Genomic DNA, 72,089 nt, shown 5'->3' on the forward strand with positions numbered 1-72,089 from the left:
CAAATTCTTGCGATCTATCGGCCTATATATAAGCTCAACGCATCCGATGCAGACTCATCAGTCTTATACGATACGTGCAAGTCAAAGTTATACAAAGTTCTGCTTATATCAACGTTGAAGTCATAACCACTGAAACATACTCAGATCTCGTCAAAACGATAGAGAACGCACACGATTTGTTGGGCGAGCTGCATCCCGAGCAGTAGAATGACAACATCTTCAAGCACCGGATTGGCTTTGGAATGGAAAATCTTCAATTGCTGCGTGATGTTTCCAAGCTTCCGAGAACAAGCATAGGGGCGAAACTGCAAATCCAGCATACAATCACGCTCGTACAATCCTGAATAGCAAAGATTCAGCAACAACTGCGGCAGCCACAGCAGCAGCGGCAGCAGCAGCGCACAGTGGTGATGGGTGCTAATATCGGCAGTCCTGCAGGCGTACAGTGGGACGACGTGGACAGTGCTTTTGCCAACCGGATCCAAACGGGAGTTGTCACAAATCTCGGGCATAAGAATTTGAAATCCTTTTTGGACGACGCACAGCTGATCATCGTTGAGCGATTGAGGCTGGTACTGCGCGAGGAGGGAAATGTGAAGGTTAACCTCACATTATCGTGCAAATTCGAAAACATAAAGCACGAGGGGATTGCGGAAGAAGTTAAAAGCTTCAACACCTTCAACACCGCGATCCTGCCCTCGAGCGATATAGACGGTTGGCTTACACACGCAAGGAACGATCTACTTGTAAAGGTTGAAGATTTCGAACAACGCGATTCTGGGTGGAGCATGATCGAGATCCTCAATACTGCCGTAAACATCAACCGGTACCAGCCTCTTGCCGCGGGGCTTTCGACATTCGTTGAGCTGCCCAAGAATATTCAGCAGAAGAGAGCAGTGGTAAACGTGAAAAACGATGACAAAAGATGTCTTCTCTGGTCCGTCACAGCAGCCCTCCACCCGGTCAACACCCACACCGATAGGACTCACCACTATCGCCGCTATATTTCAGAATTGTACTGCACAGGTATCAAATTCCCTGCTACTCTACATGATGTGAAAAAGCTTGAGAGATTGAATAATTTGCGAATCAACGTATATGGGATAGAATCTGAAACTTTTTCGCATCATGCAAAATCGAATAAAAGCGTCATCGTGCCAATTTATTTGAGGGATCATTTGAGTACCGCGAACATTGACACGATTCATCTTCTGATGGTTGAGAGTAATCCAGAAAATGATATGGCTCGCGAGTTAACATAAAGATTCCACTTTGCTTGAATTGAAGATCTTTCACGATTGCAAACAATTGTCTAATCATGAACACAAAACGTTTTTATTTGACAATTGTTTGTCTCACTTTACCGTGAAACATGCCTACGACAATCATCGACAAGATTGTACTGTGCTAAATAAAGTACGCATGGAATTTCCCGAGTGTGAAGATTTAGCATTTTCCAATTTTCAAAACAAAGGTACCGTCCCGTTTGTCGTATACGCTGATCTCGGAAGTATATTAATCCCTGAACCTGTGGATGAATTTGAAACTCGTAAGACGTGTGAAATTCGAACGCATGTCCCGCACAGTGTAGCGCACTACGTACATTGCGCGTACCATGAGACTTTATCGGAGTTCCACAGTAAACGCGGTGTCGATCACATAGATTCGTTTATGCAACAGCTTAAAGATTTATCAATTCAAGTAGAGTCATGCGTCAAGAACATAATTCCGATGAAATCTCTCACCCAAGTGCAACGCGACAGTCATATGCATTCTAAGACTTGTTATATTTGTAAAAAAGCGTTTACCCCTAAGGAGAAAAAGTGTCACGATCATTGTCACTTCACGGGTAAATATCGTGGTCCTGCTAATAATCGATGTGATTTGAATTTCATAGAGTCGCACACAATTCCAATAGTTTTCCACAATTTTTCCGATTACGATTCTCTCTTTTTAATAAAATACAACTAGGACTAATGAAGGATGAAAATAATGGTGAAATTATGACAGAGCTTGTGGGACTGCGAGCAAAGCTGTACACATTTACTACTATGGGTGAGGATGGGGAAAAATATGACAGTGGCGTAAAAGTGAGTAAGCGTGCCAAGGGTGTGAACAATTCATCGATAAATAGCATCACGTTTGATGACTCTAAGCGCTGTCTGATGGCTGACCAAGAGTTGACTCTTCCACAGTGTTTAATATGCAGTGAAAAACACGAAGTCAGCACAATCGTACAAAGAAATTGGCTCTGAGTTGGCAGGATGACAAGCGGCAATTGATACCTGGGCAGACCGACACCGTACCTTGTGGGTTTGTCGCAGCCCCCCAATAGCTATAGTATAGAACTGTAGACGTGAAATTGATGTCAATATTTGATGTTTGACATCTCGGATGATCCGCCATCAGGCGGAAACGTTTCACCATCAATACGATATTTAATGAATTTGAAAATGTGAATTCATATACTTAGCAATTGTTTATTTATTTATTTATTATTGTTAATATATCGAGAAATTATTCATATATATTTGTTCACCTCGAGAAAAGTTTTCAGAAAATGAAAAAAAGTTTACGGAAAACTTTTTTCCCATTTGATTAACACGTAAAAAAGTTTTCCAAAAAATAAAATGTGTAATAATCGTATGGAAAAATGCAGATTATCATTATTATTATTATTGTTATCATTATTATTATTATTATTACTATTATTTTCATAGTACAGAGTATGGCACATATGCGTACAGAGGAGATAAAATGTGGAAATATTTGTATATTAAAAATCTTTTATTGTAATTTTGCAAATACATACAAATTATACTGTATGTCTGTTTTATTTATCCGAATATTGTGCAAACTATGAAAACCCAACCACTTCACATAGAACAGATTCCCACGTTTGCGTAATACTTTCTCCACTAGGTAGCCGTCAGGGTATTTTACTGTGCTCAGCTCTTCCTCGTAGAAGCCTCCTTCGATGGGATGATCTTGATAATCGGTAAGTTTGTAGGTGAGTGGATTGGTATTTTTCGCCTCAATCAGGGTGAATATTTTAGTTGTCCAATTGGGTGTATGGCCTTTTTCGAATACATTCTTGTACTTGCTGATTCGAACTCGATCACCTACACTGGATGATCCGCGCCCGATCAATTTATTTGATTTGCCGAGGCCTGTACACGCTACGATACAGCTGTTTTTCATTCTCCGTGCTAACATCCACCAGTTTCATCCGAATCGTACGATGTTTGGTGTTGTTGTAGCACTTCATTGAATCATCCAAAATATGAATCCACTCGTACGATCCTTGGAGAGTAAACTGCCCCCACATTTTATTTTTCAATGTTCGATTAGAACGTTCGCATATCAACGCCTTCAAGTTGCTAAATGTCGAATACGTGTTGATATTGTGATGCTTTACGGGGGCTTCGAATTCGCTGTTGTAAAATTCTTTGCCTTGATCAACGTGTAGATGTGCAGGTATACGGCTCTGGATCAGTACAGATTTCATGGCAGCAGTAACATCTTTCACACTCTTGGACCTTATCGGCACCGCCCACGCGTACTTGGAAAATATGTCGATGATTGTTAGTAGGTATTTGTATCCCTTGTTGCACGAGCTGTATGCGGTCATATCGACGAGATCAGCTTGCCAGGTCTCATCCAGTCCGCGTACTTCTACGAATCGGCGCGGATAGTTGCGTCGAGCCTGTCTAAGAAGTTCGGCAGCTATTACAGTCTTCATTGTTCCCAACTCTCCAATTTTTCGAATTGTCGTCCAACCACTCTGGTTCCTCAATCAATACTAATTCCCTGCTGGTCTGTCCCAGCGTCGGTGTTGCTTGCTCCACAATATGTTTGATGCGACTTATAGCGTTTCCTGCGATTTTGTTATTTATGCGTACCTGTTTCAACTCCTCGTTGTGATTATGCGCAAAACTCTCAAAATTTGAGTAAAAAGTATTCACAATATCCACAGCTATAGATCGTCAAGCGGTATTGACAACTTTTAGGGAAACGGCATCGTTTTCCATCTGCGAATCAGCGATATTACACAATCGTTTGCTGTCTATATCGTACTGATTTTCGTTGGTGGTTTTTGAATGCAACACCCGGACGCCCTCGAATGAATTTTTCACCACCACCACCACGCTCAGAGTGTCGTCCTAATATGTCTATGCTAATCACTGGACGGTCACTGAACAAATGATGATTTCATGTTTACACGCCGCTAACAAACGATTCCGGTCTCGCGCAACTCTATAATAATGGAGACTATTTCGTTGGAATGGTTGGTATTGCCTGCAGCCTGTAACGCAATAAGCAGTCGGAGGCGATCTACAATTTCATTCTGATCATCCCAGTAGACGTAGTCAACATCTTGCCCCTCCTTTCGCGCAATCTTATAGTCAGATAAGCCGTTACCTGATTTTTCGGTGAGCCGACGTGTTGTGCGATGAAATTTCTATACTTTGCGCTTTTGAAATCATTTCGAAGGCTTCCATCGGCTTGGTAACGTTTTCGATGCGCATTTGTCGTCGTTACAATTTTTATGTTATTATCCTTGTCTGCGTCATTTACAATCGATGCATCGGGTAATTTTTCGAACTATCAATCAAGTAAGCCAGGTGTTCTCTCATAACTTTTATCTCCCGCATTGAACAGATTATCAATGAAATAGATCGGTGTATCGCCAATCATTATACCGTTTGTCAACTTTCGAACACCGTATGTGGTATCCAAATCCCTCTTTTTGCTTGTGCTGAACATTTTCAAATATTGCGCCGTGGAATCCGTTGTTTTCTTCAACGGCGTACTTGTAGTAGAAATTTCAATAAACTTCAGTGTTTCGTCATTCGCATCCATGAAATTCCCCTCATCCATATCCTTATCCTCCTCATCATCATCATCAGCCCCGGTACTCACGTCATCTTTTTCTTCCTCTTTTTTCATTGTCACATCCGGTAGTTCCGTTTCAATTTCATGTTTAATATGATACTGCTGCTGTCTTGAGATATCAACCTGTCCTTGCAACGGTGTTACTAAAGGCTTGAATACCTCTCCCATAACCTGTTCGGTCGCGTCCTTGTCCAACTTAAGCATCTTATGCTTCCGCCGTATGACATCGGATGCTTTCGATATTTCACTCAATGTATCGCTATGTTTACGAATCTTGGCACTCTCCATGTTGCCGACCCGATTGATGCGATGAAACTGTGCAAGTTTATGTAAGTTTATGCTTATAAAGCAGTCAAACCCCTTCCTATATCGCCCCCCATTGATTTCGCTATCCTTGTCAATTACGGTAAAATTGTAATTGTCATCATTCCACCATGCCGAGCACAAGTCTTTAAATTGCTGATACGTCATGTTTGTGTTCACATGATCGTTGTGGATATGTTTCAGATTCATATCATCCTGCCGAAATAGCACCAATAAGTTTGCATTGTCACGCACTAGGTGTTTTGGAATGCGCGCATACGTTTGACTTAGATAAAAGCTATCGATATCGCGATGCCCGCCCATGCTGAAGTATGCTCTGATATTATCTTGTTTTTCACAGGCCAAATCGTCGAAAATCATAACAGAGTTAGGGCGAGCATCTTCCGGTTTCACAACCTCATCGTTCTCGCGAAACGGGAAATAACCCACTCCCTGCACGGGTTCTAGTAACTTTTGCAAAAATTGATACTTCGGCTGGATGAGAGATTTCGAATGAACGTAGAAATTTTCGAATCGCAATCCATTACCGTGGGTGATGAGTTGGAGAAGAGCGTTAGTTTTAACACAATAGGATGGCCAGCAAAAAATTGATCTCACAGTATTTGGTAGTAATTTTCCATGTCGTTTTTCTATCTTCTTCTTACCACGTCGAACCATTTTATCAAAGTTGGCGATAGGTAGCTTATCGGGTTGATCTTGAACTCTCATGAAGCTTCGTTAGCGTGACAACGAGAACTAAGATGACGGTATATAAATTCTTCCTTCTATAGAAGTCACGTTAGTTGTTGCTCGACTATTAGGACGTGCACACGGAAGAAACGCGGTGGTGGTTTGTTAAATAAAATCATCAATCATCTCCCAGTTGAATTGCATGTGCCAGGGTATCAGTACTGCGGACCTGGAACGAAATTGGCCAAGAGGTTGGCTCGTGGAGATTTGGGGATCAATCCTTTGGATGCTGCATGTGAAGACCACGACATTGCATATGCAAAGAATCGCGATATCACAGCGAGAAATCTTGCTGACAAAGCTCTCGCTGAGAAGGCGTGGAATCGCGTCTTGACCAAGGACGGTAGTGTGGGTAAGAAGGCTGTAGCCTGGGGAGTCACCAACACCATGAAAGCTAAATCTAAACTCGGAATTGGCTTAGCTGCGAAGCGGTCGAAACTTGGAGCGGCTGCGAAGAAGAAATCTAGAACTGGCGGGAAGAGTAAACAGCGGAAGAGAACAGTGAATCTCAAATCCATCATCACAGCAGCAAAGGTCGCCATGCGACTGGGTTATAAAGCCGTCGAGTCGGCGTTGGCAGGTGCTCGTGCGGCTGCGCGTGGGACTGGAAAGAATGTTCGTATGCCTCGCGTTATACCTGTGCCTGATAAAATTGGCGGCATCCTGCCGTTTCTCATTCCAATTCTGGCCGGTCTCAGCGCTACTGGGGCTTTTTCGGGTGGTGCTGCGGGTCGAGCTAAAGCTGTCAACGAAGCTAGTGTCAACAAACATCGGTTAAACGAGACCAAATGGCACAATACAACAATGGTGGCGATTGATTTGGGCAAGGGATTATACCTGCGACCCTATTACAACGGAATGGGTCTGTACTTACGTCCGGAAAAAAAATAATCAAGCTACCACATCGAGCTCTCACCAACATTGATTTACGCAACTATGCTGAGAGTATAAAAATTTCACATTTTCGTGGAGTTTTCATGCGGAATGATCTGCTGGAATCAGGACCGAAGATGCGAGAATCCGCAATTAATAATCTTGACGATAAAAACGGTCCAGGGATGCATTGGGTTGCATACAAGAAAAATAGTGACCATATCGTGTATTTCGATGGTTCCAGTGGTTTGAAACCGCCTAAAGACTTGATGAGGTATCTCGGTGTTGGTAGCATTGAATACAATCATAAGAGAAATCAGGAATATGATACTGTGATTTGCGGCCACTTGTGTCTCAAATTTCTCAGCGAACAACTAGAAAAGACAAGTGTTACATGAGCAAGCATTAGTCATGTAGGAATCGTTGACGTTAACACGTTGGCGCATCTTCCGTGCTGGTGGCTCAATATTTCTCCCCAATCGAGTTATCACCAGAGAAGAACTATGTTCTCGGACTCGTCGATTTTCTGACATTCAACTCAATACCCAATATTCATGAGACGTCTAATAAATTTCCCCTGAAACGAGCGGACAACAGCAGAGAGAGCATCACGATACCCACGGAAAGCTATGAAATTGAGGATATTGAAAATTTTCTGCCTAAGGAGCTACCCACCGACATCACCCTTAGTCTGAAAGCTAACGACAACGAGCTGAACAGTGAAGTCACGTGCAATCATGTGGTGGACTTTAAGCCCAAGGATTCCATCGGCCAATTATTGGGATTTAAGGCGGTTGAGCTAGCACGAAATGTTACTCATAAATCTGAATTACCCGTAGCCATACTGAAGATTAATACTTCACGCGTTCAGTGTAGCATAACCACAGGGGCGTACATAAGCGAGCGTCGAGCTCATACGATTCACGAATTTTTCCCAACTGTTCCATCGGGATATAAGATTGTCGAAGTGCCTGCCAGCGTCATTTACCTGCCAATCGCCATACAGTCGATACATCATTCACAGCTGAGAATAGTCGATCAAGACGACGAGCTGATTAATTTTCGCGGCGAAACGGGAAAACACTCAAATAATGGCAATCGTGTTTAAGACCAGAAAGTTGGGCAAAAGTTATAAAAGTCATACGTCATAGTCAAAAATCATCAATCGCCCGACACGTCTGACAACGTTTACACCGCCTACGAGACTGACACCTCTGCATGTTCGGTTTCTCCGGAGCTTGGGTTTTCGATGACGTGGAAATTCCGGAAAATGAGAATTCGTGTTCGCTGCATCCTGTGTGTGTTACCATAAAAGAAATAATAAGAATACAGAAACCCGTGGTATTCGATGAATCGATTGCGCACACTGAGATTTATGCTAGCCGTTTGCATCATCCACCTTCCAGAACAACGATGAAATCCATATTGTTGTTCAACATCAAGACTCGTGTCTACTGCCCAGGAAAAGCTCTCTACACATCCATGGAAAAATCACAAAGGATAATGGTGTGGCTGCAGTGACGGTTACGAAATTGATCAATATGGTCGTTTGTCATTTGTTTGAGGAAGTTCGCTATGAGTTGAACGGTGTAGAGATTGACCGGAATAAAAATTTTGGCATCACCAGCACTATGAAGGGTTACGTATCCTTGAGTCCAGGCCAGCAATATAGTCTATAGAATACCGGGTGGTTGAGTGGGGATAACGAACTAACCGATGCCACTGGAAATTTCGATGTTGTTTTACCGGTAAATTATGTGCTAGGCTTCGCCGAGGATTATTGTCGAGTTGTTGTTAATGCTGAACATGAGTTAATCCTCACACGTTCCAACACTGATTTCAATGCCGTGATTCAGGCCTCGAACAAGGAAAACTTCAAAATCACCCTAAATAGAATCGAGTGGTTGTTGCCCTACATCAAACTGGCAGATAAACCGAAAATCCAGCTACTCAACTACATCGCCAAGGATCCGGCCATATCCATGAGTTTTCGTTCTTGGGAAACGTACGTGTATCCGATGCTCCCATCAATAACGCGGCATACATGGTCAGTCAAGACATCGACGCAGCTTGAGAAGCCGAGATATGTCGTTCTAGGATTTCAAACTGCAAGGAGAAACGAGCCGCTGAAAAATGCTGGCGTATTTGATCATTGTCGGATCAGAGATGTAAAACTCTTCCTCAACTCACAGTGCTATCCCTACGGAAATATGAATATTGATATATACAATAATCAATACGCCATTCTCTATGATATGTATGTTCGGTTTCAAATGAGCTACTATAACAAAGAAGCTGAGCCTTTGCTATCGAGGCGTGAATTTATAAACCAAGCTCCCCTTATCGTCATCGATTGCTCCTAGCAGAACGAAACATTGAAAACTGGACCTGTGGACATTCGATTGGAATTTGAATTTATCATTGCGTTCTCACCACACACTTCTGCCTACTGTACGATCCTGCAAGACCACATTGTTGAGTTTAATCCGATCAGTAATACTGTCAAAAAATTGGTATAAGTCAATTTTGAGATGGGATGTTTAATTATTATTATTATTATTGTGCGAATAATGGAAATATGTGGAAGGTCATTTGCTCAGATTGAAATATGATGATCTCTTTCCATCATTATTTATAAGCTGAAAACAGAATGTAATTGTTAATAAATAAAATAAACAAATATTCAAAGCATCCGACTGTTATTTTTTGAAACGTTCACCCCCAACCATACGATAACTGAATAAAAAAGTTGCCATCTTGCGGCGAGCATTGAAAACATCACGCAGAGTCGATCGATGGAATATCGATTGATCAATGATGTGATGGAGGGGGCGCCACATACGACAACCTGCGGTAACACCCGGTAACACCAACTGTCGGTAAGATTGGGGATAACAATTCTGTCGGTGAATGTTTACCATCTAACAGTCGAAAAAAATGAAAAATTTGAAATGTTTGCTTATCCGACGATGAAAAATTAAAATGGGAGCTCATCCGGCTAAGCAAAAAATCCCATTATCAAACTGTCTGACGACAAACAAATCAAATCGGCTACTCATCCGACTGAGCAAATAATCAGAATAGCTGCTCATCTGACTAAGCAGAAATCAAAATGGCTACTCATCTGACCAAGCAAATATTCATTGTCAAACTGTCTGTCGGTTAAATCGGGCAAAAATAGTAGTAACGCCATCTATGTTAACGCTTCAGCCGGTGACAATATCGTGGGTAAGGCTTAACATCGTGGTGGTAACATACCGACTGCCGGTAAGGTAGGACTCGGGATAAGCTGCCGGTACGCCTCCATCTTTGTGGTTAGAACCGGCTCATATACACTACTTTTTAGGTTGTCAGTGTAGCGAGGTTATGCCGTCTTGAGACCTGCAAGTAATTATTCGTATCATTCCTTTTTTCATTTTTATGGAATGAACAAGAGCAACGCAAGGCAAATGACTTCTTTTTATATCAATTACGATTCTCGTTTAGTTCGGGTCTTCACCAAGTTTTAAAAAACGGCAGACTATCGGTATGAGCTACAGAACGTGACACAGCAAAAATCATCGCTCGAAAATTTTTAGTCGCTGGTGTAGTTCACAGAGTTGCGACGTGATTTGTTTGTGGTAGCACGAGCAATACCCGCCAATAGCGAAAGATATCACCAGCGCCGCCACTCTGTATCTGCGCTGGAGGATGTAAAAGCATGATTCCGGCGTGTAAGGTTGGTAAAAATGTCGCTCAAATGAGATGTCAGTGTTTTTCATAATTGCAAATCAGATCAGCTGCCATTTTGTCATTTCACCATCAAATCCTACGGGTCTGGGTTCAAAATATGTGTTACGTCAGCGCCGAGTGACATCATACCGGATAGTTTGATCCATACAGTGCAACTGTGAAAATTTTCTGAATTTGTGTGAGTGGTAGCCGATCTGTAATTTTTTTTTCAAAATTTCGAAAAAACAGTAAATCTCTCTTCTTTCTGCCAGAACAAGCTATCAGTTTCCCAAGTTTCGTTGCGATCGCTTCAGCGGTGTAGGAGTTGTGGTTCTCCGCGTTTTCGAGGTGTACACCGGTGCTTTAATAGCCCCTCAAAGAGAGACAGGAACGGCTGTCTAATCTTTCTCTCATCTCTATTCAGCGGACGTTTCCACCTACAGGAGGGCCGACCTATGTGTCGCCGCCAACATCATTGTAATGTTATGATTCTTACATCTCTACGGAGGCACTACTCACGGCACTCTATCTGGTCCTGATTATTTGGATAAATTTTTTGCCAATTTAAACACCATCGGGATTTTATTTCATCTGTATTTGCCGCCACGGAAATTGCTATTTTGTTCGTCCGGATGAATTTTTATTATTCGTTTACGAATTAAATATCGGCACCTCCCTTCTCTCCCTGTTGTACCCCTTCTCGGGCGCTGACCTCGGTATTGTTGCCGCAGCACACGCTGCCGGCCGCACATCCACGGACGCACACTCGTGTGTGTAAACATAAGCGAATCCCCAGCTACGCAATACTACGAAAGACACATCTACGAGTAAAAATAGAAATAAATCTCCTAATAAATCAGCGGATGTAAGATTTAATGTCATAAAACAGTTCCAATTACCAATGTATGCATAAAATTAGAGACTTTAGATGATTAATATGCCGTTAGGGTTCGTAATTACTCATTCAATCAATCTGGCTTGAGATCCTCAGAATTATACTTTTCGAACATTTTTTGTGTCTTTGCAACATAATTTTTCCACTAGTTTTAAATTCATCATTGACAACCGATTTTTCAATAATGCGAGGGAAAAATAACGCGCTGAATTGACGTGTCAACAGGTTTGTAAATCAATTTCGATTCACCTGATTTAATACAAAAAAACTGAATAAATGAGAATTCACTGAATCACTAAAAATGGTAACTGAAATCATGAGAATTATTTGAGATATAACTGAATTAGAAAAAGTTGTAATGAGTCAAGTTACTTTGAATTACTTTAGATTCGTGCCAAAATTTTATGTTTAAAGAGAAAAATAATTGAATTCAAATAAAAAAGTAATTCTAAATTAAGAAGAAGAAAATTCCCAAATACCTGAATTTAAATGAAGCAATTTGAATTTAATAAATCTATCTGAATTTGAGATAAAAAAAATTATTATTATTTGGAATAGGAAAATGAAGTCGAATTACATGAATAAATTCAATCAATTCAACAAAAAAATATGGTGTCATTCAAATTCCTAGTTATTTCCTCGTCGATTCAATGCGGGTCTGGAGTGGCAAGTAACGTTGAAATTGTTGAGATCAATGCTAGCGATGGCCAGTTATCTGAGAATAATCGATGTATCGATTAATCGATTTCAACAAAATAATCGAACACGGCTCGATTGAATTGGTAAAAATCAATCGATTTAGTAAATTTCTGCGTGTGGTCTTAATATCAGAAGAGATATTTTGATAATTCATAGTCTTATTCAAAAATTTTTAAGTTTGATAAATTTTGAGTAATTGATACTTAAATCACAGACGTCGATACTGTATTGCATCGTTCGTGTGAGTAAACAAGCGGCTTAAGGCTGACCGTGAGCCAGCCCTCGAATTTCCCGTTTTCACACTGCAAATTCAAGGTTCATGGAACAAATAAATATCAATATCCAATTCCAATTTCCAACTACGAATTCAGAGTCGTGATTGACGATTCAAAAGCACTTGCATATCATATTACATAAAAAATATTACGATTTTTTTTATTTTGAACCACTAATAATGGATCGACCATCATAAGCTTTGGAAATCTGACCTTGGATCGGTTACTGGTGACCGGGAAAATCTCCACTTACCAATTTCTACCAAAATCCGAATATTTTAAGATTTGGTTTCACCATGTGAGTTCGCCAATTTGAATTTTTCAAACCTGACCCCAGATTCGTGATCAGTCACCCCAAAATCCTCATGGTACCAATTTTTATTCAAATTCGTGAATCCATTCTCAAGATGTAAATTTTTTTTTTTCTCAAGATATTTGTTATTCAAATAATTCAAAAAGTACTGAACCGATCATAGCCAAAATCTAATCAGCTCCAAGTTTCAAAAAGCCGCGTTGATTGAGACCAAAATCATTGAAATACAGTCGCTTGTTCTTGAGATATCGTCGGACAAAAAAATTTATCACACACGTACGTACATACTAGGACACACTAGGGTGGTCGTTAAATGGCTTTTTTGGAATTTTAATGTTGGATGGTTGTAGATAGGCTCCAAATCTAGAAAAAAGTTTCTCTTATTTTTTCAGATATTTGTTTTGACTCTCTATCACGCCTGCATTCTCCTGATTATCTTTTTAATTACAAAAATCGGGAATTTTACGATTCCCGGGATCTCGCTTGTTTACAGCGGTTTCGGATAGGAAATTCCTTCAGGATTACGGAAAAAAAAATTACAAAAATCCCACCTGTTCACAACGTTATTAAAAATCAATTTTAATACGAAAAAAATTAGGTAAATTTGAGTTTTTCATTATGGAATACCAAGGCGTGCCTATTATTATAATTTCTTTTTAACGTGATTCACTCACTTAACGCTTACGTGCCTTGAGTGTCCCTATGGTCGTATTTTATTTTTTATTCAAGGATGTATGTTGGACACTTTCCAGATGAAAATTGTATTTGAACCGAATTTTTGTATTTCGTAATTCAATAAAAATATGAAAAAATTCAACCACAATTAGGCATGCTATCGACAACAATTATCAATAATAATATCGCCAACGAATCATTTAGCCAATTCTTTTATCACATAATTATTCGATAATTTATTGGTTTGCTCTTTTTTTATTGTATAAATCAAATGTGTACATTTTTTCGAATGCTTCCGAATTTTTTGAGAATTTTCTTGTGATTAATGAATAATTATTGTTTTAAACATTTTTCTAATAACTTTGGAATACTGTAAATATTGATTATTGTCAATCATAGTATGCCAATTGTGGTTGAATTTTTTCATATTTTTATTGAATCACGAAATACAAAAATTCTGTTCAAATACAATTTTCATCTGGAAAGTGTCCAACATACATCCTTAAATAAAAGATAAAATACGATCATAGGGACACTCAAGGCACTTAAGCGTTTAGTGAGTGAATCACGTTAACAAGAAATCATAATAATAGGCACGCCTTGGTATTCCATAATAAAAAACTCAAATGTACCCAACTTTTTTCGTATTAAAATTGATTTTTAATAACGTTGTGAACAGGTGGGATTTTTGTAATTTTTTTTCCGTAATCCTGAAGGAATTTCCTATCCGAAACCGCTGTAAACAAGCGAGATCCCGGGAATCGTAAAATTCCCGATTTTTGTAATTGAAAAGATAATCAGGAAAATGCAGGCGTGATAGAGAGTCAAAACAAATATCTGAAAAAATAAGAGAAACGTTTTTCTAGACTTGGAGCCTATCTACAACCATCCAACATTAAAATTCCAAAAAAGCCATTTAACGACCACCCTAATATATATATATATTGAAACGATTTATCGGACACACTGTGTCCTAGTATGTACGTACGTATGTGATAAATTTTTTTGTCCGACGATATCTCAAGAACAAGCGACTGTATTTCAATGATTTTGGTCTCAATCGACGCGGCTTTTTGAAACTTAGAGCTGATTAGATTTTGGCTTTGATCGGTTTAGTAATTCTTGAATTATTTAAATAACAAATATCTTGAGAAAAAAAAAAATTACATCTTGAGAATGGATTCACGAATTTGAATAAAAATTAGTACCATGAGGATTTTGGGGTGACTGATCACGAATCTGGGGTAAGATTTGAAAAATTCAAATTGGCGAACTCACATGGTGAAACCAAATCTTAAAATATTCGGATTTTGGTAGAAATTGGTAAGTGGAGATTTTCCCGGTCACCAGTAACCGATCCAAGGTCAGATTTCCAAAGTTGATGATGATCGATCCATTATTAGTGGTTCAAAATAAAAAAAATCGTAATATTTTTTATGTAATATGATATGCAAGTGCTTTTGAATCGTCAATCACGACTCTGAATTCGTAGTTGGAAATTGGAATTGGATATTAATATTTATTTGTTCCATGAACCTTGAATTTGCAGTGTGAAAACGGGAAGTTCGAGGGCTGGCTCACGGTCAGCCTTAAGCCGCTTGTTTACTCACACGAACGATGCAATACAGTATCGACGTATGTGATTTAAGTATCAATTACTCAAAATTTATCAAACTTAAAAATTTTTGAATAAGACTATGAATTATCAAAATATCTCTTCTGATATTAAGACCACACGCAGAAATTTACTAAATTGATTGATTTTTACCAATTCAATCGAGCCGTGTCCGATTATTTTGTTGAAATCGATTAATCGATACATCGATTATTCTCAGATAACTGGCCATCGCTAGCATTGATCTCAACAATTTCAACGTTACTTGCCACTCCAGACCCGCATTGAATCGAGGAGGAAATAACTAGGAATATGAATGACACCATATTTTTTTGTTGAATTGATTGAATTTATTCATGTAATTCGACTTCATTTTTCTATTCCAAATAATAATAATTTTTTTTATCTCAAATTCAGATAGATTTATTAAATTCAAATTGCTTCATTTAAATTCAGGTATTTGGGAATTTTCTTCTTCTTAATTGAAAATTACTTTCTTATTTGAATTTAATTATTTTTCTCTTTAAACGTAAAATTTTGGCACGAATCTAAAGTAATTCAAAGTAACTTGACTCATTACAACTTTTTCTAATTCAGTTATATCTCAAATAATTCTCATGATTTCAGTTACCATTTTTAGTGATTCAGTGAATTCTCATTTATTCAGTTTTTTTGTATTAAATCAGGTGAATCGAAATTGATTTACAAACCTGTTGACACGTCAATTCAGCGCGTTATTTTTCCCTCGCATTATTGAAAAATCGGATGTCAATGATGAATTCAAAACTAGTGGAAAAATTATGTTGCAAAGACACAAAAAATGTTCGAAAAGTATAATTCTGAGGATCTCAAGCCAGATTGATTGAATGAGTAATTATGAACCCTAACGGCATATTAATCATCTAAAGTCTCTAATTTTATGCATACATCGATGATTGGAACTGTTTTATGACATTAAATCTTACATCTGCTGATTTATTAGGAGAATAATAAAAATTCATCCGGACGAACAAAACAGTAATTTCCGTAGCGGCAAATACAGATGAAATGGTGCACTCTGATTGGCCTAGTGCTATCGCTTATAATTCAAAAACTATGCGTCAGACGAGCTTCCGGTAAAGAAATTCTCGGTTGGATTTCAGTCAGGTATCACGCTGGCTGGTCCGTGTCTTCCAATTTAAGGACATCCTGTATATGTCCAGACATTTTTAATGCAGAATGTGATGTTCTTACAGATTCTGCAAGAAAAACAACACCATTCCGTTTATCAATTACCAAGTTGACCTTCAACGCAGCTCAGCCCGCTTTCCTACAAAAAATATAACTGCACCGTATTCTTTCCCTCTCGACATCCAAAAGGTTTTTTTCAAGGTGTGTTCCCATATTTTGCTTAGTTTCGGAGATACTAGGCCTGGTGTGGTTTAAAATCATCCTGTTTACACACCCAATATTGTCGCGACTGCTACCACACCTCACCATCGATGTTTGGTCAAATATGAAATGTTATACCTAATCATATTTTATTGCGATCGTCTTTTTACGTCAGTAAATTTTTAATTTTTATATCCTGAACTGAATATATTTATTACACGTCATGAGAAGCCAATTGGGTCGACTGCTGTCATGTTCAGTTTCACGACTGTTACAGCACTGCAACTCATCGTCAGAAGTTCCAGCGGCATCAGTTCGCCAACTCTGCTGCGTTGATTGTCTTGTGTAGTGTGTTCCGCAAGTATTTTTCGAGTGTTTCGCGATTGTCGTTGTTCATTTTAAATTTTCAAATTAACCCTTTTATTTTTAGTATACATATATAGTTGTCACTTGCATGCGTAGGATAAGTGTACATACACATACACTATTACAAGTAACTGTGGGTTTAACGATTGAAAATAAAAATGTAAAATAGCGTGAGCGTGAACTTTCAATAAACTGACTGTGACTATATGACTTCTATTTTTGTTGTTGTCAAACCCACAGTGTTGGCATTTTTTTACGCGTGGTTTTATGTGAAATTGTCTCTGCTTTGGAGAAAAAAAATCAAAACAATATTTCGGAATTCTGTTATTTATCACTTTTTAGCTTGACTCATAATTCATAGTGTAAATACGAATTAAAAACTTTGGAAATAATTCTTTTCGAAATATTCAGAAAGTTTTCGATGAATAGTAGTATTGTCGATGTATTTATTTCATTATTCAGTCAGATGGAAGCTTTAAAAAACTAAAAAAATTAGAAAAACGCAAGAATGGGTGTTTCTCTGTTACTTCTGTAGCAAAAGCTCTGAAATTATCGCAGTTCATTCATTTCAATGTGCTTAACTAGATATGAAAAAAAACTCGAAATCGAAATTTTCAAGCCCAAAACCTATGCCACTGTTTATGGATTTTCGCAGGTATGGGTGAAAGCTACTGTTGGCTACGTATATGTTCAATCACTGAGACTATAACTACTTAGTTACAGAACGCGGTAATACGCTACGCGGTACAATATTTCCAGCGCTTTCAACGAGAACGTCGTCGTGACAGAAGGCGTAAGGGCTGTGGAAACACGTGCCGCGTGGTGCGATCAACTGTCAGACTCTATTATCAGTGCAACGCGGGTAATATAATCATTGGAAAATTATGTAACTAGAAGTTTTTACGAAGTAGGGATGTATAAGTTGACCTCGCTACTATTTCTATTCGGTTCATTAGGATTATTTACGACCGTGATTGCAGCTCACTTCAACCTGAACTCAAATAATAATAATCAAACGTGCCGGAACATGCAACAAAGTGGAAAGTGGAATCAACGCTTTGGATAAGTGGCGGACTTTCATTTAACAGTGGCAGAATTTAGTGTTATTTCATAATCTTTTTTTTTGTAACCGCTTTCGCAATCAATCATTATTATTTCTATTCAAACAATGATTGCTGAACTTTCCGCCGAGCTGTGATTGCTTGATATATCAACCACTTGTAAACAGGGTGGTTCCCGTAGTGGGTTAGAATTATTGATTTATAGATCTTGATACTTTTGTGAATGTGAAACTGAAATGATTTCCTACAAACGTGAACTTAAGACCCAAGATATACGACAGGCAAGCTCAAACAGTGTACTAAAAATTGATTTGGTATGGTGACAAAGTCTTTAAATATAAACTAAGATTCCACTGAAGCTGAAACATGTGGAGTTTGCTAGTAGGTAAGTCATATCATGTTGGTTGAGTGAGTACATCATGTTCGTCTGAATTTATGAAATTTGTTTGAAAAATTGTGGATTCTTTTTCATACATTTGTGTGATTCATTAAAATTTTCATTATTTTACGTGGGGTTCTAGAAAATGCCGTCTAACGGCAAAATGCACGTCAATTCCAGTCTGCTTTATTAATTGTGTCTTCTATACATTTCTTTATACCCAGAAGATTCTACAGAAATTATTTATTTATCAACACCGATGAGCATCCACATTTTCCACTACATACATAATGTGAAGATTTCGTGACCCTTGAATTTTCTCAAATATGTGGAAGGATTCGTCGGAGAGGGTCAGAGAATTTGACCATGCGTGGTTGCATGTATATATTTTTATTCAGCGACATTTCGGCGGGCTCAGCCTGCCGTCATCAGGATATTTATAGTGACGTTCCCAAATGTCCGAGATGTTCAAAACTCGGGGGTCGAGAAGGAAGTGACTATACTATTGCCTCTCTCATTTGGGTTCACCAACGAAGCGTGGATTTGGCATCTACGGAAATCAACTGATACTGGCAAAAAGCAAAGGTGGGATATACAGGCAACTGAGCTCTCATTGAACAACGCAATTCAAAAACAATCCGTCAGCTGCGTGGCACATGATGCAGAATATGTTCGCTATTCTGTACAACAAACAAGTTCCTGTACAAGCATTTGCTGGCCTTGGTATTTTCTTTTTGAGCTTTGCTACCCCCAAAAGTTTATCGTATTGTATTCCGTGCCAGCTAGTCGCAGGTCATTGCTGGATCGGTTTCTGTTCATTCGGTTATCATCAGAGGTTGAATGTCTTTGAGCTACACAATGCAAGCTATAAGTTCCACAGATAATCACTTGAACACTACTTATAGTTGAATATATTCTTCGAGACATAAATTTGAGTGAAAGCATGTATGAAATGTATAGTACTCTGTTTTAGGTAATCCATTTTCCTATCTATCCCAAATATTAACACATTCTTTCTATATTTCAGACACTGAGAGCCTTGTTTGAAGCAGAATTCGAGTGGCATGTGCATGGACAGCTAGTTTCTCAAACATGAACGATCCAAATGCAGGATCGAAGATCAGCAGCGAGGGACTATTCACTTGAGAACTTACTTCTAAATCACTGGACATCACTGGAGTTCGAGTTGTATTTAAGTATTGAAAATCACGTGGAAATCGGTAATGTGTTGAAAATCTTGAAATTTTTATGGGAAATCCATACTAGATTTCAATTTTTGTATTGATTTATAGATTCTATGCCTTGTCATAAGTAATTGAGTGTGAAATAAGTATTTCACCACTAATCACCGCTCTATCCAAGAGTGAGAGACGAAAGTTTCGTCAATTGTGTGGGGAGCGTTTCTCCTACAAGAAAGTTGATATTTTATTAATGAAATGAAAGTTAGGTTTCTCGCCAAGTTAACATTCGTCGAATGCATAATTAACGTACATTTATGTACATAAATAATTTCCGTATTCGGATCATGATTTTATGCAATTGATTGCATACATTGCGATGCTGATGAGCATTGTTGTGAAAGATTCACGAATTTTCGCAATGCAGCGGGCGTGTTCTATGCAGGTTTCTATTATTGAACCTGGTTAGAAGGTGCGCGCTGCGCCACCTAGCGAGGTGCGGAGGTACCTTGGTACTCTGCTCTGCATTACCGCGCTGGAAGGGGGCCGCATCGGAGTTTTTATGCGTCTTTAAAAGCACCTTAAGGTACGTAATTCAATAAGCAGTAATGCAGTAAGCAGTATAGACGAATGTGTGTAAATTACATCAAGATATCCTTTGTTCATGTCCTAATTGTATAATCAACAAGATTGAGCACCGCTGGAGCACTTGAGTGGCACTCCAGAGCGATGCTGACCATGTGGGTCGGTACCAGAGGGTCGCCCTTAGACCTCATAGGATAATCAACTAGCAACTTAGTTGCAACGGCAGGCTCTTGAACTTTTCAGCACGAGAAGCCACGTCTTTCGTCTGTTCAGTCGCGAGAAACGTGTACGCAAGCCGGAGTTAGCTGTTCCGCACAACAGTAGCGCTGGAAAATCCTAAATGTGACCAGTATAAAATCTCGAGTTTTCTATTTAAAATTGAGCACTTTGGTCTATCCGGTGAATTGAAGAGGACTCACCATCGCCTTAATTTCAACTCTTTTCTGTTATTTACTAACCTTACTCTTTTCGCGAATGAACGCTTTGGTTATTACATTTTACAATCAAATCCAGTTTCGCCCTAATCCATATGAGTCAGATAATATTAGGTGTTAGTAATAATAATCAACTTTATAACGATTTTTAATTACTCACTGTTTCGGTGATTTTTATCAATCAATCGTAAGTGAGTCATAAGAACATTCCTGAACAATAACTTCCTGGTAACATCTACGAAAAAAATTATAATCTACACATTCGAATTCATAAAAATCAAGTGGCTCGATATCAAAGTTTCTTATTTTCAACCCTTTTGACTTAAGGTGAGGCTCTGCTCCAAAATGGCAACGGATACTGACCAACATGATTCGACAGCTTTCAATCTCACGGATCTACGGATGTGAAGATAATTTAATTCGAGCAGTTCTCTCCGACATTGACTGAATTAGTGTTTTCACCATCTTATTGAAACCTGCTTTTCAAATAACGTAATGAAAATTGGTGGCAAGCTTCTCTTGCCACAGTTGAGTGAAATATGTGTGTAAAGTTGGCCCAACACTTTTTGAAAATTATAATTATGAATATTGTGCTAACTTGTGCTAAACGTGTGCAAACTTGTGCCGTTGACTCGCCTTTCCTGACTTCAACGGTTTTAAAAAAAAATCGCAAAAATCGAAAATCTGATAAGCCCAGCACTTTAAGAAAATCAGCAAAAAAAAAAAAAATTATGCTAGATTGTGCTCAATTTGTGCTAACTTGTGCGGTATTTGGTTTTTTTTAAATCTGTACATCACAATAAAAAAAAATCAACGAGTTGGGCTGAGTTATGCTGGACGAGTACATAAACTTTTTCCGCTCACTAAAATAGTTTCAACCCACCCATGCACTCGTAAAAATTAATTTTTCTCCCAGCTGATACTCAAATTTTCGAAATTTTCCGTTTTTTCTAAGTTGTGCCGAGCTTGTGCTATATGCTCGATGTGACGAGGAGGGGGGGGGGGATGGTGGCGGGGGTAGAGAGAGCTGGGTCGGAGAGGAGCGGCGAGCCAGGAAGAGAGAAAGGTGGGTAGGGAGAGGAAGATGTGAGAGGAAAGAAAAAGAATCCTGAAAAGGACTGTTGGTTCGTTGCTTGCTTCTCTTTACTCTTGGCTGGAGCCGAAGGCGTGATGCAGTGGTGTGGTTGCCGAAGTGTGCCAGAGAGTTGTGATGCTCTCCCGGCCGGCAGCCTTAGGCTTATAGACCGGCGCGGACCATGGAGAAAGGCTGGCCGGCCGAATGGCTGCGCGGAGCGGCGGCGCGAGCATTTGCGCCGTATATACGGCTGTGCGCGTTTTACATAAGAATATGTGCAAATCTGCTCGCGCCGGGTCCGTTCGCGCTTTTTGGGCCGGCTATGGCACGTGAGCATCAGGCTGAGAGTTGCGGGTAACACTTGTGCCAACTTGTGCTGTAGCCCATTTTCCGAAAAACTTGAAGAAGACTCGAATAATTTTGAAAACTCGTTTGAAATAGTGGAGAAAATCGAATTCTGATTTTCAACTTTAATATAAACACTTTTCTTACGCATTTCCTGATGAATTTCATTCCTTTCCGGAATGATTTCTATAATGTCCTTTCTCAGAAGTCAAAAGGCAATATTTGTATCAAACGTGCACGTTATTCAGAGGCTCGTTAGCTCAAACAACTGAAGTGCCAAATTTTAAATTGTTTAGGAAAACTGACAGCATAATATCTATATTGGCTGGGGCATGCGTAAACGATACATTTCTAATGGAAATATCCAAGTCTACGTCGGAGTTTATGGGTTTTTTGCAAAATATTCTGGAAGATGGATGCACTGCTAAAATTTATACAGAAAGAGCTCTGTTGCTGAAAAAAGTGCAACAATTCAAATCGACCATAGAAAACAACGTATTGATTGTAGATTGTTATTTAAGCAGTGGTAACGTAGTCCAATACATGCTAGGTAATGATTCCAGCTATACAGAAACAAAAGTTTGCCCAGTTTGCTCTAAAAAAATTGTGAGGAGATCCATTATTGTGCCTACAAATGTAGACATAATAGTGAAACATGGCTTAGGCAGGCTCGGCGACGCAATAATGAACGGTATACTGAATTATATATTCATGTGCTGTGATCGGGAAAAAGAAACAACTTTGACATATGGTTCGCAAATCGTAGTGGAATGTGATCCTGCCGAGATTGGCCTAAGACAGAAGTGCAAGCTGACTGACTTTCCAAAATTTCTACGCCTAAAAGAGAAGTCCTTTACTTTAGCTGTAGTAGACGTACGTTATGGAGGACACGGCAGAAGATCAGGGCATTATGTGGGATATTCATATCAGGGAACAAAATCGCTTCACTTTGACGATAAAAAGCGTCAAATTGCATCCAAGTCCGATTCATTTCCAATTGACCTGTTTTTAATTTACTTATAGTTCGGCCTGATGCAACTCCTATATCGTATATTTGGCGAAGTTGATTCTAACGTAGAAGCTATAATTCAAGCCTTTTCTCGGGCTAGTCGAACTATAGTTTTCATGACAGAATCAACCTCATCAATTATTTCTTTGACACTCGATTTATATTTTTAGTCTTATTCATATTTTTAGTTTTCATTTGTCTATTTATGATTAATCTCCGCCTTAAGTAACAATACTGGCATTACACGTATTGTTTATATATGAATTTTTAATGTTAGGATCATCCATATTGAAGCTATATGCATGCATAGTGATATTTTCAAATATTTTGAACAAGCAGGTGGAGTGTATTACTTCTATACAATAACAGTTATGAAAAAAAAAGTTTTTGGATTCTACCTATACACTTAATCATCTCAATATATAACTAAGCATTATATAATTTCTCTAAATATGCTACTACACCGGTAAGTATGTGCAATACAAATAGAAATACAATTAACGTTGAAAAATTAATAAAAATAAGAGTAAAGCATTACAAAAAGAACTTAAAAATAAGAAGATAACAATAATTTCAAAAAAACTAAAAATAAATACAAAAAACAATTATAAAAAAAAAAAAAAAAAATCGAACAAAAAAAAAGAAAATACAAAAAACCCAAAAATAGTGCATAAACACCATTCGGGCTGCAAACCGTTTCATCAGCTTAGAAATTTTCCAAAATTCGCTCACAAATTCTTAGAAACTGTGACAGTCGTATTGATTTTGGTAGGAGATTTAGTTTGAATATGGTCATTATAATGCATTTTTCGCAACATATATCGACCAAATACTACAACTCTACTGGAACTTTCCGGCTCCTCCCGGGGCTAGTAATCATTCATCCAAAAAAAGGAGTCGTCTACGAATGTAAGGGTCCTGATAAAACGACGTTCAGAATACCGTTTATGCTACAAATTTTGAGCATTTTCTTCATTATAGTAGTAAGTTATAGTGCTGTGAAAGATGTTTTTATAAGCGTATTCAGGGTAAGCCCCCTCTGAAATGAACAAATAAAAAGTGGAATGAGTTTACAGAGTTTCGGTGTGAAGCCGCTTTTGCAAATTTTTTTTTCGAATATACCAGTTAATAAATACTAAATTTTCTTGGGAACTTGGACAGAATTGATCAGATTCAACTTATCAAAATTTGCAACGTTTCGTTGGTTTCATTTATTTTCCAACTTCATCAGGCAAGCTGTAACAGATGTACATAAACTTTAAAATTAAGTTGCATAAAACAATAGACATGATACATGTAAGTTACAAATTCAGAAATAATAAACTAAACAAAATTACAAAATATTTACTTTTGAGGTTAAATCATCGTTAAAATCCTCTGGTCCATAACATCAAGTCAAAAATATGTTTAAATAAGACTAGACAGATATATACATTTTTTTAAATAAAATTATAAATTCATTGTGCCAATAAATCAATTTAAATAAAATAAAATGGACAAATATAATGATGGACAAATACACATGTCAAACGTAGTGACTCTTAAATCACAGACTGTACTACTCTCACACAGTGTGATAGTACGTGTGGAGGTCGCATTATCTGTATTGTCAACATGACTCTGTTGTCCATGACTAGTACTATTCATATTGTGCGCGAAAGTTCAACCTCTAAGTAAAATAAAAATAATTACTATGACTTCACTAAATCCTTAACATCATTTATCAGGTCACTGTAAATTGTACTGAGGTTTTGCGTGTCGGATCTAAAATTGACACAATTCATCGCCTTAATAAAAATCATTTCACTTAGGTTTCTCTTCATGTAATTTTTCTCCAGATCTAAAATCTCAACATCCTCGAACTGAAAGTTATGACCATCCTCAACAAAGTGATGTTCCGCTAATGCTGTTTTGTTGTTTTTTATGGACTTCTCAGGTCTGCAGTCAAGTTTGTGTTGTCTCACTCTGGCTTTTAATTTTTGCCTGGTCTGTCCAACGTACCATTTCCCACACGAGCACGGAATCCTGTATACCAGGCCAGATCTATCTTCTTTCTCCACTTTGTCTTTTAGCCGGGAAAATAGATCCTTAACCTTGAATACATTATAGAATACCAACTTGCAGTTGGTGTGCCTAAATAAAGATCCCAGTCTTGGTGACAAGCCTTTTATGTAGGGAAATCTGCTAAACGACCAATTCCTGTTGACATTGTTGCTCCTGATGTTGTTTCTAATCCTCTCGGACACAATTTTCTCACACTTGCTGATGACCTTGTTTGGATAATTGTTAGATGACAGTAATCTTCTAACCATGCGAACTTGTGTAAACTTAGACCAGTGGTCAGTAGCATAGGATCACCAGGTTATGAGATCGCCAATTTTGTTCATAAGAGTCTGCTACCGTTCGTAATGAGTCTGAAATATAATGTGACAGATTCATTTCATTTTTTAGACCAAATCAAACTGAAAAAGGTAAACGAAGACCATGTTTTAATATCACTGGACGTAGTATCTCTTTTTACTAATGTTCATAACAGTTTAATAAGGAAAATCATCATTGAGCGGTGGGATGAAATCCAGAAATTTGTGCAATTGGACCAGACTACTCTACTAGAGCTTATTGATTTTTGTTACGACTCGGGATATTTCGTGTTGGATGGCAATTTTTACCTTCAGAAGGAAGGATGTGCTATGGGGAGTCCAGCAAGTCCTTCAATTGCCATCATTGCAGTAGATTATGTTGTTTCAATGGCGTTGACTCACCTTGACTTTGAATTTCCGATTATTAAGTCGTATGTTGATGATCTCTTCGCAGTGGTTCCAAAGGATAAAGTAGACAGCATCTTAGATGTGTTTAATAGTGTTGACAAGGACATCCAGTTTACCTTGGAAGTTGAGAATAACGGGAAGTTGCCTTTTTTGGACATACTAATAGAAAGATCAGAAGATGGTGATCTTATAACTTCTTGGTTCAAGAAACCGTACAGCTCAGGAAGAATTTTGAATTTTAATTCCAATCATCCATTGAGCCAGAAATTGAGGGGTTGTAAAAGGGTTTTTGAACAGAGCCATGCGCTTGAGTCATGTGAACAAGACCAAGGAAAGTATTCGCATGGTTTGAAGATTACTGTCATCTAACAATTATCCAAACAAGGTCATCAGCAAGTGTGAGAAAATTGTGTCCGAGAGGATTAGAAACAACATCAGGAGCAACAATGTCAACAGGAATTGGTCGTTTAGCAGATTTCCCTACATAAAAGGCTTGTCACCAAGACTGGGATCTTTATTTAGGCACACCAACTGCAAGTTGGTATTCTATAATGTATTCAAGGTTAAGGATCTATTTTCCCGGCTAAAAGACAAAGTGGAGAAAGAAGATAGATCTGGCCTGGTATACAGGATTCCGTGCTCGTGTGGGAAATGGTACGTTGGACAGACCAGGCAAAAATTAAAAGCCAGAGTGAGACAACACAAACTTGACTGCAGACCTGAGAAGTCCATAAAAAACAACAAAACAGCATTAGCGGAACATCACTTTGTTGAGGATGGTCATAACTTTCAGTTCGAGGATGTTGAGATTTTAGATCTGGAGAAAAATTACATGAAGAGAAACCTAAGTGAAATGATTTTTATTAAGGCGATGAATTGTGTCAATTTTAGATCCGACACGCAAAACCTCAGTACAATTTACAGTGACCTGATAAATGATGTTAAGGATTTAGTGAAGTCATAGTAATTATTTTTATTTTACTTAGAGGTTGAACTTTCGCGCACAATATGAATAGTACTAGTCATGGACAACAGAGTCATGTTGACAATACAGATAATGCGACCTCCACACGTACTATCACACTGTGTGAGAGTAGTACAGTCTGTGATTTAAGAGTCACTACGTTTGACATGTGTATTTGTCCATCATTATATTTGTCCATTTTATTTTATTTAAATTGATTTATTGGCACAATGAATTTATAATTTTATTTAAAAAAATGTATATATCTGTCTAGTCTTATTTAAACATATTTTTGACTTGATGTTATGGACCAGAGGATTTTAACGATGATTTAACCTCAAAAGTAAATATTTTGTAATTTTGTTTAGTTTATTATTTCTGAATTTGTAACTTACATGTATCATGTCTATTGTTTTATGCAACTTAATTTTAAAGTTTATGTACATCTGTTACAGCTTGCCTGATGAAGTTGGAAAATAAATGAAACCAACGAAACGTTGCAAATTTTGATAAGTTGAATCTGATCAATTCTGTCCAAGTTCCCAAGAAAATTTAGTATTTATTACATTTAACATGGATGAGAACCAAGATTTGGATACCAGTTAATATTTTCGACCGGTCAACGCTCTCAGTAATCAAGTTTCCAGAAATCTACTGGGGGTCAATATTTGTATTTATCTCTCACAAAGTTTTTGTTTTTCGTAATCAATTTCAAATTTGGCACTTCAGTTGTTTGGGCAAGCTACCGTCCGAATAACGTACACGTTTGATATACATATTGCCTTTTAACTTTTTAGAAAGGACATTATAGAAATCTTGCCAGAAAGGAGTGAATTTTATTAGGAAATGCGTAAAAAGTGTTTATATTATAGTTGAAAATCAGAATTCGATTTTCTCCACTATTGCAAACGAGTGTTCGAAATTATTCGAGTCTTCTTCAAGTTTTTGGAAAAATGGGCTACAGCATAAGTTGGCACAAGCTCAGCACAACTTGGAAAAAACGGAAAACTTTGAAAATTTCGAAAATTTGAGTATCAGCTGGGAGAAAAATTGATTTTTACTAGTGCTAGGGTATGTCGGAGGGATTTTAATAAGCGGAAAAAGTTCGTGTACTCGTCTAGCATAACTCAGCCCAACTCGTTGAACATTTTTTTTTTTTATTGTCATGTACATATTTCAAACAAAGCCAAATAAGGCACAAGCTATCACAAATCGAGCACAATCTAGCACAATTTTTTTTTTTTTTGCTGATTTTCCAAAAGTGCTGGGCTTATCAGATTTTCGATTTTCGCGATTTTTTTGGAATTCGTGGAAGTTAGGAAAGGCGGGTCACCGGTACAAGTTAGCACACGCTTAGCACAACTTAGCACAATATGCATGATTATAATTTTCAAAAAGTGCTGGGCCAGCTTCACACACATGAGTGAAATTATTTTCTGAAAATTATAAAGTAAAATAAGAATACCAGAATTGGTGGGAAGCTTCTATAGCCACTGATTAGCAAAATATATTGTTCTCTAAGAAATTCAAGATTCAATTCACATAAGAATTGGTTGTAGCACAGTGTATGTGTGTGTGTGCGTGGGTGCGTGGGCGCGTGCGTTTGTGTGTGTGTGTGTGTTTGACCAAGAAAGATGAAAAATCGAAAAACGGTGTCCTGTTGAAAAAACTTTTTGATATCTCAACATGGCATCTTGTAATAACGGACCTATGTCTCAATCTATTGAAGAGCCTACTGGCTTTGAAAACTACCAGGACTAAGCGATGTCTATGGAAGTATATTTGCAAATGAAAAGATTTCAGAAAGTCATTGAGGAGGCATCCACTCTAGATGAACTTGATAGCAGTGAACAAAATAATATCGAAGTGTGTTCTAGAATCATAATGTCCATTAGCCTCGACGTTCGTGCGCATTTCGGTGAAACAGATACGGCGAAAGCCATTTGGGACAAAATAAAAACAGTTCATGATGACAACGCGGTCTGTATTGTACGTACTACCCAAATGGACATATGTCTCAACTTCTTAGATGATTGTAGTTCTGCTGAAAAATACATGATAAAAAAATCCAACGCTGCCAACCGTCTGAAGGTTCACGGTGTTGCCATATCCGATCAGTTAGTTGGCATGTTTCTGCTTATGGGCTTACGGGCTTACAATGAAAATGGTATTTCTAAAGTCAGTTACAACGATAGTAACTGTAACTGAAATAGTAACTCGCCATGAAAAGCATGCTGAAAGAAGCAAAACAAGAAGAATATGCGGAGTCACGTGACGTTCACCAATTATATTTCCGCGCTTCACATTAAATTTCTCGACATGCAAATATCATGCGCGTTTCAAGCCAAAAAATAAATCTTAATGTCATAGATTTGGCAGACTTGGCCACTACGCAAAGGACTGAAAGTCTATTGCACCTATCTGCAAACTGACCCGAGATGAATGTACAATGGAAGAGCGAGGTTGATGACGACGAAGATGATAATGATGATGATGATGATGACGTACGTTTCTCTGCACAGTCGTGTACCTTTCACACTTTCGTCACTTCAAATGGGTATTTCGGAAATCTTGAACATCCATATTCAATGCGGATAATCGACTCTGGAGCATTACGGCATATGTTTGCAGCAGCATCTGTTTTTACAAAGTCTCGTTCTAGTAAAATAAAAAGCATTTCTATGGTGAATTGAAAGAGAATTTCAGTAGAAGGTGAAGGTAGAGTAACCATAAAATGCAAAACACGTAATGGATATTATTGGGTACTTTTTATGAATGTCTTGTGTGCACTGAAGATAGTGTCTAACCTAGTTGCAATCAGCTGTATGGTGAACAATGCGTATATCTCATTTTACAGAAATAGCTGCTTTGTTAAAAATGCTGAAAACCAAACTATGATGTCAGCAGAACAAATATCCCATAAAATTTATAAAATTAATTAATAAGTAATTCTAGCCCAAATGCAACACTTCGTCATCCAATTCTTTTATCAGCTATCTGCAACTGTCTGTATACCAACAAGGCATACACATTTGATATGTTCGTGGCAGCAATAGAATCGAGATTGATAATTTATGATGTGGATCTCCGACGTAATGCATTGCACGCAAGGACCACAGAAGACTTGCTAATAATTGTAGCAGGACACATGTGGTCATGGACAATTAAAAAGCACACCGAATCGTTTCCCGTAACATCACAAAGCACTCAACAAAGACGAGCATCTCCCAGAGCAGAATTTGAATGAGCGATGCGAAAGTTTCTTTCATAAAGTAAGCCACTTATCGAACAATAAAAGCCACAAAATGTATTCAACTCGGATCAAAGTGGTTTCAATTTGGAGATACATACCGGATGAACGTTAGCTCCCATCGGCCATACACATATTGAAATTGTCGTACAATCAGTATCTTCGACGACTCACAGTTGTATTATTTAGCCTATTATATCTGCTTATTGAACGCTGTTATTTCCTCTTCTTGTGGTATTGATAGAAATGAGTTGGGTATTAGGACCTAGAGTAAAAGAAACTATGGTCAGACCAGTTGATATTGGCATCATGGCTTCCAAGTCTAAAAAATTTTACTGAAGATCATGTGGAAACTAAGCTATGAAAGCGTCTTGTTATTTGATTCATGGAGTGGACAATGCGAACGTGATCACAAGGCAGTATCGGATGATTGAGACTTGAAGCCGATGACCATTCCAAAAGGGTCTACAGGGCATATTCACCATAACCGTTGGACGTATATGGGTTTGGTGCGTTGAAAAAATTCGTCGGGCGTTTTTCTGACATGGTGGTCCTTCTTGTCTATGATAACAATCTTCACCTACGAGAATATATTCTCAAGCTACAATCTCTGACGCATAACCAATTTTTGTCTCAACGATTTTTAAACCTATTCAAATTTTCATCGCACAAAAGTAGATACGTGGATACTAGACCATCCCGTTTTCAAAGTCCATCAGAATTTTGTTACGGAAGAGACTCGACATATCATTTTCATATACCGGGACAATCTCTAGAAACTATACAGTCAATGCGCATGCGCCAAATAATTCAATCTCTTAGGTCGGTGAAATCGCCCCGCGGCGACCTTTTCGTCTGCTGAGCAGGGGGCCAACATACACAAAATGAGACAAGACTCAAGAGCTGTAAAACTCTGACGCATAAAACCGCGGATTGAGGTTATGTTACTGTTAATTTTTACGTAGTGTGAATTGTCTAAGAAAAATAGTATCGCTTAGCAATACTGTGGTCGATGTCGGAAAATATTCAATCGACGCAATAAAGAATTCAACAGAAAAGCTAATATCAAATTATACAGAAATTGGATGTTATTTATTTGAAGAAAAAATCTGAAATTCAATGTGAAATGTCATTAACAAGTGGGAGTCTGGAAAAACGGAGATAGGTGAGTAAAAACAACGTTTATTGTGAACAGATTCTTTATTTACATAAAATTGAAAATGCGTCTCATTAACGATTTATGTTTTGTGCATTTTATTGGAAATTAGTTGTATCCAAAAATACCAAAAGATCCTGTCTGATAATCATCAAAAGCATCGGAAGCATCGGTTATGGAGGACGCAGAACGCGAGCCTCCTGACAAAATATTTCATAAATGCAACAAAAAAAGCCAACAAGAGTGTAGTGCATATGTATGTGTAGTGTGTGGAACAGCACTCCGCCGGAGTTGTTTCGAAAGAAAAAAAGGAACCTGGCTCACAGGTTCACTTATCCTATGCAGTGAATACTTCGAAAACGACATCGCCTCAAAAACAACTGAAGAGGATATAGATAAACTGACCATTGAAACAGCTAGGACACTTCTATCGTCCATGTCACGCGAAACATGGGATTATGAACACTTGAAAACACAAAACAAACTACTCTAAGAATTTAATGGTGCGCTGAAAGATAAAAACAAATTGCTTGAAGAAAAAAATGGAATACTAGACGAAAAAACTAAACACACAGACATACCGTCATACTCCAGTATTGTTAGCAACCAACACTCAACCAAAACAAATATAGAAAAAGTTCCAACATTAATAATTAAACCCAATACACATCAAAACATAGATGAGACTATCCAAGACATAAACAAAAGTATTAAATGCCTGAAGGTAGGCGTAAACAAAACAACTAAGCTGAAAGATGGAACTATCAGAATGAGGTTTAGAAAGAAAGACGAAAACACTGAAGTTACTGAAAAAATTAAAGAGTTATTCCGAAATAAATATACATGCGAACAAGAGGAACTTTGGAAACCAGTTATTAAAGTTGTCGATATGTTTGAAAAATACAGCAACGAAGAGCTTACAAACACAATCACGCATCAAAACGAATTGAAAGAACTAGAAGAAAAAGACATTGAGATAACATACCAGAAACTCATTGAAAAGAAAAACACATACACTGCTTACATACGAGTCAGCCCGAAAGATTATGCGCCGATCATGAAAAAAAAGAAATTATATATTGGGATGCAAATCTGCCGAGTTTACAACCAATTGAACACAGGAAGGTGCTGGAAATGCCATGGGTATGGGCACTCCGGTAACAAATGTGAACAAGTACATTGCAAATATTGCGCTGGCGACCACTTGTCTGAAAAAATGGCAAAATAAAAACCAGAAAAAATGCATAAACTGCATAAAAACGAATGAAAAATACAAAACGACAAGAGACACACGACATCTTCCCTCAGAAGAAGATAAATGTGAATCTTTCAAGGACAGAAAACGGCACATAATATCGAGGACTGATTTCCCCGCGATGAAAATCATCGAATAATAAAACAACCACAATGGATTATCACAACGTAGAAGAAACTCTGAAAACCACAACCGTTAAATGTAAAAAAATACTAAAAAAAAGCCCTGAAGGACTCAGAATTATTCATACGAACATCTGCAGTTTAAACAAGCACTACGAAGAACTACTAATCATGATGAACGAAATGGATGAGCTTCCAGATGTCATAATATACACGGAAACATGGCAAGTAAATGAAAATCTACACAAAATCCCAGGATACCAGTTGTCATATAATCATGGACAATCCAACAAAAATGATGGAATAATAACATACGTAAAAAATGAATTATATAATGAACACTCAATTGAAACCATAAGCCAGGCAACAATAAACATAAACTAAATATATAAACATAATATACAATATGAGATCTATGCTGTGTACAAATCACCTTCCTTAAACACTAACGATTTCAACGAGCGCCTGGAAAACTTTTTGCATGCCAGAAATGCAAACAATCAATCAGAACAAATCTTGATTGGAGATCTCAATATTGACCTAAAGGATAACTCTCAAACTACAACTGAATATCTAAATACACTGGCAGCCTATGGGTTCTTTCCTACCATTGAAATTCCAACCAGAATAACGAGTACATCTGCAACCTGCATCGACCATTGCTTTGTAAAGCCCCACAAGGCTATTCAAAAGCTGACCCCAATTATCATTGAAACATAAATGACCGACCATTATCCGATTGTTATTAAAATTTTACAATCAAATAAAAAAAGAAGTGAAGATCTGCCAAAAAAACGAAAGAAAATGAACTTCAAAAAATTTCGAAATATTGTATCCGATAAAGACCTCTCTGAACTGTATGCCAGTTATGAATCTGATCACTGCGCCGAAATACTTACGGAAATTATACAAAACGCGATTGAAAGAAGCCAATATGACACAAAATTAAGGAACAGAAACAAACAGCCTTGGATCACCTCAGCCATAATAAAATCCATAAACAAACAAGACAAACTTCACAAAAAAGCCAACCTCTTGGCTAATCCAGCCGATATTGAAAATTACAGACAGTACAGAAATAAACTGACAGAATCAATTAAGAAAGCGAGATATGAGCACTTCATCAAGAAAATTGAGAAAAACAAAACAGACCAAAAAAATATCTGGAACGTAGTTAATGAGTTCATGCAAAGGAAAAATAACAAAAAAAAAAAAAAACTTACAAGTACTCAAAGAAGATGGAACTAAAACTCAAGATGGTAAAGACAGAGCGAATCTTTTCAATGACTACTTTGCAAATGTAGGGAAAAATCTAGCATCAGAATTGAAAAAAAAGGAATTTTCGAATCACGGCATCAAAAAAATCGCAGACATTTTTTACCTACACCCTGTATCTGAAATTGAAATTTACAAGGAAATCATGAAGCTAAAAGACTCCAAATGTCCAGGGCATGACAACATTAGTTCGAAATGCCTAAAAACTGTCGGGGATTTAATTGCCGAACCCCTTGGCCACATAATAAATCTCAGTTTTAGCACTGGGAAATTTCCAAAAATCTTCAAAAAAGCTGTAATAAAGACAATATACAAGGCAGAACAAAAAACCAAGTGAGTAAATACAGGCCTATCTCCCTCGTTTTAAGCCTAGCTAAAATCATGGAAAAGTGTCTCCATCGGAGATTAATTCAGTTCATTGACGAGCACAACATACTCAGCAAAAACCAATTCGGGTTTAGACAAAATTTATCAACAGAGGATGCACTCTCAGAATTCATCACCAAAATCTACGAAAATTTAGACAGAAAGATACCAATACTTGCAGTATTCACTGGCCTGGCAAAGGCCTTTGACACTCTAGACCATGAAATTTTACTCAAGATATTAGAACTTATAGGAATTAGAGGCGTGCCTCACGCTCTAATAAAAAACTATCTTGAAGAAAGAAAGCAAGTAGTTAAAATTGAAAACACTCTAAGCGAACCTAAAATCATGGAATATGGGGTACCGCAGGGAACCGTAATTGGACCACTGCTCTTCATACTTTACTTGAATGACCTCTACAATCTCAACTGCTCTGGTAAAATCTACTCTTTTGCTGATGATACCTCCATTATTTTTGGAGATCAAACATGGGATAAACTAAGAGAAAATGTAGAAAAAGAGATGCCAAAAATCTATGAATGGTTTGCAAATAACTCCTTAACAGTGAATGTAACAAAAACTCAAGCTATGCTATACGGTTCTCTCAAATCATCTATACCAACCTGGGAAAAGATATCTTTCAAACATGAGCTAAACAACCTTGATATACAAGTCACTGAAAAAACTGAATACTTAGGAGTGATAATCGATAGCCATCTCCGTTCGGACCATCATGTCGACGGTTTATGTAAAAAATTAAGATATTCACCATTTATATTCGCTAAAATGAGAATTGTTTTCCACAAAAAAATACTTGCTACGTGCTTATATCATGCGCTTTTCTTTTCGATACTGAGATATGGAATCACAGTGTGGGGAGGAATGAACAAAACCACGATGAAACAAGTAAAAGTCATCCAGAAAAGGGTTCTAAAAATAATTTTCAACAAGCTAAGAAGATACTCCTCTAAACAACTATTCAAGGAATCAAAACACTTGACAATTAAAGAAACTTTTGCCTTGAAAACAATCCTGTACCCGAGTACTGAGGGAATCGAAAAAGAACCTGCAAATGAATCCAAAAGAACTACAAGACGAACTGCAGCTCAACAATTGAGAATTCCATTAAGGCGTAAAACCATTAGACAAAAAAGCAATGGATACATTGGTCTAAAAAGGATGGTGGGATGAGGAATGTAGGCGAAAAAAAGCGGAAGTTGGGCAGAGTCTAAGGAAATGGAGAAAGGGGGAGGGGGAAGGGGACGCGTATAGAAAGGAAAGAAGGGAATATAATAGGCTATGCGAGGAGAGGAAAAAGAAAGAAAATGAGGGTTTCATAAAAGAAGCAGCGGAAGCAAGGACAGAAAGCAGGGTATGGGAGATAGTTAACAGGGAAAGAAAGAAGTGGAAGAGGGTGAATGAAAAAATAGGAGATCAGGAGTGGAGGGAGTATTTCATGGGATTATTAGGCGGAGTAGAAAGCAAGGTAAGAGAAGGCGGGGGGACGGTAAATATGAAGGGGGACGGGAAAGGGGAGCTGCAGAGGGAAGAGATTGAAAAAGTGATAGGAAAGCTGAGGGATGGAAAGGCACCAGGGGGGGATGGAATAGTAAGCAAGGTATGGAGGTACGGGGGGGAAGAAATGGAGCAGTGGATATGGAAAACATGTAACAGAGTTTGGGTGGGGGAGGGCTGGCCAGGGGATTGGAGAGAGGGATTGATAGCGCCGGTAGTAAAGAAAGGGGAGGGGAAAAGGGTGGAAGAGTATATGCGTTAATGCCAACTCTATACAAGGTGTATGCGATGGCATTAGCGGATAGGTTAAAAAGAGAGGTAGAGGAGAAGGGCTTCATACCGCAAAATCAAACGGGATTCAGAAAAGGCATGGGTACAATTCACAATGTATATGTACTTAATTATTTAATCAATAGACAGATGGGAAAGGATGAGGGAAAGATGGTGGCGTTCTTTGTGGACTTGAAAGCGGCGTTCGATTCAGTGAACAGGAAGATGCTGTGGGGGACTATGGAAAGGAGAGGGGTGAGGGAAGGGCTAAGGGTAAGGATAGAGGAAATTTACAAGGAAACAAAGAGTCGGGTGAGGAGCGGGGGAAAGATAGGAGAGGCGTTCTGGACGGCGAGGGGGGTAAGGCAGGGATGCCCGCTCAGTTCGCATGTGTTTAACCTGCTGCTGGCGGATTTAGAAGAGGAAATGGGGAGAGGGAGAAGGGTTGGGGGGGGGGGGGGGTGGAGTTGGCCAGCGGCAGAGTATGTACGTTAGCTTATGCGGATGATATAGTGCTACTAGCGGAAAGTGAAGAGGAAATGGAGGTAATGATTAGGAAGTTAGAAAGGTATATGGATAGGAAAAGGCTGACGGTAAATGTAGGGAAATCAATGATTATGAGATTTAGGAAAGGAGGCGGCAGAAGGAAAAACATAGATTGGAGATGGAAAGGGAAAAAGATAGAGGAGGTGAAAGAGTTCAGATATCTAGGGTATAGAGTGAAGTGCAATGGGGGACAGGAAGCACAGGTAAAAGAGAGAGAGTACGGAAGGCAGGGGTAGTAATGAGGCAGGTATGGGGAATAGAAAAAAGAAGGTTTGGGAGGGATGAGGAAAAAAGGATTTGGTTATTTGACAGGCTAGTATGGACGGTAATGGAGTATGCATCGGAGATACGGGGGTGGAGGGAGTGGAGGGCGGTCGAGTTAGCTGGGAGATGCTGGGAAGAGATAAGGGAAAAGGCAGAAGCTGGGAGGCAGGGATCGAGATGGGAAAGAGAAAGGGAAAGTTTCTTTGCGGAGGGGGAGCAGAGAGTAGAGAGGTAGTTGCGAGAATGGAGAGGGGCGAGATGGAGTATAGGGAAATAGAGGAGAGAGAGAGGGAAGAACAGACAAAAGAGAGGTGGGAGAAAATAAGGGAATCGAGGTACAACAGATGGTACAGGCTAGTGAAAGGAGAAGGGATACCAGGGTATCTAGGAAAGGGATGCGGGGAAAACAGGTGGACAAGGGTGGCGAGATTTAGATTAGGAAGCGAGATGAAGGAGGCAAGGTACTGAGAAGAAGAGGAAAAGAGAAGGTGTAGAGTGTGCGGAGGGGAGGAGGAAACATGGGAGCACGTATGGGAAAGGTGCGTGGGCTGGGATAGAAGGGGAGAAAGCTGGCAGGAGGTGGAGAGGGAGATAGGTGAGGAGGGGGTGGGAGAAGTCTGGATGAGAGAACTGGAAAGGATCAGGGATGTACAAGAGAATGAAAGAGTGAAAGATGAATGGGAAATGGAAGTCGATTACGATAAGGATGAATAGGGAATAGAATAAGGTAAAATAGGATAAGGTTAAGTAAAGATAAGGTTAAAGAATAAGAAAAGGATAAGAGGGAAAGTAAGGGAATGGCAAGGCAACGGCACAGGGCACAGGCAATTAGAAATTGTGTAAGGATCAGGTAGGAAGTAAGATTAGGGTAAGAATAGTTCAAGAAAACATATAAAACTATTGTAAAGGAAGAGGAAAAGGTAAGTCCTTGTAACCCCAAGGGGAGCAATAAATATTACATACATACATACATAGGTCTAAAAATTATCAACTCCATGCCAACCGCACTCCGAATTAAACTGCTCAACTATGAAACCAGATTGAAGAAGAAAGTGACAACGGAAATCGTCAATTGGTTCAAAACTACAAACGTTGAAGCATTACTCAAAAATGAAATTTACATAATCTAAAATCCTAGTATTATTGTTAATTATTAAAGCTTACGCACATTTTTGTTATCATCCTTTTGTTAAATCTAATCAGATTTCTACTTTTTTTATACTTCATTTTTTATTTTCTATTTTTATATATACTTGAGATATATATATATATATATTGTGACGGGACGCCTGGCTGGCGTATCGACACCTGGGGTTCAGCGCGTGCCCCCTAATATTTTGCTTGGTAAACCCAAGCCAAATCTAACTGTCCACTCGATAACCCCGCCACACACCGGGAACCTAATCAAATCACACGATTTACCGTACCCCTTCTACAGGAAACGCGACCAATCTCTATCCGCGAAAACGGCGTAACTAGACAATAAGAGTATATAAGACGAGCGCAAACGCGAATCAATCTATCTATCACCTATTGAGCAACTGCCAGGATAGACCATCGCAGACTTCCACGAGAAGACCCATGCTTCCCACATCCACGAGGAGCCGGACACCAAGGAACCACGATCAGGAGACGTGGAGTACCTGTGCAAGGAATCCTCAACACCACTTCCCATCAAAGGAGGGCATTCAGCGTACTAATAAATCCTATTTGTTTTCAATAAAATAAATTCCTTAGGTACCAGGGAGCCGTGTCTGAGTGAAGAACAGCATTGCGTCTGACCTCATAGCTCAGATACGGTGATCGTCTCACAATCCCTCGACCCGTAGGTAGGACACCTGAACCCGTAGACAGTCACGGTCATAGCGACTGAAAGTCTTAATACAGGTGAAGGTACATTTGCGTAGAATCCCCTTACCTTTAACTACTACGCTAGTAATATCCAGTCTTGCCATACGCAAACTGAATCACTATCAAAGTCCTTCTGACTACTATGCTATCACTCACGTAATATTCTGTTTGAGTTTTATCTAAACGAATAATTACAGTATCAAAATCAACTGTCAGTGACGATTCCTCATTATCAAATACCGTCCCTCTGACGACCAGGCTATCACATAAATAATGTTTAGTCTACCCATAGGTAAACCGAACTACCATCCAAGTCCTTCCGACTACCGTACTAGCACACGAATAATATTCTGTCTTAGTTCTCACTAAACGAATCATTATCCATCACCAAAACCGACTAGTCAACGATCCAGAATAATCAAATACCGTCCCTCTGACCAACACGCTATCACGCAATTAATAGTCAGTCTTGCCGCAGGCAAACTTCATTAGTATCAGAGCAAATAAGGAAGAACTATCCCTTCCCAAATTATCGAAAATCTCTTAGAGATTACCAGAAGAATAAGTTCACAACCTTTCATCCTGTCTCTTATCCCGCCTCACGGGAGCAAAACATTGACGTATAATTGCTATATTTCCTTTCCCGAAATAAATAATTTCGCATCACGAGTCAACCGCTCAGAGCGATCTATCTGTGCGTGCTTCATACTCACAGATCAAGTTTGACCCTCAACCGTTTACACGGCCTATGATGATGGGTCTATTCCACTCGTGCCTGTGCACGTGAGGGTGAGAAAACAAATTCTGAGGCTATCTCGAAAAACCAAGTTGGAGTGGTCAAACTATTCGGGCTGTTCCCGGAGTTAATCAGACAATTAACAAGCATCCTTCTCCACCTTCCTTCCGTGTCCAGAGACCGAATCCTGCAGCTCTATCCCAGAGACAGGAAACTCTCTAAACAAATACATCATTCGAGTATGCGCTAAATATCACACATAGCGTGTGAAGTTTTGGCGAAACAAAGCCCGCGAATAAACTGTACGTCTCATTGGCGAAAGCGTGCAAACTCGAATCGTTTCAATATATATATATATATATATATACCGGGACAATCTCTTGAAACTATACATATAATGCGCATGCGCGAGTTTTATCGGCTGCTCGGGCAGGTTGACCACTCCGAGTTTCAGCTGTCAAACTCTGTTTCTGGCGGCGTTGTAGTTCATACGAATTTTTGAGGTTAGAATCTTAAACAGTCGAGGTAGTGACTCGGAAAGTTGATGCTAATGCTCTTTGAAAATTGGCTTTATTCGACTAAAATGAGAAATCTGTTTAAATGTTGGGTGCTTGGAAGAAAGGCAGCAGGTAGGTGCGAACACTTTATTTAATCATTTTTATTATTTCGTACATTAGAAATAACAATGGAATTTTCATCTATCAACAGGTGATACGGCTAAAATAATTACATCTCTGATATTCACTGTTATCTGCCCATTCAATTTGTCAGACGTACAAAGATCATCGCCACTTTCAAGCAACTAAGCAACTTTCTCACTCTTTTGTGATTTCAGGCGGTAATATTGAATTTTATCATTTTCGAAAATGAGACATTAAGCCGAGCGTTCAAGAAATTTAAATATCTCACTATCTGTAACGGAACTGTGAATCTTTTTTTTCTTGAAAATAGTTCAACAAAATTTACGAATAGTCGATAGTCAATGTATTTTTTCTGATTAACAAATTATTGCTACTACTATTTAAAATTTCCGAATGATTATCAGAATTTATTTCGCAAATTTTCAATGATGTTCGATTAAATAAATGAAGGGAACCTAATACTCAAATTGAAAATTCAAGTAACATTAGATTTATTAAAATGATTTCTGTATTTCATGTTAGTGCGGTTCGAAACAAAGAAAATCTAATCGAAAGCGTAGAACTCAGGAATGTAAATCACATCCTGTGACACAAGTTGAAAATCAAGTTTCTCAAAATGCGCCTCAATGTCACAATTAGCTTCAAGGACAATCATGTTTTAGAGTAATGTCAATTTTAAAGTAATGTAAAGATTGTGTCCCTTGTTCCATCAAAATGAATGAATATCTAATTTTTAACAAAGTTTACGAAGATTTTTTTCCAAATAATTTAATCCGATACAATATCTTGTTCATAGTCCTCCGAACACCACCTTCTAACAAGGATATTTGGAAAGAGTCCCTTTGTTGCAGAAACCATTATAAAATTCTTGGTTTTCAATTCGTGCTATTGAATAACTCTGTGTTTCAGGTTCCATTTTCAATCTCAAAATGGGATTTTTTTTGCTCCAGATAATGCTAACATGAAATGCAGAAATAATTGCGGTACATGGAGATTCACAAGCTTTCAGTCTTAGCGTAGGACCCTACAAAGAGTGTAAAATTGAATTTGGTTTCAAGTTATCGTGCAACTAGCTAGCCAGATGACACCGTCAACTAAGATTAAATTTAAAGACATTTTTAACTGAACTTATTTAACAGTTCTAGATTTAGATTGATTCAGTTTGCCTAGCAAAATTCAACCCTACAATCTAATTGAGGACTTGAAAAACTATTCATCTGAATTCAATGCCAAAGAGAGTAAAAGTAAGCTTCAAAATAAGATATCAAATCAAATGGTATAAAGTTTGAAAAACAATGCTGGTCAATAATAATGCTTAAATTACAATGGTGCACAGAATGATTCCTCGGTAGAATGAATTGGCAGCAACGGTTAAGTAACAAACTTATCGCTATTGGCTCGATCAAAGTAAAATGATGGAATATTCAGCCATTATGATCAGTAGTATATCCCGCTCTTCAATTTTGCCTCAACTGATGTTAAGAAGGTGGCGATGGCCTGATAAAATTCACTCTGGCACCTGATGTCTGACGAAACAACCAGGTTCGATGGTGCTAATGATTGCACCGCTCGAGAAACCAGGATCCTTGCCACCTAAACGTTTTGACCATCAGGTAAGGCATAATTGTCCTCGTGTTAATTAAAGTTTAAACTTCGAGCCTGCTGAAAAAAAAACGAATTTTATCATTGAATCCATGTTAAAATATTGTCATTGTCAAAGATCACGTAATTGGAAATTTACTTACATGCTTCCATGCCTGACAAATTTAGTCCCGCTTTGACAATGAATTATTTCGTACCTGAAAATATTAGAAGCTATTATTATCAAACAGGATCTTTCGGTATTTTTGAAGGCAAAAAAAAAGGCAGCACTTTTTGAAAGGCAACCAATGGCCAGACGAGGGGTGATCAGAAGAGTGGAGATTGGTCTCCCAGTGTTATCGGACGATTGTCTTGTAAGTTATTGTTTTGTTTCCTAATTTTTCATTAATAGCATGATTTACACTGTAATATTAACTGTTGTTCTTTTTCTCTTTTTATTCTTGGATATCTGGTGAACCCTCTTTGTTAACGGAACATTGATTGTTGTACAATGGAGCTGCAAAAACTTTGTCAACTAATCAATGATGTCGGCGAGGGTTTTTGTGAGTATTGCGTCGGGTACGTTTTCTGTTAATTGCTACTCTTTGTCCTCCTAAGCTTCGTGTTTAAGATGAATAATTTCTTTATTCCTTGTTACTCATTTCTTTTATTTATTTCATGTTCATCGGCACTAATTACTGACTTCTCGAGCACTGCACCGTAACGAATCTACTCTGGAAATACCTTCTACTGGGTCTCAACCATTCATTTATTTTTAATTTTATGTAAATAAAGAATCTGTTCACAATAAACATTGTTTTTACTTACCTACTTCTGTTTGTCCAGACTCCCACTTGTTAATGACATTTCACTTTGAATTTCAGATTTCTTCTTTCAATAAATAACACCCAATTTCTGTATCATTTGATATTTGCTTTTCCGTTAAATTCTTTATTGCGTCGGTTGAATATCTTCCGAAATCAACCACGGTATTGCTGAACGATACTATTCTTCTTAGACAATTCACGCTACGTAAAAATAAACAGCAGCATAACCTCAATCCACGGCTTTACGCGCGAGAGAATTACAGCTTTTGTTTCATTTTGTGTACGTTGGCGCCTTGCTCAGCAGATGAAAACATCACCGCGGCGCGATTTCCACGACCAATGAGATTAAATTATTTGGCGCATGCGCGTTATATGTATAGTTTCAAGAGATTGTCCCGGTATATATATATATACAGTGAAACCTCGTTTATACGATTCGCACTTGTACGTTTTTCTCGTTTATACGTAACATTCATTTGGCCCCGGCGGTTTCCGCATATAAACCATGTAGAAAGATTTCATTTCTACGTTTCTCGTTTATACGTTTTGCACACTTATACGAATACTTATTCGGTTCCCGAACGGTATTTTCTATTCACTTATACGTCATTATGACAGCTGATTTTCTGATGGATACTCGCGTCACTGTATTTCATTATCCTACCGCTAGATGGCTGAGCCTAATGTTTCGCTTCGCAACCGCTAGATGCCGCGGCTTACAATTTATGCGTATTCGGGTATAAGTTGTCTCGAACAAGTTCTGGCGTGTTCTGGTGTGTAGTGTCACCCAATATCGTGGTACGTCATGGCAAATCCAGCAGGGGGGAGGAAAAGAAAAGCAATATCGCTGCAGAAGAAGCTGGAAATTTTAGAGGAAGTACATGATAACCCACAAGAACCGAAGATCAGTGTTGCAAAGCGGCTCGGTCTTCCATATTCAACACTGATGACAATTATCGCCAATTCGGCAGACATTAGGTCAAGTACGTCTAAGGCAGGACCTTTAGGCGAGAAAAGAACACGAACTCAAGAGGGCCGATTTTCAGACTTGGACAAAGCATTGCTCACATGGTTCCAACAAAAACGGGCCGCGAACATACCCGTTAGTGGTCCAATGCTGCAAGAGCAAGCTTTAATTTTTGCAAAAAAATTAAATGTAACTGCTGACTTCAAAGCATCGGCTGGCTGGGTGTTCAAATTTAAAAAACGTTGCGGCATAACCGGCAGAAGTGTTTGCGGGGAAGCTAACAGTGTCGACGAGGCTACTGTAGAGCAGTGGAAGAACATCGATTTGCCTCGAATCATAAAGAACTACGATCTCCGAGATATTTACAACACCGATGAGACAGGTCTGTTTTTCAATCTCCTACCATCTAAAACATTGGCTGAAAAAGGAGACCCCTGTCACGGAGGGAAACAGAGTAAACAGAGACTGACGGTGCTTCTAACAGCGAATGCAGATGGCTCCGATAAACTTCGTCCCTTGGTCATCGGGAAATCACAGAAGCCGCGTTGTTTTAAAGGCGTAAAAAGCTTTCCTACAGAGTACGCAGCAAACAAAAAAGCATGGATGACTGGAGCATTATTTGAGTCGCAGTTAGATAAGCTGAATAACAGAATGCGTCGTGAGAAGAGGAAAGTCTTGTTGTTGCTTGACAACTGTGCCGCTCACCCCCCGGCACTCCGTTTTAGCAACATTGAACTGGCTTTTTTTCCGGCCAACTGTACAAGCCATCTGCAGCCCCTGGATTTAGGAATCATCGCTGCTTTGAAGGCCAAATACCGCAAGATGCTGGTACAGCGGGCAGTCGCGGCACTCGACGCGGGAGAAACGATGCCGAACTTGCATGTTCTGCAGGTGAGTTCGTGATGTTTGGAAATTTTCAACATAAGCACATAGGCCTATAAAATCGGTATTATGCATTCAAATAAGAATGTTTCCGACACGTGATGTTTAGGCAGTGTTTAAATCTTGGAATTTGTTTCTTGTCTATAGGCAATGCAACTGACCGGTATTGCATGGAACCAAGTACAGTCTGACACCATTGCCAAGTGCTTTCAAAATGCAGGAGTCGTAAAGGCGAATGATCTCGATGCCTCTTCTAACGAAGAGAATGAGCTTGAGGGTTTCGAAGAGCCCGGAGATTGGGCACAAGTGTGTGCTAGGCTTCAGTTCGAGGATTTCGTTCATTACGATGAAGACTTGAGTACATGCGCGGTACAGGATGACGATGACATTGTAACTGAAATTCTTGCACAAGACTCAGACGGGGATTCAGACGAAATAGACGAAACTGTCAAAGAAGTCCCGGTGAAATTTTGTGAAGCTTTGTCGGCACTGGAAATTACAAAGCGATATATAATGTCCAAGGTTATCGATGGTAAAGGCATGCAACTCGTCAGTGACTACAAACGTTTCATGTACGAGTGCTCGTTGGCAGAAAAGAAACAAGCCACCATTGACAGCTTCTTCAAACCTAAATAACTGAATCAGCTTTCCTTATCTGACTTTTGTTCCTATTTTACTGTGATTGTTTTTAATCCGTACTTAAGACTGAATAATATATATGATACATAGTACAAATGTAAGAAATGTGCAATATGTACAATACAAATACATATTACTGATTAATTGCGGCGAGTTTCGTTCATTCAATAATGTGTGTGGGTGTATGATTCTAACCTCGAAATGTACCTTGATTTTCTTCGGAACATACAAAATTGGGTTATATGTATATTCCAAAATTCGAAATTTCACTTGTACGATATTCTCACTTATACGTAATTTTTAGCGTACCCCTTGAAATACGTATAAGTGGGGTTTCACTGTATATATATATATATATATATTTTAACGAGGTATTATGCTGGCTAGTCCGTGGGAGGCAATTTAGGGACACCCTGTATGTATATATACATATATATATATACATTGTATATATATATTTATGTTCAGGAACATACAAGGATTGATTTTCTCAGGTTGAGAATAGTAATCATTGTATTTCTTCACCTAATGAATTCTAATACTAAATACTAAAAAATAATGATAGCTTCTAATATTTTCAGGTACGAAATGATTCATTGTCAAAGCGGGACTAAATTTGTCAGGCATGGAAGCATGTAGGTAAATTTCTAATTACGTGATCTTTGACTATTACAATATTTTAACATCGATTCAATGATGAAATTCGTTTTTCTTTCAGCAGGCTCGAAGTTTAAACTTTGATTAAGACGAGGAAAATTATGCCTTACCTAATGGTCAAAACGTTAAGGTGGCAAGGATCCTGGTTTCTCGAGAGGTGCAATCATTATAACAATCGAACCTGGTTGTTCCGTTAGATATCAGGTGCCAGAGTGAATTTCATCAGGCTATCGCCACCTTCTTATCATCAGTTGAGGCAAAATTGAAGAGCGGGATATACTACAGATCATGATGGCTGAATATCCCATCATTTTACTTTGATCGAGCCAATAGCGATAAGTTTGTTACTTAACCGTTGCCGCCAATTCAGTTTACCGAGGAATCATTCTGTGCACCAATGTAATTCAAGCAGTATTGTTGACCGGCATTGTTTTTCAAACTTTATACCATTTAGTTTGGTATCTTATTTTAAAGCTCACTTTTACTCTCTTTGGCATTAAATTTAGATAAATAGTTTTTCAAGTCCTCAATTAGATTTTAGGGTTGAATTTTGCTAGGCAAACTGAATCAATCTACATCTAGAATTGTTAAATAACTTCAGTTAAAAATGTCTTTGAATTTAATCTTCGTTGACGGTGTCATCTGGCTAGATAGTTGCACGATAACTTGAAACCAAATTCAATTTTACACTCTTTATAGGGTCCTACGCTAAGACTGAGAGCTTGTGAATCTCGATTAGCAGCAATTATTTTTGCATTTCATGTTAGCATTGTCTGGAGCGAAAAAAAATTTCAATTTGAGATTGGAAAAGAACCCGAAACGCAGAAGTTATTCATTAGCATGAATTTAAAACCAAGAATTCTATAATGGTTCCTGCAACACAGGGACTCTTTCCAAATATCCTTGTTACAAGGTCATACGTTACGGTTACAAGGACTACGAACAAGATATCGTATCGGATTACATTATTTAAAAAAAAATCTGCATGAACTTCGTTGAATATTAAAAATCTATTTATTTTGATGGAACAAGAGACACAATCTTGGATCCGATAAGTCGATAACAGCAGTATAGATGCGCCGGTTCTGGACCACACAATGGCACGCTCCCCCCTCGACACTCGGCCGCCACACACATATACATACACACGCACGCACGCACACATGCACGCACGCACAGTAAAATGAAGAGAATGAATAAAATGAATATAGAATATATTATAAATGAAATGAACGGAATAAATAAAATGAATAAGATAAATAAAATAGATAAATAGAATGAATAGAATGAACAAATGGATAAAATATATAAAATGAATAGAATAAATAAAATAAATAATATAAATAAAACAAAAAAATAAATAAAATTATTTATATATATATAAGATAAATGAGATGATTAAAAAAAAAAATAAATTAAATAAATCGAATAAATCAAATGAACGAAATATACAAGATAAATGAATGAAATAAATGAAATAAATAAAATAAATAAAATGAATGGAATAAATAAAATGTATGGATAAAATAGAATGAATAAATAAATAAAGTAAAGAAAATAAATAAATATATATATATATATGTATATATAAGATGAATAAATAAAATGGATAAGATAAATGAAATAAATAAAATAAATGGAATAAATAGAATATATAAAATGAATCAAATAAATAAAATAAATAAAATAAATGAAATGAATAGAATGAATAAAATGACTAAATTGAATAAAATAAATATTATGAATAGAACCAATGAAATGAATAAAATAGTCAAAATCAAGAAAATAAATAGAATAAATAAAATTATCAGAATGAACAAAATAGATAATATAAATGAAATAAATGAAATAGATAAAATAAATAGAATAGATGAAATGAATGAAATAAATAAAATGAATGAAGTAAGTAGAACAAATAAAATAAATAAAATGAATGAGATGAATAAGATAAATAAGATTACAAAAATGAATAAATCAAATCAAGTGAATAAAATTAATGAAATAGTTAGAACAAATAAAATGAATAAAATGAATAAAATGAATTAAATGAATAAAATAAATAAATAAATTGAATAAATTAAATAAATTTAATAAATCACACAAAATAAAAAATTCGAAATAAATAAAATAAATAAGACGAATCAGATAAATGAGATGATGAAAATAAATAAAATGAATCAAATGAATGAATATATAGATAGAAAGAGAGAGCGAGAGAGAGAGAGAAAGGGAGCGAATGATGCTGTATACTGAAAAATTGAAACAAATCGAAAAACTTCGTTAACATACTAATCAAATGTGATAATCATTACGGAAATAAAATCGGCTTCCGCAGTATCGTAAGAGGATTGGTGTAGCACTATATATATTCTATAAAGTACACACAAAAGTAGAAACTCGTTGAAGTCTTCGGGTTTGTGAATGAACACCTTTTTTCACCACTCACTTTGTCAAACACCTGTTTCTGCACAAGAGATTTTTCAAAATGCTAGAGAAGTTCCAAACAGCTATTCGGATTTGTATGAAAGGAGACACGCTCACCCTACACCGAGCAAAAACCCATCAGCCAATCGTTCATGGGGTGTACGCCTCGTGACATACAGGCAAAAATGTAACGCGACAACAGTATAAGCTTGGAAAATTCTCTCAAGAGATCGCTACCTGCTTTTTTGATGATCAAATTTTTCCCATCACATGCCCCACGCTGATAAGGGTTGGGGTGTGCAGGCTCAGACTTGTTCGTCATAAAATTTTTTCATTCTTTGATGGCTGCGGTGGTTCACCACTGCAGACCTCCACCCAGTCACCATTGTGCACTGCCCACTACCTGCTTTTTCGTTGACCGATTTTTTTTCCCACCACAGGACCCAACGGTGGTTGAGGGTGTGCAGGTTCTTGATTTTTGCTCAGCCACATGTAAAGCCATATTGATCAATTTCACAACCTCTCCCCACTCACAATCCTGGATCGGTAAACACACCGGCTTGCAACCCGATGCATGCACATTTTCAACACGGAAACTGTGAATCGTCTAAGAATTACAATAAAATATTCAGTTATACAAAATATCTCCACATTCTCTTCCCTTATGCATACAGGTGTAACATATCATTATCGATAATAATAATAATAACAATAATAATAATAACAATGAAAAGAACAACAACAACAGCAATAATGAAATCTCCGTACATGCATAGATAACGATCCGGCAAAAATACCAAGTCAATCAAACGATACTGGACGAGCACAAGATCAAAATCAAGACGTGGAAATGCAAACAATAAACGGCATTACGAATGGCACAAACGTTTCAGTTAATCAAAATACCAATCAAAATTTCTCAAAAGCAGGAAAGTTTACCGGTCGCCGTAGGGCAAGACAGGTGAGGAGGGGAAAGCAAAGGAAGGGAGTATACAGAATATGTCAAGAATAATCAGGGAAGAGTTGAAGATAGGTCTGGAGGAGGTCAAAGGGCAGGGAAGGGGGATCAGGGAAGAAATGGAAAAGATTAAAGGGGAAATGACTAAAAGGGAAGAGCAGTGGGAAGTAGAGAGGGGGGAGATGAAGGAAACGATAAGGGACCTAGGTAAAAGATCAGAAGAGGTAGAAGAGCGGAGAGGGGGGTAGATGGAAAGGGTAAAGGAAAGACTGGCAGAATTGGAAAAGAAGAGTGCAGAAGGCGGAGGAGAGAGGCAGGGAAAGGGGAATGCTGAAGTGGCGCAGGTAACAATAGATAGGTTAGAAGAGATGGAGTGGGCCATAGAGAGAAAAGAAAGGGAAGAAAGAAGGGGAAATATACTATTGAGAGGAGAGAGAATAGAGAAGGGAAGGGAAGAGGAAGGGTTGAAAAAGATTATGCAGGTGATAGGGGTAGAGGTCGAGGTAAAGGATATGTGGGAGGTGTGCGCGAAAAAGGGGGGAGAAAAGGGGATATGGATAGCAAGGCTGGGGAATAGGGAGCAAAAGAGGCAGGTAATAAGAAGAAGAAGCCTCCTCAAGGGGAGAAAGGAGAGAATACAGGGAGATCTCACCTGGGCAGAGAGGAGAATGAAATGGAAGTTGAGGGAGATAGCAGCTATCGAGGAGAGAAGGGGAAACAGAGTAAGAATAGGGTATGCAAAGATCTGGATAGAAGTGAAAATGTTAAAGTGGGATGAGATAGGAGAGGTGCTTAGGGACGGTGCAGGGAGAGAGAGGGAAGAGGGGCAAAAGGTGGGGAGGGAAAAAGTAGGGTAAGGCGACAGGGAAAGGACAGCAAGCGAGGAAAGACAAGAGGGAGGTCTAGAGGCACAGGCCGGGAGACGTAGGGAAAGGCAGTCGGGGGAATGTGCAGTAGGGAGGGGCAGAGGCAGGGGGGGCGGGAGAGAAAGAGGAGAGAGAGGGGAGTAGGTGAGATGGAAAGGGAGGGGTGGAAAGTAGTTTTCTGGAATGTGGCGGGGCTTGCGAGAAAGGATGAAGATTTTTGGAGGGGTCCAAGGGAGTGCGATGTAATATTTTTAATGGAGACATGGATAGGAAAGAAGGGGTGGGAAAAGATAAGGAATAAGTTTCCAGCGGGGTACGAATGGGAAGTGCAGTATGCGGGAGTAGGTGAGACAGAAAGGGAGGAGTGGAAAGTAGTTTTCTGGAATGTGGCGGGGCTTGCGAGAAAGGATGGAGATTTTTGGAGGGGTCTAAAGGAGTGGGATGTAATATTTTTAATGGGGACATGGATAGGAAAGAAGGGGTGGGAAAAGATTAGGAATAAGTTTCCAGCGGGGTATAAATGGGAAGTGCAGTATGCGGTGAAAAGAAATAGGAAGGAAAGAGCAATAGGCGGAATGCTGTCAGGGGTAAAAAAGGAGATAGTAAGTGGGAAGGGCGGGAGGTAAGAGGTGAAAGAGGGGATGATAATAAGGAAAATAAGTGTAGAGGGGGAAAAATGGATAGTAATAGGAATATACGTAAATGGGGATCTGAAAGAAAAGATAGGGGATTTGAAGGAGCGGGCAGAAGAGGTGGAAGAAGGAACAAAAGTGCTAGTGGGGGGTGATTTCAATATCAAGCAGGGCAGGAGGGGGGAGGATGTTTGGGGGAAGGAGAGGGGGAGAGGAGGAGTAGGAAATTGAAGGACAGAAAAATAAACTCGGAAGGTAAGCAGCTGGTGTAATTTTTGGAAGAGACAGGATGGACAATAATGAATGGGAACATAGAGGATGATGAGGAGGAAGAATTTACGTATGTAGGAGGGGCGGGGGTGACGGTTGTGACGTTGCACCTAGAGTGCAAGTCATAACAAACCCCAAACCCGCGGGGAAGAGCCGAACGGGTGAGTCCCGTCCCGTCGGGAAAGACCCGAACGTAACCGAAGCCCCCCGACGCTCAGCAGAGCCGAGCGCCAGCAGCATTACGACCACGGCCGGCGAAGCAGCCACACGAAAAGAAGAGAAATTCACGAGAAGCGAAGAGGGCGAGAGAGAGAGAGAGAGAGAGAGAGAGCACACGAGAGAGACACCGACACTCACACCGTACATGCACACCATTATCCACACACGCCGACGACACCAGGTTAGCCTGCATTCTACAGCCGATCTGCTCCTCCCCTCGCAATACCAACCCTTTCTACCTCACACTCCCCGTCACACTACACCCCCATCCCCTCGCAATACCAACCCTCCCTACCTCACCTTCCCCGGCACCTCACACACTCTTCCCCCCCCCCCCCCCCCCCCCCCCCCCCCGCGCGCGTACCTGTAAGTTAGTATTAAGTAACGCTAAGGGCTGAGGCGTGATCAGCCCCCGTTGAAGTCTACAACCCTTTTGTACCTTCCGTAGTTTAAGTCGACTCACCCCCCCGATCGCACCACATGTACCCCCCCCCCCGTTTCACAAATACACACACCAAGTTTTACCTATTATATCCGCCCCGTCTCTAATTGTCTCCCCCCCCCCATATCATTCGTGCGGACTCAAAACCCGTCACAAATTGGCACCCAACGTAAATTACCCACATTTTTGCCCCAAATCCGAACAATTAAGTGACAAAACATAAGAATAAACGCTAACAAAGTACACATAGGCTCACGAAACAAAGCTACACAGTCACGAAAATTCGAATAAAGACAGTTGAACACACACACTACCAAACACGATACACAAAATGGCAGACCAAGGACACAGAGAACCGCAAGGCCTAGCGCGCGAACACATGGACATACACACACCCGAACGCAACCAAAACAACTCAACACAGAGCGAGCCGCGCGCGACACGAGATCAACAAACGCCGACCCAACCGCAGGAAATAAATATAAGACGCTCGATAAATTCACCAAACGCAATAAATATAATCGATGCAGCTATTACAGAGAATACACACAATTTACATAGTACACAAATTCAACATCAAGAAAGCCCAGAACCAACAAATCCCACACAAACATACAATACAATCCCAACACCTACACACACGCAAACTAACACGGTAACAACCAGTCAAACGAACCGACACTTCACGGGAACAGACACATTTTTAGCCACCAACACACGTAACACACGACTTATACAAAATCTTGTGATGGAGCTGGAACATTTCTAATGAAATGTAACAGTTTATATCCTCTCGTAGGAACATGCCGGGGATCATTTAGATGAGTACAAAATTTATCATGCAGCGTAGCCCGCCTTATGCGCTTGGCTTTCTTATCGGCAGCAGTGCTCAAATTACGCGATTATGCACTTCATATGCACTGTCGCCGAGCCCGGCGAGAGGCCGTGTGAGCAGTCTCAATACTGCTTCCAGGCGTAACGCACGTCTAATTTAATATAATATAACGTCAACGCTTCCTTTCACCATTTGTTGTTATCAATTACCATTTAATTTCTCTATTCGAATAAACATATAAATACATATATAATCGTTGCGCAATATTTGCATGACAAATTTGGCGATCCTGCCAGGATCCGGTTTAAACCAACGAACGCGGCGCGCGTATCAAACGGCCGGATCATAGTGACGAACTTTGGAAGTGAGTGCATAAGCCCAATAAATTCACGCGCGAACCTTCGGCTACGCGTTTATAAGTAATTATTACGAATTGTACCTAGCAAGGGATGGAGTGAAAGGCCGCCTTGCGTAGACAATCAAGGACTGCGTGTAGACCGCTTGATAACCAGGGACTGAGTGTAGACCGCCTGATTCTACACTGGACAATTCCCATAGTGAACTTGTGTATTTATTGGAAAAGAAGCGAGTATAAAATTCTGCACTCCTTAGATACAATAAACTTCGCGTTTAAACCGTCTAAGTGAAGTGAAGTGAGAATAAGGACACTCAGACTCGAACCGCTCTTACATTCTTGCCCCCGGTGCCTGTCAGAGACTCCAGGACATCGAAGCCTCGTACCGACGGCTACCACGATCTTCGAGTGTGATGCTTCACATCTCAATTTGGCTACTCCTAGCGTAAGTACAAGCATTTTGTTACTTACTCGAGTCACCATAAACTTATCGAAGGACAAATCGTGATCGAAACTAAGAATTTGATGGTCAAACTTGAATCATTCAAATAAATAAAGTCAAAGCTTGACTCAAGGTAAATTTAAAAATAAATTCACAATGGACGTGAACGAAAACAATGACCGGAGATCGGCAGTACCTCCCACTATTGTTGAGACTGCAGAAGATGGACAATCCGTCACTTCTGAATCCCGGTTTGAAGAGAGATTTTGGGATTTGACGAACCAAATGACTCAGCTTGTGAATAGGCTACAAGAAGCCACCGAACGTAATGATTTAACTGCAATGGGCAGATACCGTCTTGGTCTAGAGCAATTAAACGGAGAGAGGTTAACTGCGCGTCAACTTGCTCGCCGCGAAGATTTGCCTATAGAAGAGGTTACCCGTTTTATTCAATTGAGAAATCAAGAACGACGTGAACACGACTTCATTCGTCGCAATAATGTAGAAATAAATCGAAACTCTGAAACAGTTCCGCGTCCCGAAGACACGCTTGAAAGCGTCACCAACCAAATGTTTCAGGAAATGCAACAACCGAAGAACCAATTAACCGAAGAAAACCGTCAAGAGGAAGCTCTTACAAATAGTAATACCAATCGAGAAGCAATCAATAACTATTATCGCTTAACAACTAGCGATGATCCGAATGTTTCTAATATTTTGAGACCGCCCGGAAACCATAACGGAGCGATACCGCGAATTCAACTAGATACCGCGCGTCTCGTTGAATCAGAGGTGGAAGGTCCTACTCAGATAGCTCCCTCAATCGTAACGAACCCACCACGTTACTCGGCATTATACGGGCTCGCTCAAAACCGATTGCTGCCACCGACACCGCGCATCAATGAGGTGGGCTCCCCAGCCAATTCAGACTCGGACCATCAAGGTATAAATGCGATGGCAATACCGATCCTTCACCAAAATCGCTCATTAGAAAACGACCGATTCTCCACCGCGCGAGCCAATGTAAACCATGATATCTTGTCGGATACGGATTCGACACTGCAACGCGTTCTCGAGGACAGCCGACGTTTATCACGGATGCCGAACGTACGCCTTACACCAAGGCCTAGTCCACAGTGGCCTAATGGTCCGACGGATCCCGAAATCCTACGAGGTACTGGTAGCAATACCCGTAACAACGTCCCGCGTCGTCGTCTAGAACAGCAAGAAGAGGATGAACTTCGAAGAGCCTTGGAAATGTCTGCTACTTTACCACATCGTCGTCCGGATACTGTGACGTTTAGTATGTCCCAGTTGCTGAGTGATCCCGAAGCTTCACGCCAACAGCAAGAGATAATGAGGAACATTGAGGAACTCGCGCGAAGAAACCAAACAAGAATTCAACTACCGGCAACTGCGTTACCCCGAGACGTGCTTCCCCCTCGGAATCCAAGAGACCCAGGCCCGTATGCACGAACGGAAGCTTACTTGAATGATGTCAGCCTACGCCCCGATGCTGCCGGAAAATACCCCGGAGAACCAAATCGCCCAGCGGACGAGCCCTATGCGATCCAAGATTTCCTACCCGCGTTTCAAGCCATCAAGATGATTGATTGCAGACTGGAAGGAAAAGCAGGCGAAGACGTACACGCTTGGATCATGCAAGTAAAAGCCGCCGATATGGTAGTTATGCCAACCCAACGTTTCCCGTTTTTGAGCATGGTAATCAGCTTGAAGACAGGAGGAGCTCTTCAGAAGACCATCAACCAGAGGAGACCTCGTACAATCCCAACTTTACTCGAAGTCATAAGATCAGCCGTTATTGTCGAGAAGAGTGCCACCACATTGGAAATGGAGCTTGGCAGAACAGGCCAAAAGGGCGACACTGTGAACGCCTACAATCTCAAATTCAATCAGATCTACCAAGACCTCGTAGCTGCCTTCTCGAATCAACAACTACGAGCGAACATCGATCCTAATCTTCAAGACCTGGAAAACAGAGTGTGCCAGTACTATCTATATGGACTTAATCCGAGGATATTCCATCAAGTCAAAAACCGTCAGTACTTCAAGTTACTAGAAGCCCAGAAGGCCGCGAAAGAAACCGAAGGCGAGGAATTGAATTTCCGAATGCATCAACAACAGCTGATGAACAGTAACGACACAGCCTCGAAACCCACGTTTTGGAACAAGTCCCAAATTTACGGGCCAGGCAGCGCATCAGATACGCGAAGATTCCAGGTACAACAAAGAACCTCGACGAAGTCGCCAAGGTCGACTCCTCGACCACCAGCGTCTGTCCACCACCACGATGAAGCGGAACAAGATGAGATGAAGAACTCCAGAGATGTGAATGCCACACCTGTAACACACATCGGACCGCCCATGAACAACAAGCAGTATGTCATAATTGCGGAACCAGAGGTCACTACAGCTGGAACTGCTACGCTCCGCGCCGACCACAGAACGACCAACGCCCTAATACTAACGGCAATAAGCGAGACGCAAATTTTCAAAACGCCAGCCTCAAAGACAAACCGCCCAACGACCAAGTCAATTGCACGTCAGAGGAACTCCAGTCAGAGGAAGAGGAAATAGAGGGACAGAAGGACGAACTAGAGGACGAGTGCCAACAGGAGCCCGTGTATGTTCAGTTTCACAGGGGTTACTACGGTGTGCTGTAATAAAATTTGGAGAAACAAAGCAAGAAGTAGCCCTTATGGTCGATACAGGTGCATCAATAAACCTCATGAAACGGAAGGTTATTTATCCATCGGATAAACAAATTTGTCCAATTATCAAACGCAAAATTTCCTTTAAGACTGGCAAAGCGCTAAATTCCGCGAATGAAATTGCTGTACTAACTCACATGGGGCTGAAGGACGAATTCGTCATTATACCAGACGATTATCTGCCTGACGAAGAAGATGGAATCATGGGAAACCCGTTTATGAGGAGGCGAGATTTCCAGTTGAATACCTCGACGCTCACCCTGAAGAATAAGATACACCACCTTAGTAGCGACCGAAAAATTCGATTTAAACCAAATTCGGTGAACAAAATTGCCATCGATACCGACGAAAAGAATCTCGATCTCATGTTACGCATGGTCTATAAAGACGAAATGCCTATGGAAAATATCCCGGTGCAGATTGTACACACGAACAATCATGGTACGGCCTATGAAATCATCACCACCGCTGAAGACGAAGATATCGAGCTCGGACTCGAGAACGTCCAAGTCCACCGAGTAAAGAGTATGTCAACCCCGGGTGTATGGCAACAACCACGTGATGAAAGAGAGCAGGCGCTCCAACATACTGTCGACTTGAAACACCTACCGGAGGAGTACCAGAAAGAAATTTGGAGTATTCTTCAGGATTTCAGCGATATCTTTGCCTTACAGGAGGAAGACATGGTCAATGGAACTTCAATGACTGAACATCGCATCGAGTTGTCAGATCCTCAACGCATTGTAAATGTGAAAAGTTTCCGTGCTCCACAGCTGCACCAGCAGGTTGTAAAAGAGGGAGTTGAGAAAATGTTGAAACAAGGAATAATAACGGAATCCGAGTCGCCATACAACTCGCCAGTTTGGGTTGTACCCAAAAAACCGGGCCCCGACGGAAAGCCCAAGTATAGAATTGTGATCGATTTCAGGAAGATTGATGAACTTACCGTTCAGGATTCTTATCCGATACCAATAATCGAGGATTTACTCGATCACATGGGAAGGGCCAAGTTCTTTACTACTGTCGACATGGCCGCAGGTTTCCACCAGATCAACATGGCTGCTGACTCCAAGAAATATACTGCCTTCTCAACCCCCAACGGGCATTTCGAATACCAACGATTGCCTTTCGGATTACAGAACGCTCCTGCGACCTTCCAACGCATGATAAACGATGCGCTGAGAGGATTGAATCAGAAGATCTGTTGCGTCTACATTAATGACGTAATAATTTTTGGTGAAACGGAGGAAGAACACCATCGAAATGTAAGAACCGTATTTCAGCGTTTAAAACAATGTAACCTGAAACTCCAGCCAGAGAAATGCGCCTTCATGAAAACTGAAGTGAGATACCTCGGATATGTCATCACTGACGAAGGGAGCAAACCAGATCCGGAAAAGACCAGAGCGATACAACAATTACCCGTTCCAGTCAACGTTAAGAGGATTCGATCCTTCCTTGGTTTGACGGGGTATTACCGAAAGTTCATACAAAACTATTTAATGTTAGCGAAACCATTAACAAGGTTCACAAGAAAGGACACCCCATGGGATTGGTCAGCAGCCTGCCAAGAAGCCTTCGAAACCCTGAAAGAAAAGTTGGTCACACCACCGATACTTGTGAGATCAGACCCAGCTAAACAATACGTCGTAACCACCGATGCGTCAAACGATGGAATTGGAGCGGTACTATCTCAAGACGGCCACCCCATATATTTCTTATCTCGAACCCTGAATGATGCGGAAAGGAATTACAGCACGACAGAGAAGGAGATGCTTGCTGTTGTATGGGCCGTCAAGAGACTAAGACTATATTTGCTCAATACACCGGATAAACCCTTCATCATCCGCACCGATCATCGTGCACTCGTATGGCTGAAAAATTGCGTAGACCCCAGTCAACGCCTGCTGCGTTGGAGACTAAGATTGGAGGAATACTCATTCCTGATAGAACATGTTTCGGGAAAAAGTAACGTAGTAGCGGATGAGTTATCTAGAGTCTTTCGCACAAAGGAAGAGATCTTCGGAAAACTCACCGAATTGGAAAAGGGACTATACGAAATCACACCCATTGATAGGAATCCCAAGTGGGTCCACCATATTGCCGCACGCCACATTGACATCCAGAGATTGTCACTCACAACAGGCAGAACAAAATCTCACATCAAACTCGTTCCCAACCGAAATCGAAAAGGGGAGGACGGCAAATGGGTGAAGATTACCCTAGAAGAAAAGGATGCCTCTGACAACACCCTGATTATACCAAAGAATCAGACGGATAGACGTGAGAAACTCAGAAACTACATTCATCCGAAAAGGTACGAAAAGATATACTTCTGGATTGACCCTAAGAAAACCACCTAAGAAGAAACCAATTCGATCATCGAAGATCTCAAGAGGATACGTCAGGACTCAGGTGCAGACATATCATTTTGCTTGACAGGAAAGGATGTGCCTAACAAACAGCAACAGAAAGAAATCATGGCCAGCGCTCACAACGACATCAATGGACACTTCGGCCTAGCAAAAACAATTGACCGAGTAAAAGAAACGGCCGTATGGTCACGTATGGAGAATGATATCAATTCCTTGATCCAGGCATGCCCCACGTGTCAGATGTATAAAAAGGAAAGGATACAAATGAAATCACCCGCTATTCTTTTCGAAACCTTTGCTGAAAAACCTAACGATCAAATTTCAATAGATATCGTCGGACCTCTGGTCGAATCTTGGAATAAACACCGATATATCCTCACGATGCAGGATTCAATAACTAAATTCATTAAATGTGCCCCACTTACGAACAAAACCGCGACAGAAGTTATCAAGGCTCTATCAGAGTACTGGATAGGTAACTTCGGGTGCCCCAAAGTAATCCTGACGGACATGGGAAAGGAGTTTTGTAACGAGCTGACCGATTCCTTTCTCGAACACTATAATATCAAACATATCACCACAACTGCATATCACCCGCAGTCGAACGGCTCTATAGAACGAATGCATAGTGTCTTGAAAGACTATATTCGAACTGCCTGCAAAGAGAGAATACACACTTGGGACAAGGTTTTAATAGGAATGGCACGTGACAATAACACTTCCGTTCATCAATCAACAGGTGAAACGCCTCACAACCTCATGTTCTGTCACGAAGCCAACAATCCTGACGGTTTCCGCGAAAACCGATTGGAAACCGTGATTAGTAAGAAAATGTTGTGGATACGAAAATGGGAGGAACGGTTCGAGAAAGCTCTGGTCAGGCTTACCAAATCCAGAGAGAAAAACCAAAAACAAGTGGACCAAGGAACACGACGACAAACTCCTTTATATCAAGTGGGAGATAAAGTAATGATCAAGAACCATACGCGACAGAACGCCTTGGAAAGGATTTGAAATGGACCATTCGTCGTCGTCGAGATCAACGAACAAAAAGGAAATATCAATTACAAGAAATCCGCGGATGATTCCACAGCGTCTTATTGGAAGACCCATCTGAATAATACCAAACCGTACTACGAATACGACACCGGACCAAGGGAAAACGATCCAATCCCTAGAATTAAACTAAAACGGGTTCAGGGTAACGATTGGATCTCCACGGAATAGAGTCTTAGTTTCTTTTGTTATAGGTGTAGCAGTCTGTCCCTAGCCTACTTCGATGTCTCAGTTATCAATGGGACTTTACTCCAGGAGGAAGTGGGCAAAGTATACATGTACCAGGAAAGATGGAAGATATTCCAATCCATTGACGCAAGTGGGTTCACCAAACCATTACTCGACATTCACGACAAACTCGGAGGCCTCCAGACGATACGGGATACCTATCTGGACCATTGGAACCCTGGTCAGCGATCCCTCGCCCAGTCCGCCCTGGACGCTTTAGATTTAGAATTTGCCCGTGCCTCGTCACACAAGAATATTTTGGAAGTCATTTTAGACTTGGGTGCGCCTATTCTTCAAATGACGCGCCGCCCCTCTAAATTAAGGGAATCTCAATCCCACGGAACCAAAACAAGTACTCCGAAAGCGCTCGCGTCGAGCGACATTACTTACGAAGCCTCGCGCGAAGCTGAGGCGGTATTTGGAAAACATGTCCTTCTGACGGGCCTGGCAAATGAAATGTATCCCCTAAGGAAATCTTATCTCACGCCAAACATCAGACCGAAAAGAGGAATGTTCAACTTTTTAGGAACAATCCAAAAATCAATCTATGGAACTGCTGACGCGGATGATTTGGAAATAATTAATGGGAATCTAGCCTCACTAAAAAATGTAACGGACACTCTAAATCTTGTTGTAACCAAGTCCTTGCACATAAATCAAGTCCAAATTAATATCTTGAATACAAATCAGCTCAAACTTAAACACTCTTTGGAAACTGTATGGGGACAATTAGAATCATTAAAAATAAAAGGTAACGAAACGCTTGCTTATCAGGAATACATGAGAGCTATAACTCTAAGTTTATTTGAAATTAAGGAACTGCAACGACTAATCGACCTGGTAATGACTGCCGTGCAGTTAGGAAGGCATGGTATCATCGATAACACCCTTTTTACTCCAAAGGAGCTTATGACAGCTCTTCAAGCTTTCGACGCCAATGACAAAAAGACACTAATACCTATTAAGGAGGAAAATTACGAGAAGTTTGTTAAAATAAGTGATTTAACTATAACCACAGATAAAGGCAAACTTATCTATATACTCACAGTGCCTTACTTAGAAAAAAAACCTTGGGTAATAATTCAGAATACCCCGGTACCCGTAAGAATAAATCACATTTATGTAACGCTTAACCCAACATATGCTTTGAAATTAGTACGTAAGAATTTTATAAGAGAAGTCACATTTTCTCAACTGAAACAGATAACCGATTATTTCATTGGTGATTACCGCGATGTGGGACATCGCAACGATACTATTGAACTTTGTGAGAAAATAGCTGATCCCATACCACGAGGATGCACTCTGAGTCGTTTCCTCGTCACAGATATTGCTTACATAAGAACGCAGGGATCGCAAATAATCTTACCTTCGAAGCCAATTGAGGTAACCATAACATGCGCTTCAATGCAGACTTTTATTATTCAAATCACCAAGCCATCCCTGATAACCACGAATCAGAGCTGCGAACTTCAAACTTTGAAAACGCGAGTCAAATTAATCGTAGAACATATGACTTCTCAATTAACAGAAATACATGCAGATACCATTTCCCCGCTAAACAAATTTGTAAAAGGCCGGGAAATTGTATTGCATCACGTGATTAACTTGGATACCCTCAAGGATCAAGGACAAGCCATTTTAGACCTTGAGAGTGTCCTCGCGAATAACGAAGCGACCCTTCGGGTCAACAATACATGGGCTAACTTCGAAGGTATAGGGATGCCATCAATAGCTGTCGTTTCTGGAACGATATCCGTCTTGTCTATTCTACTCTTGCTGTGGAAATTTAATATACCAACCTATATTTCGGCGTTCGCCGGATATTGTTGCCAAAGGAATCCCTCTGCTTTGGAAGTAGTAGAACGAAGGAGATTAAAACGCAGGATTGAGACACAGGCTAAACGTAACGAAAGAATCCTACGAGAAATCAGAAGCCGCAGAGACGCGCCTTTGTCTTTGTCGGGGGATGTGATGGAGCTGGAACATTTCTAATGAAATGTAACAGTTTATATCCTCTCGTAGGAACATGCCGGGGATCATTTAGATGAGTACAAAATTTATCATGCAGCGTAGCCCGCCTTATGCGCTTGGCTTTCTTATCGGCAGCAGTGCTCAAATTACGCGATTATGCACTTCATATGCACTGTCGCCGAGCCCGGCGAGAGGCCGTGTAAGCAGTCTCAATACTGCTTCCAGGCGTAACGCACGTCTAATTGATTATAATATAACGTTAACGCTTCCTTTTACCATTTGTTGTTATCAATTACCATTCAATTTCTCTATTTGAATAAACATATAAATACATATATAATCGTTGCGCAATATTTGCATGACAATCTGATAGACCTCGGAGCACTACCAAGCGACAGAAACGAATACGAAGACCCACACATATACAGCACACAGTCAATACACCCCACAAACAACCAAAACACGACACACCTAAACCACACACCAAACCCAAACAGTACATACTGGAATCAGCCAGCAATGGCAATGAAAACAATACAAACATGGAACATAAAATACTCAGGAAACACAAACGAAGACATAGACGAATTTTTACAAAATCTCCGCGACTACCAAACGGGTTATGAAATACACGATACACAATTAATCAACAACCTCAGCCCGATACTCGAAGGTGACGCAAAAAACTGGTACAGATTAAATAGAGGCAAATGGCGAACACTGGAAGAATTCGAAAGAGACATTACACACGCATTTCAAGACATACAACATAGGGACAGACTGGAACAAAAAATCAAAAACTACGTACAAGGACCAACACAAAAAATTACACAATTCCTAATACAATTTAGAACACTACTATCAAAACTCAAACCACCATACCACCCACGAACACAATTAGACTTGGCATACAGAAACATGAAAATAGAATACAAGGCATACATAAAACCATACGACTTCGCGAACTTCGACCAACTGGAAATAGCCGCGAAAGAATGGGAAGCAAACATCGAATGGGAAAACACAAGACAAACAATATTAAATAACTACACACACCCACGAGAAACCTACACACACCAAACACACCACACACAATACATCCCATACAAGTACGCACAAACAGAACCCCGCCCAGCATTACTCGCAACACCAAATATACCACCAGCACTCACAGACAACATACGACGAAACCAAACAAACCAAAACACGCAACATACTCGATACCCCGCAATCACGTATAACTCACCACACTACACTCCGCAACAAACACAAACGAACTCAAACACAGGCACAACACCACGCAGATGCTTCAACTGCAACCAACCCGGACACTTCAGATGGCAATGCACACAGGTACAGAACCAGGGAAACGAGTAAGGGTTGACCCAGCAAGGGTGGAGGGCAACCCCACAAACAACACAAACACACCCGAGACAGTAGCACCTACAACAGATAACAACAGAACGGAAAGTAGATTTCACATCAGAATTGAAATACACGGTCACGAATTAGACGCATTAATAGACACAGGCGCGACACACTCATACCTAGGCGCAGAAGTAATACAAATACTACACAACACAGACACACCAATAGACGACACACCCGACAGAACAGCTACAATGGGAAACGGAACACAGGTGACGATAGAAGGAGCAGTAACACTCCCAATACGCCTCGGCAACATAACAAAAGAAATTAATTTCGGATTAATACCAAACTTAGGCTCGCAACGTATCATTGGGAACAGCGGCTTAATGAGATTTGGAATACAAATAAATTATGGAAAAAACACATAGTTACTTATAGACGACCCACAGACACACTACCACATGCAAGCCAGACCACAAGAACTACCAACACCACTCAAAGAATACATACAAATACATCAAACACGAAAAATACGACACCAATCAACACAAACACACACAAAACAAGCAAAAGCAGCAGAAAAATTAGAAGCAACGAAACAACAAACGAACCCGAAAACAACAGAAAGACACGAAAACACACAAAAAACAACCATAAAACAAAAACCACTAACACCAACACAACCCAGCACAAAGACACTACCGGAAAACACCCCCCCAAAAGACAACCCACAGAACACACAAATCACTAATCAAAAAATCATACCCACAAACGCACAAACAACAGACGACACACAAACCGACAAAGAAACCGAACCACAGATATGCGCAGGAATACAAGAACTCACACAATCACAACACACACAACTACAGACGATAATACAGCAGAAAATCTCAACACTACCAGGCCAACTCGGCCTAGCACACCTAATCAAACACAAAATAGACACACAAGGACACACACCCATAAAACAAAGATATTATATGGTATCACCAAAAATTAGAGAAGCCATCCACACAGAAATACACAAAATGCTGAGAGAAGACGTGATAGAACCATCAGAAAGTGAATGGTCGAGCCCAATTGTCATGATAAAAAAGCCAAATAACACATATCGCTTCTGTTTAGACTTCAGAAAAGTAAACTCAGTATCAAAAAAAGACGCATAACCACTACCATACATCACAGCAATATTAGACAAACTACGGACAGCACAGTACATATCAAAAATCGACTCAAGCCAAGCATACTTCCAAATACCACTCGACGAAGACAGTAAACACATAACAGCCTTTACAGTCCCGGGAATGGGCTTATTTCAATTTAAAAGAATGCCATACGGACTGACAGGCGCACCGGCGACATTCCAAAGACTACTAGACAGACTCATAGGCCCAGAATGCGAACCATATGCATTCGCATACTTAGACGACATAATAACAGTAACACAAACATTCGACGAACACTTACAAAGACTAGAACAAATACTAAAAAGAATTACAAACGCGGGACTAACAATAAACCCAGAGAAGTGCGAATTCGGATGCGCACAAGTAAAATATCTCGGATACATAGTAGACAGACACGGACTACACATAGACCCCGACAAAACACAACCCATAGAAAACTACCCAAGCCCAAAAACAATAAAACAATTACGGAGACTAATTGGCATGGCATCTTGGTACAGACGCTTCATACCTAACTTCGCACACATTACAGAACCACTCACACGACTACTGAAAAAAGACCAGAAATGGCACTGGGGAAAAGAACAAGAAAACGCAATGAACATAATCAAACACGCACTCACATCACCACCCACACTCGCATGCCCAGACTACACACAAACATTCACACTACAAACAGACGCTAGCGGAACAGGGATAGGTGCCGTACTAACACAATCTCTCGATGACGAAGAGCACGTCGTAGCATACCCTAGCCGTGCGCTAAGCGAAGCAGAACGTTAATACTCCACAACTGAGAGAGAATGTTTGCCGGTACTCTGGTCCATTAAAAAATTCAGACCCTACGTGGAAGGATACCACTTCAAAGTTATTACAGATCACCACGCACTGAAGTGGCTTAGAGAATTAAAAAACCCCACAGGCCGACTTGCACGATGGGCACTAGAATTATTAGAATACGACTTTGACATTACACACCGAAAAGGTACAATGCACGACGTACCAGACGCACTTTCAAGACGACACGAAGACGAAGAACACATAGAGACAATAGAAGACACGACAGACGAATGGTACACATACAAGAAAACACAAGTAGAAACACGCCCAGAGAAAATCGAATCATGGCGAATCAGAAACAAACAACTATACTTCCACCGCCCTAACCCCCTACACTCAAACCTCCTACCTGACACAAACCCATGGAAACTAGTAACACCCAAAGACAAAATAACACACATACTACACAAAAATCATGACGTAACACAAGCAGGCCACTTAGGGATCGAAAAGACATATCAAAGAGTAGCCAAAGAATATTATTGGCCAGGGATGTACAGAGACACAGTAAATTACATAAAAAAATGTGACACATGCCAAAGAATTAAAACAATACAAGCGCGACCGGCAGGGCTAATGGGTACTAGAATAATTAAAGAACCGTGGACAGTAGTAGCCTCAGACATCATGGGCCCACTCCCACTATCAAAGCAAAAAAACCAATACATCATAGTTTTCGAAGACCTATACACCAAATGGGTGGAAATCATACCGATACGCAAAGCAAACGCCAAAACAGTAGAACAGACATTCCACTCACACGTAATATCACGATGGGGTACACCGCGCATACTACTAACAGATAACGGCACACCATACATAAACAAACTCATACGCGAACTGACACAAAAATTCAACATAAGACACGCAACAATCCCCCCATACCACGCACAAGCCAACCCCGTAGAGCGAGTCAACAGAACCGCTAAAACAATGATCCAAGCCTACGTAAACAACGACCACACAGAATGGGACATACACTTACAAGACTTACAATAAAATTCGCAATCAATACATGTACACACACATCAACTAAACACACACCAGCCTTTTTGAACCTGGGAAGGGAATTAAATCCCACACAATGTCTAAGAAATCAGTTAGAGAACGACGACGAAATAGAATTACAAGACACAGACAGATGGACAGACCACTTGAGACGACTACAAATACTTAGAGACGAAGTACAGAGGCACTTAATAGAAGCAAACGAAAAACAAGCACACTACTACAACCTACGAAGACGAGACATTCAATTCAAGGAAGGAGACAGAGTACTGAAAAAGAACCATGCACTCCCATCCGGACCAGAAAGAACGGCAGCAAAGCTAAGTAAAAAATGCATAGGCTCATACATAATCACTAAGAAAGTCTCACCCACAATATACGAATCAACAACAGAAAGCGGTAAAAATATAGGAAAATGTCACATAGAAGACCTAAAATTATATACATAATCAAATAAGCAATAAAAGAACCACGCCCAATAACACACCTCGAAAATAAACTAACATGTGTATTCACCCCACAGAAAGACAACATGGAAAACCAGCAACCAAAAATACCGGCCCTGATGACACTGCGACTGACGAGACCGACGACAACGATAACACAAACAGAGAGAACACCACTACTACAAACACCAGGACAGGCCCCACACCCACACAGATACGGACGCGACGGCACACACCAGACAGAGACCCGACGAACCCTACTACCGACACCCACTACATACATACAGGTAACACAGACCGCCACGACAACGACACACATAACAACCATTGCACCCACACCCACACAGACACACTCACAAACACACACACCGATGACCACACACACAGTTACACTCTCCGGACCAAGGCAATGCCCAAAATGCAACGGGCTGGTCCGGGGCACAAAATACACAGAACACATACAAACCTGCACACAAGCTAACACAGACACACCACACACAACACAAATTGTCACACACCCACCAACACTTACCCAAACCACACGAACCACAGCCACACACACGACTACACACCCACTCACCAAGAAACAAACACCCCACACAACCACACACCCCACATCCACACCAACACCACGGCACACACAACCCCCCGCATCACCCCCTCTATAAGCAGGCACCAGACTCACGAGACCACAGACAACAGAAGACAGGATCTTACAAACATTCGCCAACAGGGACACACACACAGAACCGACGCAGACAAAACAAACATACAAAAAACACACAGGACCACACCCCGAAATAATAGCCATAATTGCAAACCTACAATCGACAAGCACCCTGGACGACGAACTACGAGCAGAAAGAGACGGATACATGACCAGACGGGCACACCAACGTACAAACACTGACGAAACAGAAGCCAGCACCTCAACACGCCAACCCCACACCACACATCAAACAGCACCACACAAAACACAACCCTCAAACACACCAGACACCGACAGCGACACAGACTCCACCACCTCCACCGCAGAGACAGTTATACACATTGAAACCACACACACAAGCACGCCACAGACACAAACGACGGACAACGACACAGACAGTAACACCGACACCACCTCACTCACGGACACAGTCGAACATACACAAACACCCCAACCAACCACACACACCACACGGGACTCAAGACGATACAAAAAACGAAAAACAATACGCAAACAGAAAAAAGAACAAAACAGAAAACACTAGACAAACTGACAACACCAAACGGACGGACGAACAACGACGCACACACAACACGGGACGCAATACGATACAAAAAAAAAAAAAAAAAAAAAAAAAAAAAAGGGGGGGGGGGACCAAAACAGAAAACACTAAATACACTGACAACACCAAACCGACGGACAAACAACGACAGACGGAGGCCAAAGACACAAAACACAACCCAAAAACTCCAAAGCAGAACCACGGAGAAGCAACCACGAGCCACGAGGAACAAAGAACAACGCAAAAACTCACCAAGACCCACACCGACGAAAGCCACCGAACCAAAACCAAAAATTTAAGTACAAAATAATATAAGAATAGAATAAGTTTGTATAAGAGAAAAAACATGATTTTGATTAAGACACAAGAGACCAAGTAGAATAAGTAGATATGAGACAACCAACAACCCACACCAAACACACACCCCGCAAATACAACCCCACCTACATCCCTTAACCCCGACAGATCGGAGCAGACAACACAGAAACAACAGAAAATACCAAAAGGAGAATACACAGACGAAATGACCACAAAATCCGTCACCGAAACCGGCTCACCCTATAGGCCTCGCCCCGCGTAGGGAGGGGGGAGTTGTGACGTTGCACCAACAGTGCAAGTCATAACAAACCCCAAACCCGCGGGGAAGAGCCGAACGGGTGAGTCCCGTCCCGTCGGGAAAGACCCGAACGTAACCGAAGCCCCCCGACGCTCGGCAGAGCCGAGCGCCAGCAGCATTACGACCACGGCCGGCGAAGCAGCCACACGAAAAGAAGAGAAATTCACGAGAAGCGAAGAGGGCGAGAGAGAGAGAGAGAGAGAGAGAGAGAGCACACGAGAGAGACACCGACACTCACACCGTACATGCACACCATTATCCACACACGCCGACGACACCAGGTTAGCCTGCATTCTACAGCCGATCTGCTCCTCCCCTCGCAATACCAACCCTTTCTACCTCACACTCCCCGTCACACTACACCCCCATCCCCTCGCAATACCAACCCTCCCTACCTCACCTTCCCCGGCACCTCACACACTCTTCCCCCCCCCCCCCCCCCCCCCGCGCGTAACGGTAAGTTAGTATTAAGTAACGCTAAGGGCTGAGGCGTGATCAGCCCCCGTTAAAGTCTACAACCTCTTTGTACCTTCCGTAGTTTAAGTCGACTCACCCCCCCGATCGCACCACATGTACCCCCCCCGTTTCACAAATACACACACCAAGTTTTACCTATTATATCCGCCCCGTCTCTAATTGTCTCCCCCCCCCATATTATTCGTGCGGACTCAAAACCCGTCACACGGTGATAGACTACGCTATAGGAGACAGTGAGGTAAGGGATAGGGTCAAAAGGATAGAGATTGGGGATAGGGTTGTCTCGGATCATCACCAGGTAATAGTGTGGATGAGGGGGGCAGTGACTAGGACAAGAAAGGGAAAAAGAGTAGGGGGAGCTAGTTAAGGAGACTGGACAGAGGCGGGTAGAAGGAGGTTTAGAACAGAGGCCAAATTGAAGGGGGTAGGAGAAGCGGATGTAGGCAAAGAGATAGGAAGAAGAATAAGGGAGTTTAGACGAGCTTGAGATGTGGGAAGCAGGGGGAGTGAAGTGAAAAAGGGTTGGTGGGATGTGGAATGTAGGCGAAAAAAAGCGGAAGTTAGGCAGAGTCGAAGGACCTGGAGAAAGGGGGAGGGGGAAGGGGAAGGGTATAAAAAGGAAAGAGAAAATGTAATAGGCTATGCGAGGAGAGGAAAAAGAAAGAAAATGCGGGATTCATAAAAAAAGCAGCGGAAGCAAGGACAGAAAGCAAGGTATGGGGGATGGTTGACAGGGAAAGAAAAGAGTGGGGGAGGGAAAATGAGGAAATGGGCGATCAGAAGTGGAGGGAATATTTCATGGGATTATTAGTCGGAGTAGAAAGCAAGGTAACAGAAGGCGGGGCGACGGCAAGTAGGAAGGGGGACGGGGAAGTGGAGCTGCGGAGGAAAGAGATTGAAAAGGTGATAGAAAAGCTGAGGGATGGAAAGGCACCAGGGGGGGATGGAATAGTTAGCGAGGTATGGAGGTATGGGGGAGGGGAGAGATGGAGCAGTGGATATGGAAAACATGTAACAGAATTTGGGTAGGGGAGGGCTGGCCAGAGGATTGGAGAGAGGGATTGATAGCGCCAATAGTAAAGAAGGTGGAGGGGAAAAGGGTAGAAGAGTATAGGGGGGTGACGCTGATGCCAACTCTGTATAAGGTGTATGCGATGGCATCAGCGGAAAGGTTAGAAAGAGAGGTAGAGGAGAAGGGCATGATACCGCAAAATCAAACTGTCTTCCGGAAAGGAATGGGTACAATTGACAACGTATATGTGCTCAACTATTTAATCAATAGACAGGTGGATAGGGATAAGGGAGAGATGGTAGCGTTCTTTGTGGACTTAAAAGCAGCGTTCGATTTGGTGGACAGGAAGGTGCTGTGGGAGACTATGGAAAGGAGTGGGGTGAGGGAAGGGCTAAGGGTGAGGATAGAGGTAATTTAGAAGGAAACAAAGAGTCGGGTGAAGAGCGGGGAAAAGGTAGGAGAGGCGTTCTGGACGGCGAGAGGGGTAAGGCAGGGATGTCCGCTTAGTCCGCATGTATTCAACCTGCTGCTGGCGGATTTGGAAGAGGAAATGGGGAGAGGAAGAAGGGTTGGGGGGGTGGATTTGGCCGGCGGCAGGGTATGTACGTTGGCGTATGCTGATGACATAGTGCTACCAGCGGAAGGTGAAGAGGAGATTGAGGTCATGATTAGGAAGTTAAAAAGGTATATGGATAGGAAAAGGCTGACGGTGAATGTAAGGAAATCAATGATTATGAGATTTAGGAAAGGAGGTGGTAAAAGGAAAAAAATGGATTGGAGATGGAAAGGGGAGAAGATAGAGTAGGGTTGAAGAGTTCAGCTATCTGGGGTAAAGAGTGAAGTGCAATGGGGGATAAGAAGTACACGTGGAAGAGAGAGTACGGAAGGCAGGGGTAGTGATGAGGCAGGTATGGGGAGTAGGAAGAAGAAGGTTTGGGAGGGATTGGGAATAAAGGATTTGGTTATATGACAGGCTGGTATGGACGGTAATAGGGTACGCATCGGAGATATGGCGGTGGAGGGAGTAAAGGGCGATCAAGGCGGTGCAGGATAGATTTTTGAGATGGACATTAGGAGTGGATGGGCGAACACCGGGATATTTAGTAGGGGAGGAACTGCAGAGGGAGAAGCTTAGGATGAGGGCAGGGAGAAGGGCATGCTATTTTGAAGGAAAGCTGGAGAGAGGGTAAGATAGCGAGTTACCTAGGAGATGCTGGGAAGAGATAAGGGAAAAGGCAGAAGTTGGGAGGCAGGGATCGAGATGGGAAAGAGAAAGGGAAAGTTTCTTTGCAGAAAGGGGAGCAGAGAGTAGAGAGGTAGTCGCGAGAAGGGAAAGGGGAGCGGTGGATTTTAGGGAAATAGAGAAGAGAGAGAGGAAAAAACAGAGAAAAGAAAGGTGGGAGAAAATGAGGGAATCGAGGTACATTCATTCAGTAAGGGAGGAGCTACAATGGGAGAAGCTAGGGATTAGGGCAGGGAGAAGGGCATGGATTTTTGAAAGGGAGATGGAGAGAGGGGAGGGTAGCGAGTTAGCTAGGAGATGCTGGGAAGAGATAAGGGAAAAGGTAAAAGTTAGGAGGCAGGGATAGACATGGGAAAGAGAAAGAGAAAGTTTCTTTGTGGAAAGGGGAGCAGAGAGTAGAGAGGTAGTCGCGAGAAGGGAGAGGGGAGAGGTGGATTTTAGGGAAATAGAGGAGAGAAAGAGGGAAGAACAGAAGAAAGAGAGGTGGGAGAAAATAGGGGAATCGAGATACAACGGATGGTACAGGTTAGTGAAAGGAGAAGGGATACCAGGTTGTCTGGCAAATGGCTGGGGGGAAAGCAGGTGGACAAGGGTGGCAAGATTTAGATTAGGAAGCGTGATGAAGGAGGCAAGGTACTGGGAAGAAGAGGAAAAAAGAAGGTGTCGGGTGTGCGGGGGGGAGGAGGAAACATGGAAGCACGTATGGGAAAGGTGCGTGGGCTGGAAAAAAATGGTTAAAAGCTGGCAGGAGGTGGTGAGGGAGATGTTGGGTGCGGAGGGGGTGGGAGAAGTCTGGATGGGCGAACCTAAATAAATCAGGGATGTACAAGAGAATGAAAGAGTGAGAGATGAATGGGATATGGAAGTCGATTGGGATAAGGACGAATAGGGAATAAAATAAGGTAAAATAGGATATGGTTGGATGAAGATAAGGATAAGAAGTAAGAAAAGGATTAGAGGGAAAGTAAGGGCATGCCGAGGCAATAGCACAGGGCACAGGCAATTAAAAAATAAGTAAGGATAAGGTAGAAAGTAGGAAAAGGATAAGAATAGGTTGAAAAAACATGTAAAAATATGGTAAAGGGAGAAGAAAATGGAAGTCTTTGTAACTCGAAGGGAAACAATGAATATTACATACATACATACCTACATTAAAAATTCCTCAGAAAAATCCCCAAACAAAAAGATCACGACACAATATCGAATTAAATTTTACCAACGTTATGTAACCAACATAAACGACGCTATACCTCAAAAAATTCCCATCTAAACCTGAAACTAATCTGTAACCAACTTACAAGTTATTTGGAGAGGAAATGAGTTTTAATTCATGGACACAATCAAATATGATATATAACGGGTCGATATGTAACCCTTTGTTTTTATTTTAAAGCATTTGAAAGAAGAGGCATTGGGGGAGATGTTCAGTAATTCGGGTGGTAAACCGCCCACAATGCCTCCGGCGCG

The 72,089-nt window shown here is 40.4% G+C and overlaps 3 protein-coding genes across 3 annotated transcripts; 2 read left to right on the forward strand and 1 right to left on the reverse strand.

Moving 5' to 3' along the window:
• Positions 1 to 24,499: 24,499 nt before the first annotated feature.
• Positions 24,500 to 25,120, reverse strand: LOC124214369 (uncharacterized). The gene has a single exon (XM_046616636.1). It carries the CDS (start codon positions 25,118 to 25,120, stop codon positions 24,500 to 24,502), a length of 621 nt encoding a protein of 206 aa, XP_046472592.1.
• A 378-nt stretch (positions 25,121 to 25,498) lies between these two features.
• Positions 25,499 to 26,540, forward strand: LOC124214370 (uncharacterized). Its single transcript, XM_046616638.1, has 2 exons — positions 25,499 to 25,788; positions 25,931 to 26,540. Exons 1-2 carry the CDS (start codon positions 25,499 to 25,501, stop codon positions 26,538 to 26,540), a joined length of 900 nt encoding a protein of 299 aa, XP_046472594.1.
• Positions 26,541 to 43,000: 16,460 nt separating this feature from the next.
• Positions 43,001 to 44,680, forward strand: LOC124214371 (tigger transposable element-derived protein 6-like). Its single transcript, XM_046616639.1, has 2 exons — positions 43,001 to 44,053; positions 44,192 to 44,680. The coding sequence occupies exons 1-2, from the start codon at positions 43,001 to 43,003 to the stop codon at positions 44,678 to 44,680; spliced, it is 1,542 nt and encodes a 513-aa protein (XP_046472595.1).
• Positions 44,681 to 72,089: the final 27,409 nt, after the last annotated feature.

The sequence above is a fragment of the Neodiprion pinetum genome, chromosome 3 (assembly GCF_021155775.2).
Source record: "Neodiprion pinetum isolate iyNeoPine1 chromosome 3, iyNeoPine1.2, whole genome shotgun sequence".
NCBI classification, from domain to species: domain Eukaryota; kingdom Metazoa; phylum Arthropoda; class Insecta; order Hymenoptera; family Diprionidae; genus Neodiprion; species Neodiprion pinetum.

Coding starts and splice junctions, on each gene's coding strand:
- LOC124214369 (XM_046616636.1), bottom strand. CDS start 25,120: ATGGTTAGAAGATTACTGTCATCTAACAATTATCCAAACAAGGTCATC.
- LOC124214371 (XM_046616639.1), top strand. CDS start 43,001: ATGGCAAATCCAGCAGGGGGGAGGAAAAGAAAAGCAATATCGCTGCAG. Junction 44,054..44,191: donor CGAACTTGCATGTTCTGCAG/GTGAGTTCGTGA, acceptor TCTTGTCTATAG/GCAATGCAACTGACCGGTAT.
- LOC124214370 (XM_046616638.1), top strand. CDS start 25,499: ATGGGGAGTCCAGCAAGTCCTTCAATTGCCATCATTGCAGTAGATTAT. Junction 25,789..25,930: donor ACTTCTTGGTTCAAGAAACC/GTACAGCTCAGG, acceptor CATGGTTTGAAG/ATTACTGTCATCTAACAATT.